We start from the raw sequence: 72,089 nt of genomic DNA on the forward strand, positions 1-72,089 counted from the left end.
CTCAGAAGGACCTAGTGACACATATGGAAGACGCACTGAAATGTAGGAATTTGCTTACAGTGTCGGCTTAAAGGTTCTGACACTGTGAAGCTGGACAATGATCTGGATCTGGAAAGTCTGAGTGATCTAATTTGGTATCTGAGACCCCAAACCCTCACTTCCTTAACTGTTCTGCAATAAAACTTTAAAAAGACAAAAGTGACTGGTGCCCAATATCTTTTCTCGGTCCCCCATTTTAGCCATGCACTCATCCCTGGTGGGAAATGCTAGCCTGCCCCTGTCTCTGGAAATGCCATCCTGCATTTGGGGTGTCAGAGGGGTGCTACGCCTGAATCAGGTCCTGGTAGTTTTAAAGGGGACTATAGCCAGAAAATTGTTGTAAATGCTAAAATAATAAGAATAGTAATGTCAATTCTCCAGTGTGTTTCCTTTTCTGGCTTGAGCAAGCTAGAAAGGAAACCACAGACTGCTGTCTGCAGGGGCCCAGAGGGACACTCATAAGTGTCAAAGAGCCACATGTGGCCCCTGGGCTGCAAGTTGGGCACCAAGGCTATAGTCCATTCTGTAGGTTGGGCTTGCCTCCCAACTGTCCCTCTTTAATGGCCCGTACACACAATCTGAAAATTGTACGAAAAATACTAATTTCGAATCGATTATACGATAATCTGATCGTTAGCACACAGCTTTTAAGGGCCGATCGCGACAGTTCATCTAATATTATCCCATGGGACAAGCATTAAAATGTTTCTCGTGCAATATCAGATCTCACGATTTTAATTTAATCAGTACAGTCGTCGTTCAAAAATACAATACAAATAAACTACAACACATCGTACTTCCAAATTTGTATTCTCTTATGAGAATTTTCTTAACTTTAGTGATGCTTGAGGTGATTGTAGCCATAGTAAACTCCTCATTTTCGATATGGGACTAGCAACCAAAAAAAAAATAAGGCTTCATGCACACTAAAACACTAGCATTATTTTTAGCTCCTATAAGCTGTTTGTAGCACTGCCCCCTTAACGGGAAGCTGTTTTTTTACACTTTTGGATTCCCCTGGATTACCTGTAGCAACTGCATGCAGAATCTTAACACTTTACTTTCTTGGCCCAGTCAATGTCTAGGGGTTGTTTAACTATTCAAAATGCTGAGGACTTCTATCTGAGAATACGGCCAGGCCACAGCTTCACCCTGCCACTATGATTCTGAAGTAATGTTCCTTAAGTACTTAAATTAGTTAAATTAGGGCACTCGCCTAGTACCCCCTTTCTATCCACCAGCTGACACCCGTCCTCTGACTACTCTACTCCGAAGTGGCCCCCTTCCTGGTCTGGCCCTTGGGCACGATCCTCTGTACTCACTATACTGCTTTCTAGGTTCTCCAGTGCCTCAACTCCTCCTAGTCAGCTCTCCTGGACCTTTGGCCACACTTCTGGCTCACCAGGCCGACTGCCTGTGACCATACTCCAACCACTGCAGAAAAGGAGGCAGCCGCCACCCTCTTTTCGGGACTCTGCTCACCAGCCAAAGACCTTGAGCACATATGCTCCTGGCTTTTTATACTACACCCCACAATGCACCAAGACAGCAGTCTGTGCCAATCCCTGGGGCTGTATCAAACCCTGTGTACTCATTGGCCTGGTTTCCTCCACTATCCAATGTGCTCCCCTATTGGATCAGTGGGGACACTCCCTCAAACCAAATGAATCACACACTGAGCAAGGACTGGCTGAACTGCTCGGTTCGTCCGATCCCCAGTCCCACTCTGTCTCCTCTTCTGACTTCCAGACATCAATCCCCTCCTCCAAGGATCCACAGCAATGTTGGAAGCTAGGAGACCCCACGTCAATGGCCCCGGCCTCTTCCTCACTGCTCACAGTCACAGTCTTTCCCACTGCAGGCCATCGACTCCCCTCTGCCATTGCTGGAACGGTGCTGGTGTCTGCCACTGCAGTCTTCCGTGCATCAGGTGGCTGCTCCTCGACCCTCACTACCTGCATGCACCTTGCCTCTCTAGTGCAGGTCTCCCTTACTTGGTACACTGTAGTACAAGCAGGTGCTTCTGGTCCCGACCCCAGCAACATCTTGAGTACTCCTCTTCCTCTGCCCACAGTGATTCCCAGTTCAGAAGCTGACAGAACTCGAGTGACCCCAGTCTCCCACAACACATTCAATCTTATGGGCTGACCGTCACTCTTCTCCACCCGCAGCAGCAGATTGCTACAGTGCCCGCACTGGCTTCACACTTGCAGCCGCATGGTAAGATTGAGACACTGACTACATACCAGGCCTAGATGTTCCACGCCAGCTCCGGCACACAACGCCAGTCGTCCTTCAGGCACAAGCTGCACCCCTGTGTCCCACAGGGTTGACATCGGCATTCCAGTCCACTCCACAAGATCTCCGCCAACACATGGGTTAGCCTCCGCGTTCCGACTCACACCGGCACCCGCCATCTTGCTCCTCCACACACATGTCTCCCTCTCAGCATCACACTACACCCGAAAGCGGAAGTAATTTGTAGACTCCCTTCCTCCTTCCGGATTGTCTGTTCGTGGGCGGCGTCTCCGCCCACAACTCCACATTAGCTGATTCTCTGCCGGTGGCTCCTCCTGCTAGGCAGATCTCTTCAGTGTGCACTTTACCCCGCAGTACACTAACCTCTTCAGTGGCGCTCCAACTCAGCTCAGACAGCATGAAGATCACTGTAAAGCAGATCATGCTCCTCAATCCACATGTCAGGCATTGCATGGCCGACATTTCTCTTGATAGCACATGTACAGACAACACTCACCATAGTGTCTTGGGAAATTGCCCCGCTGTCATAAATTGCACAGTCAACACTTTTCTTTACAGCATCTCCTCCAATATCACTCTCCCCACTATTTAGGAAAATGTTCCCGCTGTAATATACTGCACGGTCGACATTTTTTCTCTATAGTGAATGTCCAGACATGGCCCCCGGCACACTGATCCACGTGTCCTGGGCCGCCACTTTCTTCGTCCACACTTGCACCAACCACTGTAAAGCAGACACAGTCCTTTTGTACAGTATGATGCATCTCTTTTCCTCTAACTTTCCTGCACATTTCTTTAAAGAATAGAATACAGTTTTGACAAAAGTCCATCCGTTGCCGTTGGCAACCATCACTGTGAACTTGATTCTTCATCCCACTCTCCCTAATCCCTGTAGAGTAGGCATCATTCTCCTCCTTGGCACTTCAGCACATTTCTTGGGAAAGCATGACGTTATTTTGCAAGATTTCTCGGCCGTTGCAGTTAGCAACCATTGCGGTAACCCAGGACGATATCCCGGATGAAGCCACAAATGTAGCACTGCCCCTTTGAGAGATGCTGGTTTTTTACAATTTTGGATTCCCCTGGGTTACCCGTATCAACTGCATGCAGAATCTTAACACTTTACTTTCTTGGCTCATTCAATGAACAGTCTAGGGGTTGTTGTTTATGTTGTTTTATTTGATATTGGAATGGGATAAGGGATGAGTGGGATACTCCAACACTTGAACTATTCACAATGCTGAGGACTTCTACCTGAGAAAGCGGCCAGGCCGCAGCTTCATCCTGCCACTATAGATGATTCTGAAGTAATGTTCCTTAAGTACTTATCTTCAGGGCACTCGCCTAGTACCCCCTTTCTAGCCACCAGCTGACACCCATCCTCTGACTACTCTCCTCCTGGTCAGCTCTCCTGGACCTCTGGGTTCAGCTCCACACTTCTGACTCACCAGGCCGACTGCCTGTGACCACACACCAACCACTGCAGAAGAGGAGGCAGCCACCTCCCTCCTTCGGCTTTTTATACTACACCCCGCAATGCATCGAGACAGCAGTCTGTGCCAATCCCTGGGGCTGTATCAAAGTCTGTGTACTCATTGGCCAGGTTTCCTCCACTACCAAATGTGCCTCCCCTTTGGATCAGTAGGGACACTCCCTCAAGCCAAATGAATCACACACTCAGCACATTGAGCAGAGAGAATATAGAATTTACCTGCTGCTCTTCTGATAGGCAGACAGGGCCGGCCTTTGGGGTGTGCGAGCCGTGCGGCTGCACAGGGCGCCATGGGCAACAAGGGCGCCGTGCGGCCATCACAGCTCGCAGAAGATCAGGTCAGGTGATTCAGGCCGCACAGCGGGAGGTGAGTGGCGACCGTGGCCTGGACAGAGTTAACACAGGCCGCGGCCGAAGCTTACCTCCCGCTGTGCGGCTGTGCTTCGGTCACCCGTACTGATGCAATAAGGCGAGCTGTGTATCACACACAGCTCAGCCTCCGCTCCGATCCTTCCATGCTGACGATCTCTCCTCCCTCCCTGCACTGACGCCAGAGGAGAGATCGTCAGCTCCTCCTCACCCCGCCCCTTCTCCTCCTCCTCCCGCCCGCCCACACTCCCGGGGATGTGTGGGGGGGAAGTTTAAAGAAAAAAAAAAGCTGCAGAGAGCGGAAGGTAAGTGAGGACTCTCTCCTTTAAAAAATGTAAGGGGGGGCTTTTTGTGGGGAGCTCTGTGTGAGAGGGGGTCTGTGATGTAAGGGGGGCTCTGTGGGGGGCTCCATGGGGGGGGGTCTGATGTAAAGGGGCTTTGTGTGGGGGTCTGTGATGTAAGGGGTGCTCTCTGATGTGGGGGGCTCTGTGTGGGGGGGGGGCTCTGATGTAAGGGGGCTTTGTGTGGGGGTCTGTGATGTAAGGGGGGCTCTCTGATGTGGGGGGCGCTCTGATGTAAGGGGGCTTTGTGTGGGGGGTCTGTGATGTAAGGGGGGCTTTGTGTGGGGGGTATGTGATGTGGGGGGGGCTCCACGGGGGGGGGGGTCTGATGTAAGGGGGCTTTGTGTGGGGGGTCTGTGATGTAAGGGGGGCTCTCTGGTGTGGGGGGGCTCTCTGATGTAAGGGGGGCTTTGTGTGGGGGGTTTGTGATGTAAGGGGGGCTTTGTGTGGGGGGTCTCTGATGTGAGGGGGGCTTTGTGTGTGGGGTCTCTGATGTGAGGGGGTCTCTGTGTGTGGGGTCTCTGATGTGAGGGGGGCTTTGTGTGTGGGGGGGTCTCTGATGTTAGGGGGGTTCTGTGTGTGGGGTCTCTGATGTGAGGGGGGCTCTGTGTGTGGGATATCTGATGTGAGGGGGGCTTTGTGTGTGTAGGGGGGCTTTGTGTGGGGGGTCTCTGATGTGAGGGGGGCTCTGTGTGTGGGGTCTCTGATGTGAGGGGGGCTCTGTGGGGTCTCTGATGTGAGGAGGGCTTTGTGTGTGTAGGGTCTCTGATGTGAGGGGGGCTCTGTGTGGGGGGTCTCTGATGTTCGGGGTGCTTTGTGTGGGGGGTCTCTGATGTAAGGGGGGCTTTGTATGGGGGTCTCTGATGTAAGGGGGGCTTTGTATGGGGGGTCTCTGATGTAAGGGGGCTCTGTGTGTGGGGTCTCTGATGTGAGGGGGGGCTTTGTGTGGGGGGTCTCTGATGTGAGGGGGGCTTTGTGTGGGGGGTCTCTGATGTGAGGGGGGCTTTGTGTGTGTGGGGGGTCTCTGATGTGAGGGGGGCTTTGTGTGTGTAGGGGGTCTCTGATGTTAGGGGGGCTTTGTGTGGGGGGTCTCTGATGTGTGGGGTCTCTGATGTAAGGGGGCTTTGTGTGGGGGGTCTGATGTAAGGGGGGCTAAGTGTAAGATTCTGGTACCTCCGGTACCCTTAATCACCACTTTCTCTGTAATGCGTCCCACCTTTCTCTTCAGGTGGTACGCATATACCTTTAAGAATGATGATGTCACTGCTGAGCGCCGCAGAGCGGCTATGTCAACCGCCGGCGGTCTCACTCACATTGTTCGTTCAACCGCATGGTTGGTTCGATCAAGCCAAGCCTGAAGCAGCCATGCCTGATGTTACTCGCTCATGTATCTCGCTACCTGGACTTGTTTCACTCACTGATCTTGTATCTCGCTACCCGATCACTCTTGGAATACTGCTTCTACTTATGGCTATCTCACCCTGCTTTCCTGCCTTGTTATCCACATGCTTTCAAGCCTGTCTCTCGATCGGAACCTCCAGCTATTCCCTTTACCTGGAGCAGACCGGAACCTCGCTACTGATCCCTGTATCTCGCTACCGGATCATTCCTTATCTACTGGACCTCTCTAAACTACTAACATTACAAGTGATAAGTACCCCGCAGGGGAACCCTCCATAACCTTATTGCCCTATCTACCTATGCACATTAAGGACTGTTACTACCTATCCATACTATCCTATCATCTGCACTGTTACATAGATTGCTAGCTCTTGAGCCTACTACCATCTATCATCTGCACTGCTGCATAGATTGCTAGCTCTCCTGTCTACTACTATCTATCCTTGCACTGGGTTACTCTATCCTGTATTTGTCATCTGCTGTCCTCACCACCTGTTAGCATACTCGATACTAACCTATCTGCATTCCTAAATACCATCTTGAACTCTCCTATACAAACCTATCAAGTGATTACCATCCTTGTCACTGTTCACACCTGTCCCTTCAGCACATCACCTTCATACTATCATATACATCCTATCACTCCAGGAACATCTCATTGAGTGTGTATATATCTGTATGTTGAAGCTGACAGGCCCACGGTGATGAGTCCTGGAGAGTTGGATCTGGTATTCAACACATCTCTACATGACTACTGAGTGGAGATTTTGCAGCTGCAAATCCAGCCTATACTAAAAACGCAGGAGCGTTACACTAAGTTATTAGTGATCATAAAAAATAAAAGTCAAATAAAGTGCAAAAAAGGTGCAAGAAAATGACAGCTGATCACAGGATGTAAACACAAGCCGGTTATCGGCTTTTCTCTTCTCATGCTCACAGTGTGGGCAGAGAGTCAGAAGGAGAGAGCTGGTAACTGGCTTGTGTTAGAGACATGTGTTCTGATAATCAGGGCACTGGTTGTCAGTGTCCTGATTATCAGTGCACTCCAAACAGTGCCCATCAGTGCTGCCAATGTGTGCCCACCAGTGCTGCCAATCAGTGCTCACCAGTGCCACTTATCATTGCCCATTAGTGCTGACAATCAGTGTCCATCAATGCCTCCTCATCAGTGTCACCTATCAGTGCTGCCTATCAGTGCCGCACGCATACCAGTGCCCTTCAGTGCTGCCTATCAGTGCCGTCTATCACTGCAGCCTCATCAGTGCCACCTCATCAGTGCCCACCAGTGCCTATCAGTGCCCATCAGTGCCACCTCTCAGTGCCCTTCAGTGCTGCCTATCAGTGCCCATCAGTGCTGCCTATTAGTGCAGCCTCATCAGTGCCCACCAGTGCCACCTATCAGTACCCATCAGTGTCACCTCATCAGTGCCCATCAGTGCTGCCTCATCAGTATCCATCAGTGCCACTTATCAGTGCCCATCAGTGCCGCCTCATCAGTGCCTATAAGTGCAGCCTCATCAGCGCACATTAGTGAAGAAAAAAAAAATCTGTTTGCAAATTTTTTTTTTTTTTAATTTTCGGACTTTTTTCATTTGTTTAGCAAAAAATAAAAAACCCAGTGGTGATTGAATACCACCCAAAGAAAGCTCTATATGTGTGAAAAAAATGACAAACATTTCAAAAGGATACAGCATTGCATGACTGCGCAATTGTGATTCAAAGTGTGACAGCGCTGAAAGCTGAAAATTGGCCTGGGCAGGAAGGGGGTAAAAGCAGGGCCGGTGCTTCCACTAGGCAAACTAGGCAGCCGCCTAGGGTGCATTGCCACCTAGGGGCGCAGCCAAGAGTCGACACTCTTACTTCATCATGAATGATTATTGTGAGCTGAGAGGAGAGGTGGCGGTAGGGGAGGAAGAAGGGACAGAGAAAGATTCCAGGTGTCTTAGGCAGTGGCGGAACTATAAGGCCCTGGCTTTCCACCACTGTTGGAGGGGCCCCAAGAGGCAGGAATGGAGCCCACCAGCGTGCTGCCTGCATGATGATCCACTTCAGCTTGAGCTGAACGGCTTTAACCCCAGGGAGGAAGCGACTCTCTGCACTGAGCTGGTAGGCAGCCGTTCATTTACCTGGGTTGGTATTAAGCAGGGAGCGGAGGAGAGCTGAACCTGATCCGGAGCTTGGCACTGGAGGGCGGAACCTTTACTGAGGCAGAAGCGACGAGGCACCAGAATGGGCTGAGGAGGTTGGTGATGAAGGACATGTGGAGCTCTCTGACTGCTGCTTTTCCCTCCACCAGGAGCCGGTTGGAGCTGTGGTGAGCACTGTGGTCCAGGAGAGGAGCATCCTGGGAGAAGGAATCAGCAGGATCACTGTGAAGGAGGGCAGAGTGGGGGCCACTCTCTTCATACCACCCAGTTAGTGTCCCCAGAACAGGGGATTGGTGTCCCTGGGTGTTACATGGAGCATCCCTGGTATGAAAGGGAATCTGGGTCACCAGGTGTGCCATGGGGAATCAGAGTCACCAGGTGTGACATGGAGGATAGGGGTCACCGGGTGTAACAGGACTTTGGGGTCACCAGGTGTGCCATGAGGAATTGGGGTCCCTGGGTGTGCCATGGGGGATTGGGGTCCCCAAGTGTGACACGGAGGAACATCAGGGTCCCCAGGTGGGACATGGAGGAACATCAGGGTCCCCAACTGTGACATGGAAAAACATCAGGGTCTGACATAGAGGAACATTGGGGTCACTGAGTATGACAGCATGACATGGAGGAACACGGGGGTCCCTGGGTGTGACATGGAGGAACATCAGGGTCAGTGGGTATGACAGCATGACATTGAGGAATATTGGGGTCCAATGGTGTGACATGGAAAAACATCAAAGTCCCTGGGTGTGACACGGAGGGACATTAGGGTCCCCGGGTGTGACATGGAGGAATATGGGGGTCACTGGGTATGAAAGCATAACATGGAGGAACCATCAGATCGGGGTCACTGGGTATGACATAGAGGAGTTTTTAACCCCTTCCCTTTTTTTTTGGGGGGGGGGCGCAAGTAGCTGGTCTTGCCTAGGGCATAAAATAGTCTAGCACCGGCCCTGGGTAAAAGTGCCCAGTAGGCAAGTGGTTAACTAACATACATGTTTTACTGCGCTAAAATAAAATAAATTAATTAAAAAAAATTTTTATTTGCTGTCTTTAAAAAAAAAAAGTGAGTAAAGCAAAAAATAAAACCCTTCAATTTCTGCACATTAATCATTATGATCCTTATTACCGGAGGCCTTTGATTGCCTTTATGCTTCGTGCTATAATGAGTCCCTGTTTCCTGTCTCATGAAATTGGGAAGTATGGATTGGGTCTCATTTACAACAGGCTGGGGAAAAAAAACACTTAAATAAATAAATTTCAATCTTTTGTTTTTTTTACACAAAGAAAGGTACACAGTAGCTTTCAAAGCAGCAAGAGAGTGAGCGAAGCAATCGTTGGCCTGGTGCAGGGAGGCAGGGAGGGGCTGTGGTTGATCACACTATGCAGACAGACAGTCCAGCACCATGTGATCAGAGAGTGAGGCTATATATACTGAGACTGGGAGCAGAGCTGTGCTAATCTCTGCAGTAGCATTCATTCTCTTTCATCATGGTTGAAAAATTCCTGGGGACCTGGAGGCTGGTGGAAAGCAAGAATTTTGATGAATATATGAAAGCGCTTGGTGAGTATAACCCAGATGTGAAATATTTCTGACTGCACAAATGCTGCATGCTAGAAAGATGTATTTTTAAACAGAATGACAGATCATTTTATGGAAAAGGTGATCAGCAGAAAAACATCTGCTCTATTACAGGAAAAAATAAAAAAAATGGTGAAAACTTCAAGCCATGAGTAATGATCTCATATCAAATCATTGGGATGTGCTATATTTCTGTTTTTTGGGTAAGTGATGTGCATGGATTACTGAAAAAGGGGAGGATGACATTATACAAGGAATGAATGGGGAGAGCAGTGGCAATGCAGGGTGGATGGAGGTTTGCTGGTGCTGTGAATTTGCAGACCTAGAGGCCATGTGTGCAGACTAGGCTGAAATTGGATACAAGCGACAGGATGAGATGTTAAAACTGGGACCGCCAATAACTGTGGACTAGGAAGGCTGGCGAGTGACTACGCATTCTGAAGAAAAAAGGAATTAAAAGATGTACTGATGTAAAAGATTACCAAGTAGCATAATCGTTTCCTTTAATCAGATGATTATCATCCATCACCTTGCATTATGACAGGCTGCAAAGCATGTAATGCAGGGATGGATATTCATGCATCTGCTCAGGCTAAAATATTATTTTTAAAAAGTTAATGGATATTGGCTATATAATTTTATTCTACATTTATTAAAAATTATAGCAATCAGATTGGCTAAATTCATTTAAAATGATCAGAGATCCTATAATTTCATAATACATTTTGCTAAATGTATTTAAAATATATTATGTTATAATTTTATTGAAAGTGGGGACCCATATGGTTCCGGACTAATAATCCTAATTTAAATACAAAAAAAATTAAATTAAATTTTTTAATACACTCGTCCATATCTTTGGTTGGCTGACACACTAAGCTCCCTAGTAATGCACTCAGTGTTGTGTTCTACCTATTTGGAATGTATAAGCACACTCCAGATATCCAACTATGCACAGGACAAGTAGCATTCTCTTAACCTTCTCCTGTACAAACCTGGATGAATTTGTTAAGTGAACAGAAATCCAATGTAAATTGCGATGACGCGTCGGTCAGCAACTACAAAATCGATCCATACAGTGTAACAAGTGAACCCTGATGGGCAGTCTAGATTTCCATGCTTCAGCAAGCTTCTATTATGGATTGCTGTGACTTCATGCTTTATTTGACCTTCAATTGAAAACCTACACAGCAGTCTGTGTTGTATACACATTACAGGGCACACCTTCAACGGTTTAAATTCTGCTTGGTATTTTTGTTAACCTCTTATGACTTAGTAATGGATATTTGTCCCTTCCCCGCAACCAGCAACTGCTGCATTTTTTTTTAAATGTGTGCACCTTCCAAACCCCAGAAAACCCTCCGACCCTTAGAAATTTTCAGGCATATTTAAAGACACAAGCAACATGTCATTCCTAGCATCAATATGGATTCACAATGAACAATGTGCTTCCTATGAAGAAGTCACCAGTAGTTCATAGTGTTGGATGATGTTACCAAATACACCAAGAATGGCCTGCACCCCCACACACATTCTCCCCTCTGACCAATACATCTGCTTTATCAATTTTAGCAGAAAAAACGTCTTCTGTTGCAAAAAAAATGACCTGTGTGTGCATCTTAATAAATACTCCTACACAATGTGCCAGAGATGATTGCTTGCTTTTCTAATATGGTAGCAGTTTTAAGTGAAAAACATTGTGGTTTTTCAGTAAGCATTCTTTTTGTTTGATTCTTTGCCTAAAAGTAAATTCTGAAGTTATGTTCATTTCTGCATGCATGCTGGGTCATATTTTCCATGCTTGCATTTCACATGTACCCATGCACAAGGGAACATCTGGTCCTACAATGCAACTGTTATTTTCAAAAGCATCTGCTATGAGAAAATGAATTATAGACGTCTTGCAGATTATAAATTCCACAGTGCATGTAATTGGAGCTAAAAAGGTCCTGTTCAGTGATGTTCCCATTTTCAACAAATCACTTTTGTTAAAAAAAAAACATGATAAAGAGACACTGTCAACTTGCCAATGCATGACAAATGGCATGTCTCTGAAAAGGGCCCCAGGCCTCGCCCTCTAAATTATCTGCACTCTTGTTCCTTGTTCAAGTCAATACCTGGCATAGCATCCAATTGCTAGGCCTGAGCACTGGCACATGACTGGGATGGAGTGACAGTACTGCTTACCAGGGTTGCCAAAGCCAGTGTTTATTGCTGGCTGTGAAAATCGGAGTGGTTAGGGAGTGCTCGTAAGGTGAGTAAAGTAGGTCATGAAGCCTTTGCAGAAAAAATATTCATATGTATGTAGTTCATGCAATAATTTGGTCCAACTTTCATGCAACTTGAGGGCCATAGACTTCAATGTTAACCTTCAGAAGTTGCATGAAAGTCATACCTGAATGTTAGACAATGCAACTTGTGTGCAACAGTTGTCCATTATCACTGGTCAAAGCCCAAGTCGTATCCCAGTTTCACTCGATAGTCGTCCAAGTGTGAATGGAGCCCTAGTCATCCCATTCTGCTCTGCCTCTCCAGTGCTTACTGGAGTGCTGGTCTGGGGATGGGATGGGAGTTGCTGGGCCAGCTGCTAGTCAGGCACCTGGGTGGATTCCAACATTGTTGTGCTACATCCAGATACTGGAGTGGCTCTGACATCAACCGACAGCGGTCAGCTAATTGTGGGTCGCAGGAGTGCAAAAAGTGTACTTTTGTGATCCTCAAGAGGCTTATGGCCAAATAAGTATTGACCATACTACTTTTAAGGTCACCAATAGATCCAGTGTCTGAATCCCCTCAGGTGCCAGCATTAGGCAGTGGGTCCTGAAACCAAATTTTTGTCTGGCTCAACGTTCCTAGTCATGTAATAGATTGGAAGAGGGATTAGATGGGTGGTGCTGGCAGTTACTAGGACAGATGTTTAAGTCTTGAGAGAAACGTTAATTGTGGGAGGGTCTTCTAATCTGTTCATTCAGTTGTTTCCCCAAACAGTCACCCAGTGCTGTTGTGGGCCTTTCATAGACTTGAGATCCCTGACCAATAAACATGTCTGAGTGCATTATTAAGATTTTACTTTTCCTTGTTTCTTCCAAGCTCATCCTCAACCCACATACTCACCTGTGCTTTTTCAATTGCTGAAAAATACCCAGAATTTCCTTGTATGGGGGGGCATGTGACCTCCCATGATGCAGTGCTTGGGACTGAGTGACCAGCTTCTAGGCCTACACCTTGGAGAGGGCGAGTCCATCCTTCTGGAAGTTCTACTGGTTTAGAACTGCTGAGTTACTAAGCAGAAGGTAAACATGGGGAAGAAAAGTATAGGTTGGTTGGAAGGCCCTAAACTGATCAACTGATCAGATTTTTAAAAACTTTTACCTGGGATTATCTCCAGTAACTGATGGGAGCAAGCTCGCCTAAAACGGCTATAAATGTCACTTATGTTGCGTTATTGGGCATCTTAAAATCCTTTGGCTGAGCTGATGTCAGGGAGGACATCACAATGGGGTTGAATTTCTAAAGGCAAATAGGCTGTAGTTACACTTGTTTTCCCTAGTAAATGCAATGTGGTAAAGCTTCACTTTGTAAGGCTACCCAATCAAATTAAAGGAAAACCAAGAAAATGCATGTATTCTTGCACATGACTGATGTAAATCCTCAGCTTAAACATTTAGTAAGCTCTGGGGAAAGCGGGTACAACTGCGTTCGCAGAGTTTATTTGCATTTAATAAATCTCTTCATTCTGTCTTGGCACTACAAAGATAGGCAGATGACCCGCTGTCCATCAAAGGTTATGGTGAGACCTCGGCTAGTCTTTTTTAGCAGGCTAGGCTCTATAAAAATAATTGACTTAAGCCTGGCCTTTAAAAATTGCTGACCTAAAGACAAATTTTAAACCTATTCCTAATAGAATCTGCTCTCAGCTTTATAAGATTAAAAATGTAGAAGTGATCCTCCCTCAATTGCTTCTAGCTGTATATGCTTGAACAATGCATGTCTGTTGTACAGGCTATTTGAGTGTGTTGCAGGGGGATGGGGACCAAATTAATGGAATCCTTGTCTAGGGCCCACTTGCATGTTAAACTTTAGTTGGCTGAGTGATTGAAAACAAAGGATGGCCAGTGTATTTTATAGAACTATATACGCCTACAAAAATCCAGATTTGGTTTGGTTTTTCCATCTGTGCAAAAGGACAAATTATTGTAAAATAGTAGATTATTCAATGAAAATTATGAGAAATATGCTGGGTTTTTGAAAATATTTGATTTGCAGTATCTCATATTAAGTGATTTCCTAATCTTTTTGTAGTTAGTTGATCTTTTTATATATTTAAAGATTTTTAGATTTAAAGTCCTTACTAATATATTAAAATTAACTTTAAATAAAATCTTGGTGGTCCTGCCAGAAAGATCCTTGTTCAAACACTTCCGTTATAGGGTGACACCCATGGTGGAGATTACTACATACATGCATTGCACAGAAATAGTTCAGTTGTCACCATCAGAAAACTTGCCCTAAAATACTTTGCAGCCATTGCTTGCGTGTATGTAGACCAGAAGGGACTGTAGGAGATGCTGATATGAAGCAAAGGATTAAAACTGAACTTTATTCTTTTAGACTTTGTCTACTGCAATATGTGCATTGCTTTTAAATCTTCAAAATCAGCCAAACCAGAGCTTTAATTTAATGCCATTCCCCTGAAGAATTTTATAGATGCCAGCTGTCCCAGATGTTCTGGGACAGTCTCGCATTTTGGTCATCTGTCCTGATGATTGTCTCAGGAATTTATCATAACCCTTATTGAGATTTTTGTCTGAATCCGGAAGATAGCTGACATTGCTGGCCCAAAGAGCTGTAGGCAGATTCCCTATCCCAAAGCTGATGCATTACAAAGCAGGTATGATCTTATTATTGACCTAATATGGGTTTTATGGTCCTATGAGGTCAATGTTGTTGAATTTGTAGGACCATGTGGCCGTATAGTGAATGATGTAAACTTCCATGCCCCTTTGTGTATGTGCAGCTGCATGGTGGGGGATTCTCCTGCCCACAGCTCACTGGCCCAGCAATGGCAGGCAACATCAGGGTTATTAAAAAAGGATAGCGCACACATGCAAAAGAAATGAATATCAAATATGGAGACAATCCATAAATAAAAATGGGGATTTAGTCCCACCATATGGCCATATCGTGCTCGATGTGGCCATATGGTGGGACTAAATCCCCATTTTTATTTATGGATTGTCTCCATATTTGATAGTCATTTCTTTTGCATGTGTGCGCTATTCTTTTTTTAATATACATGTCGCTTGGTTCATAGCTGCACCGGCTTTAGATATACATGTTCAGGGTTTGCTCCCCCAATTTTTTGCTTGTTTGTTAACATCAGGGTTAGGCGGCTTGGACTGAACCCAAGCTCACTGAGTTACTGCACATGCTCAGTAACAGTAAAGGGCATTACCAAGGATGGGTAGTTGCCTCATATTTGGGGGCAAGGCCACCTGGAAGATGTAAATGAAAAAAGTATGGGCAGGTTGATGGTGCCCTAGGGACTGGGACCAATAGGTTGACAAGTATGGAATTTAGGGGAACGGAAACTATACATATTGGACATTCATTCTGAATGTTGGTAGCTGATATAATAATTTTTTTTTCGTCCTATGGAGAGAAGGGGTTAAGTGCAGCCTTGGGTTTGCCTGTGTTCAGCTCCATGGGACAATTGTGATATTGTTAATGTGTTCAGATCAGTAGCTATCTATGGGTATGGGGGAAGGGCGAGTGTTCTGCAGAGCAAGCTGTCTAGGCTTCATATAGTAAATGTGTTAAAGGCAGCATAGCAAATGAGTCGCTTGATTCTTTGCCACAGCACAGCTGCCTTAACCTAAAACTCCTTGGCACTTTTTATAGTTGTATAAACAAGAATAATATTTCCATTACAGCTTCCATGTAGTACATGTCAACTTTTGGCTACCAGTATTTTCAGTGCATGTGCCTTCCTGACAAAATCTGTAATTGCATTGCTGGTTTTCTAATATGTGCCACAATATTATGGAAGTAAATTGCATGCAATACTTTTGTACCTTCATTTGACCTATCTATGCCAAGAACGTAGGGTTCTTGCCAAAGTAATCACATGTCCTATCTAAATGACCACAACGTTATTTTAACTGAGCTTCTGACCTTCTTGTCAAGGTTTTGAGGCCTGAAGGTTGAGCATTCCACAGGTGTGGTTAATCCTTTTTTTGAAAGGAAACAAATATTTACACATCTAATAAGTAAAGGCAGTAGTATGTTTTTTTATTTTAGCAGATTACTTCTAACAAAATACTACAGCAGTACCCATAGTAGTGGATAAATAAAAAAAACTATGCAATGAGGAAAAATATCTCCAGCAATGAGTTATTATGGCCACATTAGGGCAACTGTCACAAGCATCACTGCTCCTTTGTGTACATCCGATGTGGAGGAGGGAATCTCATGCAGCTCATTGGTTCAAGGATCCGGTCCAAACTCTATTTAGAGAAACACAGGCTCATCCCTTAGAATCGTGAATCTTTTACAAAATTTCTTGCCTGCAGATCCTGCTAGTAATGGCACTTCCTCATGCCGTCTGACAATGCGAAGACCTCATGCAAATTGAGTGGATGAAAAAAATGCACCAACGTAAAATGGCAGCATTTTACTCTGCCCTGGGAGCCATAGGCGGGGTGTACACCCAGGCCATAGAAGTGTATAACTGTAATTGTGTAAATGACTAAGCTTTTTCACATTGGTATTTTACTTGCATATGGCATATTACCTAAATGCAGAACTTTGTGTTTCGGGGATATGTCATGCATCAAAGTTTTAAGAATGGCCACCTACATGTAGCACTACTCCCATGGGAGCTGCTGGTTACGGATTCCCCTGGGTTACCCATAGCAACGACTTGACAATATAGCATATTCAAAGTGCTTGGCTCAATCAGAAAACAGTCCAGAGGTTTTTGTTTTATTTGAGAACTGGGATGGGAGAAGGGATGAGTGGGATACTCCAACTGAATAACTAAGCACAATTGCTGGGACTTCTGGTTAACAATGGATGTGGCAAGGCCTCTGCTTCACCTTGCCATTATAGTGAAGAATAATTAAATGAACTGTACTGTGGATCACTCTTCAGGGTCCTACCTGGCACCCCCTTTGTCCCTATTCTTCAGGGTTTTACACAGCACCCCTTTACTCTGACACTGTGTGAACTGACCCCTTGATCCTCTGACTTCACTGGAGTGGTCCCCCTTCCTGGGCAGACCCTTTGTCAAGTCCCCTGGTACTCACGGACACTGTTTTTCCCGGAAGACTCAGCCAGCGGCTTTACTGGATCCTCTGCAACTCAGTTCCACACCTGGTTCTCTAGGCTGACTGCCTATGACCACTTCCCTCATACAGCAGGAGAGGCAGCCATCAGCCTCCTCCTTGGACTCTGCTTCCCGTCAAAAATGCCCTGTCACATGTCCCCTTGGCTTTTATGAGCAATCCCAGGGTGCACTGCAAGAGTGCCCTCCCACTGGGACTCCCACAAGAGCCAATGTGTCACTGGCCAGGTTTCCTCTACTGTCCAACATGCTCCCCTATTGGATGCAGTGGGGACATTCCCTCAGACCCAGTGAATCACACCTGGTTACAGGCAACCGAATAGCTCAGGCTCCCCTGCTACGCAGATGGAGCATAAAATGTTTTGAACCTAGCATCTTAGGAGGGTGCTACATACAGCTATTTGGTTCACTTGTGGGCTGTTTGCTCCAACTTTTGCTCCTTGGGTTATATTTGAGGTTGATGAAGGAATCCTCCCCACTTTGCCATCGTGTTCTGTCAGCGGGACTGCTTTGCTGCCAGAATACACTGATCAGTGCTGCAGCCGATTGGCAGCATGTGCTGCTCAAATATATATTTTATTTGTTTGAGAGGCATTAATCACAAACTCGGCTCCTCCCGAACCGAAACGTGCCACTGCCTAGCAATAAGTAGCAACATGTTCTTCTGCTAGTGTTCCTTCAGTTGGTCATTGGATTGTCTATCAGGTCTGCACATTCCTCTTACCAACTAACATGTCTTTGCATACCTCAGATAATGTAGTTTTCAGTGTTCAATTTGCTCTGATGCAGTTTTGTGCTTGCAGAATGGGGAATGGCCATGAAGAATATTAGCAATACACTCTACTAGAGTTACTAACCCAGGCCTATACTCTAAAATCAAAGGAATGTTTGTACATGTATTATCTTAGGCATGCTGTTATAGGTTGCCTAAACTATCCGATCCGTTTGTATGCAATCCATGGGGCCCTTGCACTATATAGTTGGTAGAGCCAAAGGTGACTGTACAAATGTATTGTAACATGGATGGGAGTAGATGCGCTTGCGTGTATTTAAATTCTAGTCTGAACGTAGATGGGGAGCCCATCAGGAAGCCATCACTGTATTGGGTCAATCCTTTGTGGCTGGGGCATGCCCTGCAGTCTCTTGTGTACATGTGGCTGCAGGGTTAGGAATGCCCAGGCCACAGATAATTGGCCTAGTAGTGTTAGCTTGTTGGCAGGCTCACTCACCTGGTTTCCGACTAGTATATGAACACGGCCAAGCTTAAACCCATTGGTGAGCTATACACAGGTTGTTGTGGCAGAGGACAGGTGGAGTGGGGTGCTTGCTATATTTTTGTCTAGAAGGTGCACCTACATATGGAGCTTACAAGCAGTAGATGTAAATACTATTTGCAGCAGAATGTCATTCCGTTCATGGAAGGTTTGTTTAATAAATGCATTTTTCCTCAGGTGTGGGTTTTGCCACCCGCCAGATTGCAAGCGTCACCAAACCCACAACTATAATCAGTTTAGAAGGGGATGTCGTTGTGGTACAGACACAGAGCACCTTCAAGAACACTGAAGTCAAGTTTAAACTCAATGAGGAGTTTGATGAAACTACAGCAGATGACAGAAAAACAAAGGTAATTTTTTTAACTTCTCTGATGCCCAAGTGATTAGAATGTTTGCCTTGTACTGCATTGGTGATGGGGGAAAATTTCCCATCAAATACCCAATCTGCACTGAGTTTGTATGTCCCATATCTGTGTATGCAGTTAACAATTTAACCTCTTGCCAACCACAACGCATATATGCGGCAGAAAGAAAGGTAGGTACATATGCTTCATAGTGGCATGATGTTGTATGCTAAGAAAAGACTCAAATACTCCTGCACTTGCTATCTTTAAAGGCGATTGAAGACATGCTCCCATAGACCTGGTAGAGACCCCACAGCATATCAGCATGTGCTGGATTCCTATGTGCAGGTTCAGCCTATTCCCTTGCAGAGTGCTGAGTTGTATGCATATGCACGAGGTCTTGTAAACTGCCTCCTGGGATGTCTGACTGTCGCATCCCAGAAGGTAGTTTGCAAGGCCTTGCACATGTAAGAATACATGTTTGGGGGCATGCTACATCATTCAAGAATGTCATGTAAATTCTTACTCTGTACAACCCAATCAGTTTAAAATAGAAATGCAAAACCTTTATACTTTGAATTCGTAACTTTTTTTTTTTTTTTTTTTTTAAAAAGTGATCACATACCCTCTGTTCTCAGCTGCATAAGGAGCTGGGGAAGGAGAAATTGCAGCTCACTGGTCTTCCTGGTAAATGGCTGTGTGGGGGGGGGGGGGGAGCTTTGCCAGCACAAACCTGATCATTGGATTAACTCACAGCACAGGCAGAAAACTGACTGCGCTGTGCTCTCATGCCTAGTTTGGCCAATTTCTAATAGGACAGCAGAAGAACTCGCAGGAACACAAGGGATATCACACAAAAACAATACAAAAATAGGATACTTTAGGATACATGGTACAGCAGGCACATATGGAATTTGGTTTACATATTCTTTAACGAATTAGAAAGTTTTTATTGTAAGACAAAACATTCTGAAGAGCAAATCTTGCTAGGATGGGTGAAGGTCTGCTTTATTGTTAATAAGCTAGAACGGTTAACTTTTTACTGCTTATGGCTGCCTCCATGTTTATCTTTTGCGAAAACACAACTCCAGCCAAAAATATGGATAGCCAAATAAAACTTGGTGATTGCAAAGGCAGGTTTGTCCTAATGCATTAAGAAAAACGGTGTGCAGCAGCCCCCTAATACTTACCTTAGCCCCATCTAGATCAGCAATGTTGCAAAAGTTTTGGTAGCCCGGAACTCCCCTCATTGGCTGAGACAGCAGCGTGGCACCATTGGCTTTGCTGCGGTCAGCCAGCCAAGAAGGAGAGAAAGGGGCCCGGGCCACGGCACCATGTCTGGACACAGGGAGCAGTGATTCGGCTTGTTTGCCTCATAGCAAGCTACTTTCTATGAGAGCACTTAACAGGAGGGAGGGGCCAGGAGTGCCAAAGAGGGACCTGAAGAGGAGGATCTGGGCTGCTTTGTGCAAAACCAACTGCAGAGGAGAAAAAAGTATAACATGTCTGTTTAACTAAAAAAACAAAATTTTACAATCCCTTGATTGTAAACTATCAATTATAAAACAACCTGTTCAGTTTAAAATGGGGGGGGGGGGGGGGGGCAAATCATTTGCGTAGATATAAAAAAAAAAGAAAATTTGAAATGCCCTTTTCCTTTTTATTTTGCATTCCCTCTGTTCTCGGCTACAAAAGAGCTGGGGGAGGAGAAGCAGTACGCTGAGCTTCCCAGTGAATGGCTGTGCAGCGGAGGTGTCATGACAGTCTTATTGAAGGAGCAGACTGAGTCCCCAAGACTAACTGAGCACAGTATGCTATCCTGCTTGGTGTGGTCAGTGTTTGCTTTCCATTAAAAAAAAAAACCCTTATGTTGTAATACAACCCCAGTAAATGTAATAGTTACTGCCCTTCACTTGTTAAGCCAGGGGCCATTTTAATAATCAGTGCAGTTATTCATTCATACAGTGCTTTACAGAGAACACACAGCCATTCTGTTCCTGCTCCTGAAAGGGCTTGCAGTCTACACCCAGCAAGAGCCAAACATCCATAAATTGTGGCCAACCAACAGGTCACTCTTATTTTTCTCAAGCCTACTGGCAACATGGGTAACATCTAGGTACCTTGATTTCATAGAAACACGCCATTTCCCAACAACCAAGTATCCAATACAGGTAGCTAAGGAGCTTTCTGGATAGTGGAAGGGCAGTGCAAAGTTCTGATGGCAGAAGTAGATGAAGCTCATCACTGTGCTGCTTTCAGTCACAGCATGGGGCAGATCTAGGATGACCTGGGCTCAGAGTAAGTAGGTTGAATGATTGATGCTGAACAGGAGACCTCCAAAAAAGTGTGTGGGGGGGGGTGAATATGCATATTCCATCAAAAGCTGTGTGTGTTTTCCAAGACTTGATTATCTTGATATACAAGTACATGGTACAGCAGGCACATAAAGTTTCTGGTGTTCAGTCAAAATAACCAACTACGCAAAAATCGTGTTCTGTCAAAATCAACTACGCAAAAATCTCCAATCACGTCCGGTGACTCTCCAGCATCAGTAATTGGATATTGATGAATTGGCTGTTTTGACAGAACACCGGCAGTGTAAACACTACAGTACACAAGTTGGCAGTTCTGACAGAACACCTGCTAAGGAGGAAAAGTTGCTGCGGCCATGTTGGTTACAAGTGTGCAGACTAACTACTGAGTGGAGATTTTGTAGTGTTTACGCTGCCAGTGTTCTTTCAAAACAGCCAGCTCCTCAATCTCCAATTACTGATGCTGGAGAGTCGCCGGATGTGACGTGGTTGGAGATTTTTGTGTAGTTGGTTTTTTTGACAGAACACCAGATACTTATGTGCCTGCTGTACCATGTACTTGTATATCAAGAATATGAAGTCTTGAGGTAAACACTTAAAAATCAACAAAAGCAGCTTTTGATAGAATATGCATATTTAACCCCCCCCCCCACACACACTGTTTTTTAAGCAGTGTCCTGTTCGGTATCATTCAACCCACTTACTCTGAGCCCAGGTCATCCTAGATCTTCCCCATGCTGTGACTGAAAGCCGCACAGTGATGAGTTTTATCCTATTGTCACTCCACTTTCTGCCATTAGAGCTTTGCACTGCCCCTTCACTATCCAGAGCTCCTTAGCTACCTGTATTGGATATTTGGTTGTTGGGAAATGGCGTGTTGCTATGACATTGAGGTACCTAGATGTTACCACTGATGCCATTAGGCTTTTTAGAAAAGTGACCTGCTGTTTGGCCCCAGTTTGTGTGTTTGGCTCTTGCTGGGTGTAGACTGTAAGCCCTTTCAGAAGCAGGGACAGAATGGCTGTGTTCTCTGTAAAGCGCTGTATGAATGAATAACTGAACTGATTATTAAAATGGCCCATAGCTTAAAAAGTGAATGTCAGCCTTGTGAATATGGGCAGTAACTATTACATTTTACTGGGGTTATATATTACAACGTGTAAGGGGTATTTTTTTTTATTTTTTTTTTGCTTTTCTCGATAAGGGAAGAACATTGGATCTCCATTGCATACAGGATGAAGGTGTGTTGGAGGTGGGAGATTATCTTTTGGCTGGCTGCCAAATCTGTCTGTAGCTGGCTTCATGCTATGATCCCCAAAAAGACTACTCGGTGTGTAACATGCTCAAAACCATTTTCTGGTCCTGTAATTGGAGCAGCTTTAGGTTGCCATATTACAGTTCAAAATGTATGCAGGGGAAGCCTGATCTGCCAAAGATATGGTCATCTGTGATGGCAAACCAAGGACAATCTCAATCTGGAATAGTTGTACCTAGTCCAACATCAGTTTGTAATGTCCCTTATGGATAGTTCTATAGTGGGGCTAGAGTTCTGTAGATGTTCAGTGTTGTGATCTGTTCAGAAAATATAGGAAGGCTCCATTCACGCTATGGTGTTCCGAATTGCTGGGATTCTGCCTGTGATTCCAAATCGCCAGACACGCTTGTGTTCCCTGTTACTTCCTATGGCACCCCAATCGTGGCACAATTTTGACCTGATTGTCGCCCGACAAATCGCAGTAAAATCGCACAAAGTTCTTGTTCGGTGACAGGCGTCCTGCAATTCTGTTTGCTTGATTTTACTGCGATTCATCAGGTGACAATCGTGCAGCGATTAGGGTGCCTTTAGAAGTAACGGGCGTCCTGTGATTCTGCCTGCGATCCAGAATGCCATAGTGTGAACAGAGCCTAAATGTATTCCCTTTTGTAAAGAGGAGCTACATTTTTACATAATATACATTAAAAACAATAGTTCCCCTTTAAGAAAATGCGGTTAAAAATATTGTAAATGACCACCTTGTTAAAACAACCCATTCAGTTTAAAATTTGAAATGAAAGGGAAAACATTTGTTGTGTATATTTATTTAGCCAGCGACCTGAACGAAAAGTAAAGGAAGCGTCCTCCATCCACACATTTGAAGTGGATTGAGGAATTCCCCCCATGCTGGGACATTGTATTCTGACAGATCCAGCACTGTCAATATATACACCGATTAGTGGCTGCAGCTGATCATGGGATCAGGTTGTCGCGCAGGGACTGCCACACACTGATCGGCATTCAGCCAGCCCCTGCGGACTGGACAAATTCCAATCACTGTTATGGACAGCTTAAACCTTAAAGGATATATTTGTGTACCATTGGCATCCGGGACAGATCAGAGTGATTCTTTCTCGGCGCTCCCCAATCAGAATCGCTCTGATCTGTCCAAGAAGCCCTGCAGAAAAAGTGGATAAAAGCATGGTTTTCAAATTCTCCAGGTTGCTACACCAGCTGTGTGGGTAGACAGCTCATCACCCACAGAGATGAGTAATGTAAAACCAAAAAATGTTTTTGGCTGAAGTTGTACAGCAAGGCACGCATGCAGCACTGGAGGCTCCAACTGCATAATTCCAGATGCAGTGCCTGTTTCGAGACGGGAATGCCACCATGCATAATGCTGCTGGGGTTTGCCCTAAACTGGAGCTACAATGGTTTTTAGGAGACTGGCAGTCTCCAGTGCTGGATGGAGGACTTGTGCTGCAGCATAATGGCAGTCCTGACAGGTTCACTTTAAAGAAGGCTTCATTGAGTACTTGTAACTAACCACTGGTTTCCTCACTGTAAAATATTTCCGTTACTAAGTTTACTGAAACCTGACGCTCAAACATGACTTGTACTCTGCATTGTTATGCTTTGAATGATGACAGCGTTCAGGTTGTCAATCAACATTAGAGTTGCTATAGACTGTCATTGTAACAAGTGAAACGGAAGAATAAAAATGACGCTAAACCCTAAGGCTCCATTCACATATTGGCATCCTGAATTGTGGCAAATGGCAGCATGCCCGTGCAATTCCCTTCACTTCCAATGGCATCCCAAACAGGACGCGACTTTGCCACAGTTGTCTTCCTCCAAATTGCAGTAACCTTGAGCAAACAGAATCGTGGGACGCCCCCCCTCCCTAAATTCTTGTACCCTTTTTGGGCTACAGACATCCCGCAATTCTGTTTTCTGTTTTTTTTTTTTTTTTTTTCTGAACAATCCTGGCACAATTGTGCTCCATACGCTGAAAGTGACTGGAATTGCACAGGCGTCTTGCAATTTGTTGTAATTCGGGAGCATGTGCAGAATTGCGGCAATTCAGCCTGCGATCCGGGATGCCAATATGTGAACTGAGTCTAACCTAAAAATGTAATGCAGCTTACTAATTGGATGTGTTCACATTTTTGGTTTTTTTCTGGTGATCTGCAGCATTGACAGTCTTGGGGGGGGGGGGGGGGGGGGTGTTTGGATGTACTAGCAAATTTTAAATAAACTAACAAATTGAAGCCAAATTCTAGCTGATATGTCATAGGCAGTTACAGCAACCTGTCAATTGTGAGCAGCCCTGTCGGTGAATGATTTGTCTCCTCCCTGTAACTGATGCATTCTGCTGGAGAGCTAGTTCTTTAAAAAAAAAAACAACCTGCTGGATCATCAGATGAAAAATGGAACAAAAATCCTAAAAATGTTCTTTAGCAAGAAATGTACATTCCACATGTTATGCCACCAAAATGAATGTGTGCTGTAAATTGCCTCCAACATTGTTTTCTGTTTTTCCTTGCTGGAGGCTGCCATTTTGTTGTAGCCCAGAGACCCTTAGCAGCAATAAATCTTTAGGCTGTCAGATCAGCCCCTATTGGCTCAGATTTTTCATCAGTGCCAAAAATTAGAGCAATTGAGCATATGCAGGACAGGGTGAGACAGTGTATTACTGGATTTTAAACCATAGAGGCACTTTTTTATTGTACTAAAGGAGCCCTGGGGTGTGGGGAGCTGGAACAGGGTCCTGCTGAAGAATGCCTCACCAGAGGTGTAATGGTCTGGGGAGGCAGGCTGCAGCACAGACACTCGAGACAGCAGGGGAATAATTTTGCACCCAGAGCGAGATGACTGGCTCCTTTTCCCCCCACGCTATGCCACTAGCTGCCCCATTTCTTCTGAATGGCAACCCATGTACCTGTACAGCGCATGGTAATGGGAGTGCATTATGTATAGTGAAAAAAGGGCTGGCCTGTGATTAATCTGAACTGCTGCGCCTGAAGTTCCCTAAATACTGGCAGAAAGTTATGCAATAAATAGTGTTGTAAATGAAGTGCAATTAAGTGCAAGATCAAACCTAACACCTAACATTGACTGTTACCATATATAAGTAAATAAAGGTTAATAAAGTCCATATGAAGTGATAAGCTTACAAACTGGAGTACTCGATCCCAGTTGACGCCTAATCAGGGGAAACGTGTCAGATGAAGAAAGCTGTGACAATGGCACGCACAAACCACATTGCACCATGCTACATCTCAGTTTGTGTTTTTTTTTAACTTAATTAATACGATTTTACAAGAGAATGCACCATTAGTCCTTCCTTCTCTAATATATACATCTATTTGGGACCCTGGAGACTTTGCTAGGCTTTTAGTCCATGGATCCATCCCGCACTAGTTTACATGCGCATTGACCTTTTTGGAGTCTGGTAAGCAGCCAAGTCAACTTTTCAGCACATTGGTGATGCATGCAGCACTTTGCAATCAATCAAGTTGTCACCATTTGAGCTGATCACTTCATATGGACTTTATTAACCTTTATTTACATATGCACTTTATTGCACCTTAAGCCATATATGGTAACACATTGTCAATGTTTGATCTTGCACTTCATTTACAACACATTTATAACAGCCCACTTTATATTATATAATGGAGTGCATTGTACTGTGATGCGGCAGGTACGGTTTTTACGTCTATTATTTTGCATCAGGCAGCCCATAAAACCAATAGTCTTGCACATGTAATAAAGCCACTGCTACGGATCTAAATGGAGCACCAAGTCTTGGGTTAGCCCCTTAATTAAGTTATTCATATTGGTTATGAAACGTGTGTGTGTGTGTGTGTGTGTGTGTGTATGTATGTGTGTGTATATGTATATATATATATATATATATATGTGTGTGTATATGTATATATGTATGTATATACATAATATATATATATTTTTTTTTTATAAGCTGTGTCAAGTCCAATGTTGGCATTGTCTTAGCTGTGTATCCCGTGTTCTAGTGCTTTAAAGACAAACAGTACACTTTGCCAAGAGGTATATCTGTCATGTGACATCAGCAGTCCTGGAAAGAAGACTGATTTTACTGAGGTTCTGGAATGGAAAGTATTTTGCATGTGGCTGTTACGAGATGGTTGGAAAAAATGTACTTGTTGGCTTGGGCAGCAGTGTATCTGGAAGCCGAATAAATTTGGAAGGAAAGCTAAATATGGGGAAAGAATGCCAAATATGTATACTTAAGCTTTATTTTATGTAAAAGAAATGTTAATTGGGCACCTCTAAAATATTAGACAATGCTTGTCCTAGCATTCACATCGTGGGGACATTAATATGGTGCAATATACCTGGCTTTGATCTTTTCCCATTTATATTTTTGACAGAATTGTAAATCGCTTGGAAGGCACCATAGTTTCACATTTGTGCGCATTTCAACTATGTACTTTGGTGGGTTTTCCTCAGGCATCACTATAAAGGGCACTTGAGGACATGAGGCTGCTATGGCTAGAAGGGGCACCTAGTGGTAAAAAGTTTAATGCAGTATGTGTCCAGAGAATGTAATAAGGAGGACATAAGGAAAAGAGGGGAGGAAAGGGGAAGTGGATAAAAGGGAAAGAAAGGGGAATTTGGGACTTTAAATGAAACTCGTGCCATTGAGTCTCCATCCCTATGTAAATGAAAAAAATGAGAACCCATAGTGTTCAAGAAAAATGTGGGACTTTACATGAGGTGTAACCAGTATAAACATAATAACAATATCACATATACATCTGCTGGTAAGCATATAGAAGCATAGGATTGGTCATTATGTGTTTTTTAAACTGTACATGGCAGATAATATTGAGTACAATGAATACAAGACAAGTAAGAGGGGACATGCATAAGGTACACGTAAATAATTAACATACTAAAACCATAACAAATGTTTAAAAATGACAGGATAAACCAAAAATTATGGCGTAACAATAAATGTTGATATTAGGATGCATGTTGAGTATGGTGGAAAATTGGAATGGCCTTCATGGCTCAACGCGTTTCGTGAATTCATTTTCACTTCCTCAGGAGCAGGCACATTTCTAATTTCTAAAAAATATATAATATAGGAATGTAAGATGGAGCCAGTCATGCATCCAAAGAAAATTATTTGGAAACGACTAAAGTTTAAATGGCTTACAGTGGAGTGGTGGTTGTCAATGAGACGGAGGATCTCCCAGAGAAACGTCCCCATTGGGAACTGAGGGAGCACTGTCTCCGCACAAAGCCACACCGCAGGTCCAGTAGAGTGATGTGAATGGCCAAAGGTGGGTCTTGGGCTGGATAATGGGTAGCAATCTGATAAAAGGGTACCAAAGGAATATATTGGAAATAAAACCATAAATATACAATTGGAGTCGTTAAGCCCAAGACCGAGGTGAGCGAGAAAATGTATGTGTGGAAGTTGGGACCATAAGTCACCAAGAGGTCCAAAAAAGGTGAAAGATAAACGGTGAAAAAGGATAGGATAACCATATATCAGCGCATAAGTTATAATACCAAAAAGTGATGCTAGAACAGTGTCCAGAGAAGAAACCAAAATGCAAGAAGTCTGTGTTCTGGGAATTTATCCTTGGGCACATACTGCCCTAAACTTTTCTACCACTGGGTGCATCTTCCAGATGCAGTAGCAGGAGAGGCTAATAGCAGCGGCTGAATCGGACACCTGGGCCCTGTGCCCGCAGCTAAATTCCAGAGCACTGTGCAGTGGAGCTAAATGCCCAGTGTGCATGAGGCCTTCAATGTAATTTGTTCCCTTGCTGCGTTAAGCTCTGGCACTTTGAAGTTGATTTTCTCTGCAGTGGTCTATCCATGCACACATTGGTCTCCTGAGTACAAGTTTGCAGGGTAATAAATTGTGATCATGGGCTACTATAGGGCTCTCTTCTCTTTGCAGGGCAGTGATCTGGGGCCAAAAGTAGGCCAAAAAACTATAAGCAGATTGCAAACTACACCACTCCTCCAACTGGGCGTGATGACGTCACCACTATGCTCCTCCCTACACGCTTCGTCCTGCAGGACGTCTTCCAAGGAGCATCTATTGCTATGCCCCTTGAAGATGTCCAGTAGGATGAAATGCATAGAATGGGGCATTGTGGTGACATCGTGCCTGCTCTCTGTGATGTGGAATTGTGCTGTACACTTCTATTCAGAATGAGGGAGAAAGTCAGCCATCATCCAGGATTTAAACATTTTGTACAGAGCACTGAGACCTCCTGGTAAGAAGCTTGGTGTGTTGGTTGGAGCACTGAACTTGGTGGCACAGAAGGGAATTTGATAATTTTGTGTTCTTAAAGAGCGCAACACATTTGTGTGTGTATATGTAGAATTAAAGCAGTGGGTTTTTCCACTTGAAACTAGGATCTAATGCAAGCAGAATGCACATGAAGGCAAGCTGCATTTACTAATTGGCACAAGCCTCAATGTAGCTGTATTTCAGCTGTGAATTTAAAGTATGAGCTGTTATGTAAATTCTAGCCAAGTTCAGACTTCTCTTTTCGCTACTGCATTCAAAGCAATAAAACCCTGTCAAGAACTGCTCCAGTTAGTCTGCCTCCCCCCCAATATGAATTTTGCTCTGCAGGAACTGCAGATGGCCAATATATTGGGAGACTTAGGTAGCATAAACAAATGATTTTATTACAAAACTGGGTTAAATTGAGATTTTTTTTTAAAGTTACGCTCACTTTAGGGGTTCTTTCACACTGGGTAGTAAACAGGTGGCTGAGCTACAGTTGTACTGCCTATCCAAATGCTAACATTAGTCTGCCAAAGTTGCCCATTGCATTCAATGAGAACAGATTGCAAGCCAAAAGTTTGGCTTGTGGTTGTGATCAGAAGTGCCCCCCCACCACCCCTAACCCCCAGAAAACTTTCCTTGTATGGGAAAAAATAAAAAGCAGATGTTTTATGATGGCCTCAAACACCTGCCAACTTCTGCTATACCATAATCCCTGCCAACAATGGGGCAGAAGACTTGGTCCCAGTTCACACTGCCGAGGCCTTAAATAGGACATCCCTGCGTGACCTTATCGTGGCCTGCGTAAGACTTCTTTAACCGAAATCAATGCAAGTTGTGTTGAAGTCACAGGAAGCTTTTTCTAAGTCGGCGCGAATGGAGTTTCACCATTGAGAACGGTTCCATTGCCGTTATTGGGGCGTGACTTGTCATGCGACTTTGAATTCTCAAGTCGCGTGGCAAGTCCTGGAAGTATGAACCGGGGCTAAATGTGATCTTCAGATGTGAAATAATTTAGAGCCCATTTACATCGGTGTGGGGCATTAACACATGGTGGTTGCATTGGGGCAACTCATTCGTTTGAACATGAATGGCAGCTTATTCCCTGTCATGTACTGACACGCACAATATCTTATAAAACATTGGTGTCGTTGACCAGTTCCTTGGCTTGCCACAGCCCTCAACTGAGCTTCCATAGGAGGTAAAGGGAAATCTGTCTGCAGATGCCTCCATAGCCAAATAAACCATCACATCCATAATCTCAAGTTGAATGCAAAATGATTGAATGCAGTTTAATACAAATCAAAAGCGGTGCTAAATCCTAATGGTGCAATCATGAATAATCCTATGGTAAATGTGGCATGAAAACCACTAAACATTCAGTGAGTAAATTATGAGCAAAATGGCATTGGAAAAAGTCAATCATATGAAATGGGTGCAAAACGTGCGTCATGATTGTCTGATCCTGAAGACATCACGCTTGCTTAGCTTTCACGCATGGCATTCCTTAAGAGCTGACAGTCTGCTGATTTTTTTACTCGTTTGTTCTGGTTTACAACTCATCGAAGGTACTATATTTTAAATGGACTTAAATGCTAGCAGGCTTCACTATGCATGTTCATTTTTTATTTTTTTTGATTCCCGGTCCATTTGGAGCTGCTGCTGAGCAGCCATCGCCCATCTCCGATGCCAGATTATTTTGTGCTTTTATGATCATTAGCATACGCTTCTTACCGGATAGCATGGACCATAAATTATAATCATAAAAGCACAAAATAACCTGGCATTTGAGATAGGTGGTGGCTGCTCGGCAGCAGCTCCAAATGGATTGGAGATATAAAAATGAACAGGCATAGTGAAGCCTGCTTTAGGTCTTTTAATTTAAATATAGAAGTACCTTTGATGCGTTATAAACTAGCACAAACAAGTAAAAAAACAGAAGACTGTCAGCTCTTGAGAAAGGAATGCCGTGCGTCATGGCTAAGCAAGTGTGAGGTCTTCAGTAACAGCCATTCACGACGCATTTTTGTGTTTGTTTAAACGCTGAATTTTGCACCTATTTCATTATCACTTTCATGTGATTGTTTGGTTTTTTTTTTTATTTTTTTTTTCCTCCATCTATTGCTCATTTACTCACTGCATGTTTAGTTTTTATGCCACATTTACCATATGATTATTCATGATTGCACCATTAGGATTTAGCGTTGCTTCTTATTTGTATTGATCATTTACAGCTGCTATCATAGTTGGGTTAAGTGGCTGCTTACCTTTTTTTTTTTTTTTTTTTTTCCCTGTTTTTATATGAATGCAGTTTATCAGTTCTTGCAGATTGGCCCACTGTATCGGGTAGTACTATGTATAACTACAGTATCCAGAACTCCTAAGTATGCTGCAATATCAGTTACGTCTGTAGTTGCAGAATGTTGGAGCTGTACAGGTGATAAATTGTAAATTTCACAGAACAGTTAGTGTTTAACATCAGGGAAATACTAAAGCCATCTAATCAAGCAAAGTAGTCATTAAAATTCCATAGGATGCATTAAGATCTGCCTCCCATAATGGCTTACACAGCAGAAGTCACACTGGGAGAGAAGGGGAGCCAGTCCGTACTGAAAGTGAACAGTCTTGGCATGCTTACTGGTTGGGAGAGCACAGTGATGGTTTCATCAGTGTTCTGATTTATCAGTACCAACTGAAGTGCAAAACAGTTGCTGGCCTGGCTGTAGAGCACTACAGATTCTTTGGCAGGTAAAACAGTTGTGTGTTTGGATATTGGCCTCAATAGTAGATTGCGGTAATCTAAAAACCTACATCAATCATGAAAAAAAGTTGTTTGACTAACCCTCTTTAACACACCCATTTGAATTTCTCAGAAAATGTTTGACGCCCTTTAGAATTCCACCAGGGAGCAGGACTGAAAATGTCCATGTCTACACTGAGAAAGGCGTGTCCTGACTGTACACCCCTTCCTCAGTGTGCTCACTCCCACCCTTCCTGGCCTATGTGCCTGTCACAAGCTCATGGCTGAAGAGTTGAAACGGAGCCTGATGGGGAGCCGGGACTCGTTCCCCTATTAGGTTCACTTTACTGGTTTGACCGCACATGGCAGTGGGCAGATCTCTAGCTACGGTTTAGTCCAATAACTAATTTCAAAGCTGCTATTGGAGAATTCAGACTAGTTCCCCATCAGGTCTGCCTTGCTTGTGATAGCAGATGGCAGCGAGCAGATTCCATAGCCATTAGCAGTCCATCAGGCTTTGCTCACTGTCAAGTCAGTGTGATTTGCCTCTTTGGTCGCTAGGATGCCAGCGGCTTTCGTCCTAGCAACCATCAAACTAAGTGTAAATCGCATTCAAACAGACCAGTCATGCAATTTGTTGGTGCGGTTTTTAAAATTGTAAAAATTCTATTGTATACCTCTAACACTAAACAATGAATTTCCCCAGAACCACTGTCCTCTAAATTCATTTTTCATTTTTTATTTTTCCTTTTAGTCTTTGGTAACTGTAGAAGATGGTAAATTGAAACATGTTCAGAAATGGGATGGGAAAGAGACCACACTGGTACGAGAAGTAAATGATGACAAACTTCTCCTGGTAAGTATATTCTATGTGTACTGTATACGTTTACAGAAGTCCATTGTTTCGTTTCTCCTGCATACATGCATTGCACAACACTTAGTGGACCATACATTCTACAGGTTTGACCTCTACGCCTGACTTTAAGTTAAGATTGCTTTGACTTTCCATTCACTTCAAACAATTAGTCGGCTATGTTTGCTGAGCTATCTTGTTCAAACCACTTACAAGGTTAACCTTTATACAGACATAGCGCAGTACTGCGTACTTTTGTTATGGGGTGCGTTCAGCGCCCTCTATTGAGATGCGTGAAATGTAGATTTGGATGTTAATGCAAAATAAAATTTAAAGAATTGCTTTGCTCTGCTAAAGATTAATGTATAACTGTCTCAAACCTTTTTTTTTTTTTTTTATTGCGGTCTATGCCCCTGTTAGGGATATTCACTTTGTCCTGTCCTGTTTACTTTTAAGATCAATGGGTAAGATTCAAATTTAGGCTCCATGTACACGGGACGTTAGAAAAAACATCCTGCAAAGCTATTTCTGACGCCGGGAAAAAGCAGCTGTTAAACGTGCTTTCAGTAGCTTTTTCCATTTGCGTTATTGCACGTTTGGCCACGTTGCTTTTAGCAGCGTTTTTCTGCCTTCATCCAAAATCAATGGTTCCCTATGGGAGTCTATTGATTTGAATGGAAGTCGCACCGCAAGTCGGATCCGGGGTGTGGTCCAGGGGGGGTGGGGACGCTCGCTCGTCCCCTACCCTTTCCTGGCCTGCCGGGCTGCATGCTCGGATAAGGGTTTGGTATGGATTTTGGGGGGAACCCCACGCCGTTTTTTCGGTGTGGGGCTACCCTCAAATTCCATACTGGACCCGAAGGGCCTGGTTTGGAACCTGGAGGGGGGGAACCCACGCAGTTTTTTTGGCGTGGAGTTCCCCCTCAAGTTTCTCACAGTGCAGGTCGCGCCGCAAGTCGGATCCGACTTGCGGTGCGACTTCCATTCAAATCAATAGGCTCCCATAGGGAACCATTGATTTTGAATGGAAGGAAAAAAACTTATAACGTGGCTGAACGTAGGTTCATCACGTTCAGTCACGTTTGGTCACGTTTAGCTGCGTTTGAAACGCCGGGAAACACACGTTCGAACGCAAATAATTGCGTTCTAAAAAAAGTCCCTGAACGCAACTGCCTGCAAATGACTGTAAATGACCCTGTTTACATGGACAGATAAGATAACATGGAGCTGCGTTCAGGGGCTTCTGAAAAAAACGCCCAACTGCTCCTAAACGGCCATTTCCAGCGTCCCGTGTACATGGAACCTTAGAGTTGTCCCCAGAGCAGAGGGGAATCCTCCAATGGTGACAACCACTTTGGAGGGATTTTCACTTTGTTTTTCACTATGGGACAGGAAGTGAAGGGGAATCTCTCCAATGGGACACAGATGACGGGGGATGTAACCCTCCCTTACTCTTTGCAAAATTAAAGTTTGCCTTTTACTTTTATGCTTCTGTGTTATCAATCAGTGGTGCTGTATAAAGGAATTGAGGACCAAATCACACTTTTGCATTTGCTGTACTGCCTGATCAGTGGCCATGTATTCACATATACTATAAGTGAAATGCCTCGGCAGGCTCTGTGTCAATATTGAGTTGGCCCACCCTTTGCAGCTGTAACAGCTTCAACTATTCTGGGAAGGCTGTCTACAAGGTTTAGGAATGTCTATGGGAATGTGGGACCATTCTTCCAGAAGCATATTTGTGAGGTCAGGTACTGATGTGGATGAGTAGGCCTGGCTGACAGTCTCCACTCTTATTCGTCCCAAAGGTGTTTTATCAGGTTAAGGTCAGGACTCTGTGGAGACCAGTCAAGTTCCTCCACCCCCCAAACTCATCCATGTTTTTATGGACCTTGCTTTGTGCATTAGTCCAAATCCTTTTGTGGAGGGGCATTATGGTGTGGGGTGGTTTTCAGGTGTTGGAGTTGGCCCCTTAGTTCCAGTGAAGGGAACTCTTAAGGCGTCAGCATACCAAGGCATTTTGGACGATTTCATGCTCCCAACTTAGGCGAGGGCCCCTTCCTGTTCCAACATGACTGTGCACACATCAAGGTCCATAAAGACATGGAGCACATTTGGGGTTGAAAAACTTGACTGTCCTCCACAGTCCTGACCTCCAACCTGTTGGAACACCTTTGGGATAAATTATAGTGCAGACTGCAAGCCAGGCCTTGTCCAATATCAGTGCCTGACCTCACAAATGCGCTTCTCGCAGAATGGTTAAACGTTCCCATACACACACCTAAATCTTGTGGACAGCCTTCCCAGAAGAGTTGAAGCTGTTGTAGCTACAAAGGGTGGGCCAACTCAATATTGAACCCTACGGACTAAGTCTGGGATGCCATAAAAGTTCATGTATGTGTAAAGCCAGGTGTCCCAATACTTTTGAAAATGGTGTGTGTGTGTGTCTCATTCTGCAAACCAAGCACTGAACATTCTTTTTTTTTTTTTTTAAATAGACTCTAACCCTGGGAGATGTCGTCAGCACTCGTCACTATGAAAAAGAAAAAGCCTGAGAACAAGCTACATCGTCCTAAATTCAACGTCTACAATATTTCCTTCTAACCATGTAGTTCTTTCACTACTTGTTTCTTCTATTGCCAATTGGGCCACAACTGCAGTATTATGAATCCTTGGCAAAGTCTGATGAAGCACTAACTAAATACTTGCTCTAATTTTATTTGTGCCTCGGTGCCAAAGACGTCTGTTTTGCCGTTTTTGTATTGTAGTGGACTACTTTTTTGGGGGGGGAACACCCCCTACATATACACCATTGAACCCATCACAAATGGAAGAATTGATGCTTCTTATACAGGGATGATCCTGTAGCATTACAGTATGGTTTCTTTAATATGTCATTCTGACTTTTGAATTTTAGGTGCTTTTATTACCTGGCATTAATACATGGTGGAAGCAGGAAATTTGTGCACCCTGTTTAGCAATTTCTAAAATTCCTTTCCATTGCTCAGCTTCAGAAGTGTAGTATCCCATTTTACAGCTGCACTCTTTAGGTGTGGTTCATTATATGTACATTTTACATTTGGCATGCACATTAAGTCAGCAAGTAAGACTTTCTAATGCACCATGCCACCAATGTCAAAAGGGTGGGGGGTTGAAGCTGCTTTGATAAAAGGCCCACGTTTCATTATAGAGTTTTTACATTAAGACAAAAGGCCCATGTTTCAATTGGCTGTTTCCTACATTTTGCATATATAGGATTTATACAATAAGTCAAACCTCAATTGGCTAGATCATAATCTATATCCATTTTGTAATTACCCATACACTAATCTTACTGGTTGGGTTACTGCATTCTGCAGAGCACGGTGGCTTTCAGTGCCTTGTCAATAAGCCCCTTAACGCCAAATATTCCCAGAACTAAACAACATTCAGTTCAGCGACATTATTTGGGAGTTTGTGGTTGGTACACTAGTCCATGAAAATTAGAACAATTTAATACTAGAGAATTTCTGAGTATTACTTGGACTTGTCTAAACAGTATTTGGTGATAAATGAAAAGCAGATAACTTTGTATTTTAAGAATCTACAAGTAAGAAGAAAATGTAGTAGGATGTGTACTGTACTATACACACCAACATAAGTGTTAAAATATTCTATGTGCATATATTTGTTGGGTGCTAATGTTCACCCTTCTAATTGCTCCAAAATAAATATGAAAGTGATTGATTGTAAAGGCTCGTGTGTATGTGGTGTTCAAAAAAGACATCCTTGCCTGCCCTGTGCAGTTGGTTTTGGATCCTCCTCTTCTCAGTTCCCTCTTTGCTCCTAGCCCCTCCCTCCTGTTGGGTGCCTCCACAGCAAGCAGCTTGCTATGGGGGCAACTGAGCTAGGCTGCAGCTCCGTGTGTCCATTTAGACATGAAGCTGCAATTTGGCCCCTCCCTTCTCTCCTGATTGGCTAACTGGCTTCAAAAGGCCCAGGAGCCAATGGTGCTGCCTCAGCCAATCAGGAGGGAGTCCTGGATGGCTGAGGTACTTGTGGACAGATGGGGCTCAGGTAAGTATTAGGGGGTGCTGGGAAAGCTGTGTCACATAGAAGACGTTTTATCTTAAAGCATAGAATGCATTAAGATAAACCTTCTGACTTTACAACTCCTTTAAATGTATACAATTCTTTGTCACCTCTGTATGCACACATTAAAGTCCAGCTATTAAGGTTTTCCTAAAATACTTTAAAAACTAAGTGCCTTCATATTTTCTACTGGGCAATTAAACCATTCCTATACGTTTTTCAGAGGTAACTAGCACTAAAATGTTCCTATGGTTTCCTTGGTGGCCATATTGTAAAGAGGCCTGTAGACCCTTCTGCCAAGAAGTTATTTGTCAAAACTATTGTACTATTCCTACAATGAATGTGTTTTGAAGACAGTAAACAGAAGTTGGACAATGAATTCCTAAGCAATGTTTGATTTACAGTAAGTATGTTGTGCTTGTGTTTCTCAAATCAAGGGGTTTATGTATAGTTATAATACTTTGAGCTCATGTAGACTTTTTTTTTTGCCTTACATTAAATGCTGTTAAACCAATTCCCATTTACTTAATGGTAAAGTGGGAAGACATTTGCAATGCTATGTTTGGTTTTCTTGGCATTTCTTCAATGCAGTGTCTGTGTTTTGCTGTTGAAACATGTTTTTAAAGCAGTGCTGCATTTGAATGCAAAAGGTAGCATTGGACAAGAGCACTTACCTACAGTTCATGTTCTTCCATAGTCAGTGCACTGGTCGTCTTTTGGCTTTAGGCCACTTTCACACAGGTATCTTGTTTTTTCCTGCTGATAGGTGATGAGTTATCGGTTGTTAGGGGCTGGCACCTACCGGCCTCCAAACAGATGCAAAAATGGACCATGGGTCCGCTTCCGTGTTGTGTTTTTAAAAGGAAGAAAAATGGCGGATGTTGACAAAGGCAGATCTCAACGGATGCTCATCTGCTTGCCCATAGGAATACATTGGTCTTTGGGGTTTTTTTTATTTTATATTTGTTTTTTATCCATTTATTCAGTTGGCACTGTACAACAGAAGGGCGGCTGTTATCACAGCATGCACAGAACTATTTGCTTACTTTTAGTGTACCAGCAAGATGAATCCTTAAAACATGTCAACTTGAGTGTCACTGTCTACCGGAAATGAATAATATATACGTGTGCCTATAGAACAAGGTGTTCTCACTGCCGGTAGCAACGAGGAGCTGTAAATGTAGCCCTGTAACAATGCCTCTAAACCAAACCTGCGACATTCATATTTTTAAGCCTGACATCTATTTTTTTTATTTTTTCTCCAGTCTGGACATATCAACAAGTACAATGATTGTCTTCCTACACATGCCAGAGACTTTTTTTTTTTTTATAAGGCCTTGCAGAATTTGCAGGGAGACGAGGGCCATTGGAGCTAACCATAGAACCTGAATCCGGGGGGGGGTCCCCATATTTTTATTTAAAATCTTGGATTTCAAGATATGCCTTTCCTTGAGTAAGGTAGTATTGGGTGTGCCATCTGTCAATGTGGGAAGGAGGCTGTCCATTTCAATAGTATGCATTTATGTGCAAAATACAACAGATGAGTAACAGCTATGCAAATATGAGGTGTAAATAGTTTTTCCATCAAGAAAATCCAACAGGCATGTCATGGGGCATTGTTGAAAGGAGACCTGAAAAGATTGAATATGAATATTTTGTTCCAAGATCTTACAAGCGTGAGGCACCTCCAGAACATATGCAGATGGCCAGCTGGAGTAGTCCCATACCTGGGACAGTCTGGGGTCCTCTCTACAGTGCAATTTTAACAGCCTCAGGTGGGTTCTATGAACCTGGTAACAAAGTTGTGATAAACACTGAGTGAGGGAGATGGAGACCAAGGGGCCTTATTCTAAAATGGACTGCCATATTTCGCTATCTACTGTTGGGATATCAGATGACCAGTCCCTTCTGCCATGAACATGCACTGTACTGTGATAATGCACCAATGACCCATAAAGTGACAATACATTACTTTTAATCAGTAACATTAGATAATTTGATCACTTAAAGGGGTGTCAATCTGTTTGAGGGATGTGGGACTAGCTTAAGGCCCATACACACGTGCAGATTGTCGGCCGAAAAGATTCGGCCGACGACCGATCGGCCGATTTTCGGCTTGTTAGTATGATGCTGCCGACAGCGCACTTTTGGCCGAACAGAATCTGTCGTGCAAGCATTAAAATTTTTGTATGCTGACACCAGAACGGCCGATTGTTCGCCTGTCAGTACAGAATTCGGCCGACAGAAAGCAGATTTGCAAGACTGGGCATGCTCAGAAAAGAAAAGACAGGGAAAGTTAACCATCACATGACATCACTTCTGCAGTCGGCGGACAAAATTCGTGTGCAGTCTTTTGCACTTTTCAGCGGACAAGACGGCCGATCGGTCGACGATCGGTACGTGTGTACGGGGCTTAAGGTAAAAAGTGTGTGGCAAAGCTGCAGGGATGAGGGAAACCAAATATATCCTTTAAAGGATTAAGCCCTGGTTCACATTAGTGTGATCACAGAGATCGCATGTAATTCGGAGTGCACTGCTCCTAAATTACATGCGATCTCATGTGAGGTGCAAATTTCAGCCATACAGTTTATGGCTGAATTTGCACCGCATCTGCACTGAACACACGACTTTTTTTTTTTTTTAAATCCGCAGCAGAATCGGATCGCATAGTGGTTCACACTAGTGTGATCCGATTCTGTGCGAACTTGCAGATTGCACTGTGATATGTGATCACGAACTGGGGGTGTCTTAACTTTTAATTGACACCCCCTGTGTATTGCATATGGCAGTGTGAACTGCCAGGGGTGGGGATGCGATGTGGGATCATGCTGCATATTGGCAGCGTTCCCGCATCGCACAAATGTGAACTGGGACTTAAGGCGATAATTAAGAGTATAATTGGTAGAGGAAAAGTACCTTGGTTATAGCTGTTGGTAAATCCCTGCAACTTCCCAAGGGTGTTTTTGTTTTCAATCATCTGACAATGGAATTCCTGTGTGAAAGGGGCCTTAATAAGAAAACTACTAAAGCCTCGTACACACGCAACGATTATCGGCCGACTTTTGTCCAGTGTTGTGTTGGTTGAAATGTGCTCTAGACTGCACACGAATTTTCTCGGCCAACAACAACCAACTTCAGAAGTGATGTCATGTGCTGGTTTACTTTCCGTGTGTTTGTCTTCTCTGAGCATGCCCAGTCTTGCTCATCTGATTTTTGTCTGCCGAAATCTGTACTGACTGATGGAAAATTGGCCGTTCTAAAAATTTTATAGCATGCACACCAGATAGATTTTGTTCGGCCGAAAAGTCGCAGTCGGTTGCTGGAATCATCATACTAACAAGCTGACAATCGGCTGATCGGACGTTGGCCGAAAATTCACGGCCAACAATCGTTGCGTGTGTACGAGACTTTACAACCAACCACTTGGCGAATGGTCTATTTCAGAAGGTAATATGTTTTTGCACAGCTCATAAAATTTAAAGACCCACATCTGAGAATGGGGAAAAAAAAAATCTATACTGATATAGACTGGGTAATGTGTTTTGAATGAAAGGATTCCACATTGATGGAAAATGGGATTTTTGACTTTTTTCCTCAGTTTATGATGGACACAGCTCTTAATTGTCTTGGCTGTAGGGACTGCCCCCTACAGGAGTAGGATACTAGGCAGAAAAAATAGCTTGAGCATGTCTGGGGTTTACTTCCACTTCTTGCTATAGGTATTCAGTTTTGTAGCAAGCAGTGTCAGAAGAAAAAAAAAACAAAAAAAAAAATCCCATTTTCTTTGTTCATTGATGGGGAACACAGCTCTTCATCTTCATAAGTGTAGTGATGTCCCAAAGCAGTATCAAACATGACCGGTGGGAAGAGCAGGAAACGCTTCCCCAAGGTTAAAAATAGCCAACCAGGTAATTTGGAGCTCAACTATTAATACCAGGAGCGCACCGGGGGAAAAAAAAAAAAAAAAACACCCTCACAGAGGACAAGTCCTCTAATAGTAGCCTGCAAAATGAAGCATCTGCAAATTCCAACACATCCCACTATAAAACTTTATGTGTGTACAGATGGCCAGGTGGCTGCCTTGCAAACCTGCACCACTGATGATGGAAGGCCTAGGAGTAACTAAGTGCCTGAGTAGAGTGTGCTCTGACAGGGAAAGGAGGAACCTGACCCTTAATAGAATAAGCCTGAACCACAGTCTGCTCCATCTGGAAATGGTTGCATCAGAAGCAGCCAGCCCCTTGTGAGGGCCATCCGTATGGATAAATAGTGAGTCTGACTTCTGAAATGGCTCAGTAGTTGCCAGGTACACCCTAATTGCCCGAACCACAGCCAGGGAATGCAAGGCACCTTCTTTAGGATGCTTGGGACATGGAGGGAAACAATGTCTTCATTCAGATGAAAATTGGAGACGGCCTTTGGAAGGAACGATGAACATGGCCGAAGAACCACCTTATACCTCTGAACCACTAGGTAAGGTGAATGACAGGACAGTGCTGCCAGTTCTACGCACAAGGTGTCTGAAGTATTAGCCACCAAAAAGACCACCTTCTGGGACAACATAAGCAGGGAAATCTCCTGAATCTTTTCAAAGGGAGGTTTCTGGAGAACTGATAACACCAAATTGAGGTTCCACAGTGGCAATGAAGACTGCATCGAGGGAACCAAGTATGCGCCCTTGCAAGACATTTAACTTGCTGGCCTGCCCCCCTTCTAGTGGAGCTATGTTGCGGTGACCTAGCGCGGCGCTGTGGTCTGCACACACTCGCTGGCTGGACTAGGGGGACCCTAAGGATCTAGCATAATCAGTTCATCGCTCAGTCCGGCACTTGATCGTAGATTCTCACAGGAACAAAATAATAAAAGCAGGAAACCAATTCCATTTAAAAGAAAAATTGCCAGGATCAGAGATCACAGCAAGGAACTAGGTCCCTAATCCCGAATAGGCAGAAAAAAAAAACAAAATATACATATTGCAGGAAGTGGGAGTATACCCCCAGGGACTGCCCCATAGGCATGTTCAAGCTTTTTTCTCTGCCTAGTGTCCTACTATTGTAGGGGGCAGTATAACCCTACGGTCATGAAGATGAAGAGCTGTGTCCGTCAATGAATGAAAGAGAAATTAAAATTATCAACCTACAGATGGTGAAAATCAAAGTGAAAAAATTATGCAGCAGGCTAGTCCATTTTGCTGAAATGTCATTGCAGCAACTCAAAATAGTACTCTGTAGTTTTGTATGGCACCCATGTGCTTGTATGCATGCCTGTCAACGTAGGGTCATGCTCCTAATAGTTGTGAACATCTGCAATTTTTTTGCCGAGCTGGATAGAGGACTGCACCACTCAGAGTGCAGGGGACAGGTGCTTTGCACCAACGGTTTATTGTTTACCCATGATACTGTACATGGTAGGGATCGTCCGATATTCACTTTTCCTGATATATCGGTATCGACCCCGGAACTTGCCGATATTGTGGTGGCGTTATTGTGTATGTTGCGCCACACGCCTCCGCGCACTGGGCCTAACCCCCGAGACTAGTCGGGAGTGTAACACAGTCACCCACCCACCCACAGCAGCCCGTTGCCAGCCAGCCACCCGCAGACCCTGTACCAGCCATAGGTTTGGCACTGTATCAGTCAACCAGCCACAGGTCAGGCACTGTACCAGCCAGCCACAGGCACTGTACCAGCCACCCACAGCCCCTGTGCCAGCCAGCCACCCACAGGCCCTGTGCCAGCCAGCCACCCACCAAAAGGTGCCAGCCAGCCACCTAGCACAGGGTGCCAGCCAGCCACCCACCCACCACAGGGTGCCAGCAAGCCAGCCACCCAACACCGGGTGCCAGACAGCCAGCTAGCCACCCAACACCGGGTGCCAGACAGCCAGCCACCCACCACAGGGTCCCAGCAAGCCAGACAGCGACCACAGGGTGCCAGCCAGCCATTTTTTTTAAACTCCATATTAAATTTTAATAGTGTCTTTCAAATTTCAATGGAGAAGGATGCAGAAAGAAAAAGTAAAAGTGTGATCTGGGACTATTTCTCGTCTCCATCTCCAGTGTGCAACACGTGCACAAACAATGTAAGCATGGGATCAGCAATTGCAAAAATCAAAAATACATCAAGTCTTTGGGCCCATCTAAGAGTTCATCATGTTACATTATATCATGCAGCACAGGAAAAACACAATGAATCATAAGGTGAAATACCAGAATCCCAGGCAACAATAACAGATAGGTTTCAGAAAAAAAACAGGTGGCTAAATTGGTATGGAAGATCCCAACTGCTGGACAGAGCAATCACAGAAATGATGGTCATTGATAACCAGCCATTTACAATGGTGTCTAACTCTGGATTTAAGAGGTTGGTGTCCATAGTTGAGCCAAGGTACACACTGAAGAGTGACAAGTATTATTGAACCAAAATGCTGGGAATGATTCACCAAAAGGTCATTGAGAAAGTAAAGGCTAAGCTGAAACCAGAGAATGCTGGCAACTCACTCTCATTCACGACTGACTGCTGGTCAGGACAAACAAAGTCACTAATGAGTCTTACATGCTACTTCATTGACAGTGGATAGACAAGAAGGCATTTGGTGTTGAATACAAAAGTGATGCAAGGATCCCACACTGGGGAGTACATTATAGAAAGGTTTCTAGGCATGCTTGAAGACTGGGGAATCATCAAAGACCGAGTAATGCTTGTGCTTTGAGACAGCTGAGCAAACACGGTGAAAGGAATGAGGCTTGCTGACGTGTCTGACCTCAGTTGCATGGCACACACCCTCCAACTTGTGGTAAATGATGGTCTGTCAAACCAGAGAGCTTTGCTTGATATAATTGGCATGCTGAAAAGGTGCACAGGCCATTTCCACCATTCAATCCTTGCTAAGCAGCGACTGAGGTGCATTCAGGAAGACCTTGGCCTACCCAAAAACAACTTGATTAACGCTGTTCCAACACGATGGAACTCAACACTTCACATGCTGCAGAAAATGCTGGAGCAGAAGGGAGCTCTTCCTATCTATTAAGGTGAATATGGAGGATATTCTTGTCCTACTGCTGATCAGTGGGACATTGTAGCCAATGTCATTGAGACCCTCCTCCCCATAAAGGAATTGACACTAGAGGTGTCATTACGACTCATCTGTGTCATCTGTCATGCCATGTGTGAGAGTGCTGAAGATGCTTCTTCAAGAGAAGGAAGGACCCAACACCCATGGCGCTAAAACATGTAGGCAGGCCATGAGGGACAGCCTCGCCAAACGTTAACATAAAAATAAAAATGTTGTGCTTGCATATCTTTTGGATCCTCGATACAAGAATCATGCTTTCTCTTCTGATGATGTATTGGCCAAGGCAAAACAGTGGCAGACAGAAGATATTCGACAGGAGGTTCCTGATGAAAAGACAAGTCAAGAAGAGCAGGTTTCTAATCTGGAAGAGCAGGATGCTGCAATAAGAGAAAAATGTCCAAAAAGACAATGGACAAAAGAGAAACTTCATCGTGGTCGAATAAATGCTATGTTCAGTGTTTTTTTGTGGCCTCATGCAAAGGATTCTTCTGAATCTGCAATAATGACCCTGGATGATGAACTTCATCTCTATTTGAAGGAACCTGTAATTGACAGAAGAAGTGGTGATCCTCTTCAGTGGTGGAAAGAAAATGAGGCACGCTACAAAAGACTTGCTACTCATGCTAGAAGATACCTTTCTGCTCCTCCTTCCTCGGTACCAAGTGAGCGTGAAATGTTATGCTTTCTGCACTATAATATTGTTCTACTTAACTGGGAGTATTGAAAGTGAGTAGTACTAGTGTCCAGTCCACTGTCTTTTTGCACTGCAGCTCCTAGTTTTAATCATTGCAGACAGTGAGTGCACTACTGCAGCAGTTTATGTAAATTTTGTTTTGGGAAGCCTTTAGTTATTATTTTCCCAGCACTTTATTTTTCACAGTTGTCTACTCTTCTAGGACTCGTTCGTTCACATGATGTGAAACTGATGTACCTGCAAGTAAAAGCTGTGCGGTTTTGCTAGCAGTTTTCATGCAGGTAAGGTGTGAAGAACGAGCCTTAAATGTTAAAAAGGTAATAAACAAACATTAACATGTTCAGTACCAGATTTGTGTCAAAAATTGTCTTTATTTTTCAAAACTTTAAATGTACAAAATATCGGCCCATATCGGCCGATACCGATACTTTGTGACCAAAATATCGGTATCGGCCCTGAAAAAAACATATCGGTCTATCCCTAGTACACAGTATAAATATATATTAAGAGAAGGGACCCAGACCCACTTCTGCATTAAGCTAAATAAGCTGTCTTTCTCCCAGTAGCCAATTTTTCAGGACCCAGCGTAAGGGCGGGTGCAGCCTAAACAAGCTTTTACCATGCTTCCATACTGCTTGGAAGCTTGTTTAAAGATAATGCCAGGACTCCCATTAATGTTTACATTGAGCATTCCAAGACTATAGTGGAGTAGAAATCTGAAAAAAAAATCACTTTTTAAAAATTCACTACCTGGCTAATAATATCTCAAACACAAAACAATTGTTCAGACTTTTTTGGCATCATGCTTTTGCTGGGTCAAAGGCCTATAAAGTAGAAAAATCTGAATCAGGATGACAATCCTTATCTGCAGCTTTAGAAACACTGTTTTAGGATAAGCATATCATTTAAAGGAGTTGACAATATTAGCCCCTTTCACACTTGTGCAACTTGTCATGCAACTTCAGACCTCAGAGTTGCATGACATATCGTTCTCCATGTTTTCCAATGATAACCCTTCATATATGCGCAACCTAAAGTTGCAGCAACTTCAAAGTAGTTCATGCACTACTTTGGTCCGACTTTCATGCAACTTCAGGGCCATAGACTGCAATGTTAACCCTCAGAAGTTGCATGAAAGTCATACCTGAATGTTATACAATGCAACTTGTGTGCAACAGTTGTCCAATTAAACTGGTCAAAGCCAAAGTGGTATCCAAGTTGCATCCATCCAAAGTTGCATCAAAGTTGCACTCCAAAGTGGGCGCAACTTTGGAGTCGAACAAGTGTAAAAGGGGCCTTAAAGGCAATTCCTGCTCCCATCATCATGGCCTGGTCATCTGTGCTGTTAAATTTCCTGGCTACCACTAGAGAAGACAAGAGACCATCTGTGTTTGAGGTATATGAGCAGCCTGTCTCCTGGGAGCAGAACAGGAAAGACACACAGCTAGGAGCCTGCATTACTGAAAACAGAATGTATATTCAGTAACCTTCAAAGCCTTTTCTAGGAGGCTGCTGGAACAAGTACAAATCTATCATCTTTAGTAAAAGTGCATTCGTAGTTCAAACTTTTAAAATCTATTCGTTGTCTGAAATAATGGGAATACAGGGATAGGTTACGTAAAATGGATTAGTCCATCCAAAAATATCAGAAGTATACAATTTCTTTTTTTCTCTAACGTTCTGGAAAACAGTTGTTAATCCAAGAACGAGTTAGGAAACAGCTGTACTGTATTTCCCACACCCTTATAATTCCCCAGGTTAGACACCCCCAGAGAGCTGAAAGACATTCTCATGCACTCAGACTCAGTATATTTTCATATATATAGTGCAGCTGTTGAATATCTTTCTTTACAATGCAGATTTTTTTTTTCCAACATAATCAAATTATTTTTTTTTCACTGGCCATTATTTTCATTTAATTATTAGGTTATATGGGTAACCTGACAGTACACTATAAAACGTTTTATACAGTACGTTTACCTTATCAAAATGTGGTGAAAAGTAAGCAAACATTATGCCACCAGCTGTATATCCAAATGTTGCTTTTTGAGTTTTGGAAAATGAAAAGAAAAACCAACCCCTAGCTCCTTAGCATTTTTTTTCCTCTTTGTAAAGTGCAGGGCCCATACAACACCCAGTGTACAGTGCTAGTTCACTCTCAGTATCTATCTATAAAATAGCATCGGGTGCAGGTTCCACTAAAGAATGTTCCTGTCAAGAAGGGCAATGTGTGATGAACTTTGCTGTGTGTCATTTGATGAACGTGTCAGCAAATTGCTAATCTAAATTGCTGTTTTTCCAACCCCTTTTCCAGCTGTGTTATGACTGGTACAAGCAGCAGCACTGCCATAATACAGAAAGTGTACAAACAGTCACACCTGGCCACAGCTTACGCATGACCCGGAAAGTGAAAACTGTTTACGTTTTAACCCACTAATGATACATGCAATAAAGTCAATTTATTACATGAACCAAAAAAACTCCACAATACCTTAAGAACCAGCTGAACAAATGACAGGGGAGAGCCCTGTGTTGGTAAACAACACAGAGCTCCAACAAATGTCAGCAATGTACCGTTTTTTTTACTCCCTGAAAAGCAGGAAGAAAAAAAGGCAATTTACTTAGTAAAAACAGCACACAGTTAACCCCTTGGATTTCCACTAAGGCCTCATGTAACAATGGACGGTATAAAATGGCAGTAGCTGTAGAAAGTTTTGCAGCAAAACTATACTCTAACAAAAGCTTATGGCTCATAAACGCTGAATAGCTGCAGTTTTAGCTTTTTTCAGAGTTTACTGGCTGCAGAAAAAAACATCTGACGCCAAAAAATGCAGCTGTAAAAATGTCCAGTGTGCATGAGGCCTAAATTTTAACCACTGGCGGTGTCATTAGTACAGTGACAGTGTATATTATTAGCACTAATCACTGTATGATGTCAGTATTAGCGTCAGATTGCCCTCTGCACTATCACAGTCTCACTAGAAGTTGCTGATCAACATTTTTCAAGGACGTCCTAGGACGCCTGACAAATTTTCAATCAGAACTTATGATTGTGGGCGGAGACTTTAACGTAGCACTCAACCCTCTCCTTGATACCTCGACGGGTTCATCCGCTCTTTCATACAAAGCTTTAAAAGCAATAAAAGTGGAACTACATAAACTGACTCTCCACGACACCTGGCGCACCATGAACCCGAACACTAAAGATTTCACATTCTTCTCCACACCACATAACACTTACACAAGGCTAGATTACTTCTTCATTTCACAAAACTTTGTCCAGTCTCTCATTAAAACTGAAATTGACCCTATGATTATCTCAGACCATCATCCCATCACCCTTTCCCTGAACCTCCCTGCCAAACGCTCATACTCCAATATCTGGCGCCTTGATAACTCGCTACTCTCTAACCAAGATTACATAAGAGCTATCAAAACCAACCTAACACAGTACTTCAAAGAAAACTCAATTAATGAACTCCCTCCCGCCACCGTTTGGGCGGCCCATAAATGCGTCATTAGAGGAGAACTAATATCTCTAGCCTCTAAACGGAAAAAAATCCGACAAGCACACATCTTAAAGCTCACCGAAAAAATTTGTTCCCTTGAAGGTACCCACAAACAGTCCCTAGCCGCCCAAGCTCTTAATGACCTAACACAAGCCCGAACTGAATTACTAGAAATACTAGGTAAAGTAGTTAAACGCAAATTCACTTTACAACAAAAACTTTATTATGAGTTTGGTAATAAATCCGGCAAATTACTTGCCAAAGCCATCCAAGCCAAAAAAGCATCGAGAACTATCCACTCAATCGTGGATTCCGCCGGGAACAGATTCTCATCTAACGAGGACATCGCAAATCAATTCGTTAAATATTATTCGACACTTTATAACCTGCATTCTGATAACCAGAAAACAAATACCTCTAGAACAGACAAAATCAAAGCCTTCCTAAACAAATATTCCCCAGGCCCCCTATCAACTGAAGCAATAGAGAAACTAAACCAACCCCTTTCAAGGGAGGAGGCAATCACAGCACTTAACCAACTTAAACCCGGTAAAAGTCCCGGCCCAGACGGTCTGACCGCAACCTATTACAAACTCTTCTCAGATATTCTGATCCCTCACTTTCTCCAAACCTTTAATTCCAACACATTAGCCACCGAAAAAAGCCCTGAACTACTAGAGGCGCACATCACAGTTATTCCCAAACATGGAAAAGACGCCTCACTAGTTACAAACTACAGACCCATCTCCCTCTTAAATTTGGATATCAAATGGTACGCCAAGATCCTTGCAAATCGCCTTCTCCCCCTCCTTCCTGATCTCATTTCATTGGATCAGATAGGATTCGTACCAGGGAGGGAGGCTAGGGACAATACCCTAAAAGCTCTGAATATCCATCACTGGCTCAATAATTCCAGCACACAGGGTTTCTTCCTATCCTTGGATGCGGAGAAGGCGTTCGACAGAGTGGCATGGGACTATATGTCCGAAGCCTTGAAAGCAATTGGCATCGGTGACCAGATGCTCCAATTTATCTTGACCCTTTATACCAAACCTAGTGCCCGTGTCAGGGTCAATAACCAACTGTCGAACGCCTTCTCCGTGTCAAACGGTACCCGACAAGGATGTCCACTTTCCCCTCTTATCTTTATTATCACACTTGAACCCTTTCTACGCAGACTACGCACACACCCCGACATCAAGGGAGTTACTATTGACAATAAACAATACAAGGTTGCAGCATACGCAGATGATATCCTTCTCTTTCTTACCGAACCCCTTACCTCAATCCCCAACTTGTTGCACGAACTTACGTCCTTTCAAAATATCTCAAACCTAAAGATTAACTACACTAAATCTAATGCACTGAATATCTCCCTTCCCGCAAACACTCTCAACCTTTGTCAATCAAACTTCCCGTTTGTATGGGATCCCCACTCAATTACCTATCTTGGTATCCAGATCCCCTCATCACTAACTGACCTCTATACACTAAACCACGCTCGATTAATTCGCTTAATTAAACAAGACTTATCTGAGTGGAAAAACTGCCCCTTTTCATGGTTTGGGAAAATCGCCATCATTAGGATGAACATCCTTCCGCGAATACTTTACCTTCTACAAACTATACCCATCAAACTCCCCCCCTCCTTTTTTATAACTTACAAACGGATTTGTTCCGAATTCATCTGGTCCTCCAAACGCCCGAGGCTGAATTGGCAAAGACTCACCTCCCCCAAAATGCAAGGTGGCGCAGGCCTTCCTGACATGCTCAAATATTATTGGTCTTGTCATCTCACAAGAGTTGTAGATTGGCATGACCATGCCTCTTCCAAGGACTGGGTCACCTTAGAGAATTCGATGTCAAAAATCCCCACAATGCAACTTCCCTGGATTGATCCAATTCTGACTCATAAACCACACACAAAACACCCACTGATCGCTGCCACCCTTCAAATATTCAGACTCACCTGTAAAAAGTTCAACCTAGCCTCAGCCCCCGGCCCTTTAACGCCTCTTTCAAATAATCCAAGCTTCCCCTGCGGGCTCAAATTACACAACAACCCTACCAACACCTCAGATAGTCCAGAAAGGGTTGAACAATTATTCCACAACGGCTCCTTCTCCTCCTTTGAGAATCTGACAGCTAGGTTTCCCAAACATGGCATACCCCTTTTCAACTACCTTCAAATTAGACAATTTCTACTATCCCCCAAAAGGTCTTCGGACTGGACGAAGCCCCTCTCTCAGTTTGAAACCTTGTGTGCTCAAAACAAACCCCAACGACATCTGATTTCAACCATATACAATCTCCTGTCCTCGCAATTTGACTTCAACCTAGACAAAACCTGCAAACGATGGGAAGAAGACCTATCCATACACCTCTCACACACTGACTGGACACATATCTTCTCTCATATACATAAAGGTTCCCTAAATGTTTCAGCACAAGAGAACGGTATGAAAATATTTACGAAATGGTATATGACACCAGATAGACTACACAAGATCAATGCTAACAATTCAATTCTCTGCTGGAGATGTAGTAGTGATAAAGGCACACTCCTACACATCTGGTGGGATTGTTACCTTATTCAATCCTTTTGGAGAAATGTCCACGACCTTATCGCTAAAATTACTACTTATACTCCGGAATATTCTCCCGCACAATACCTTTTACACCATACCTCCCTCCCACAATCAGCCTACAAAAAATCACTTATACTACACCTCATCAACGCTGCCAAGATGTGCATCCCATGTCATTGGTTATCAATAACCCCGCCCTCTATAAAAGAATGGTTCTCCCGTATTACTAAAGTTGCCGAAATGGAAGAATTAATCCACCAAGCCAGAGAATCCCCTGATAAATTCTACAAGATATGGGCCCCTTGGCTCGAATTCACTAAATCTGATGTATATGTGAACTACACTTCAGCATCAAACTAAACCCAAAGTTTCTTTTTCTTTCTTTTTCATAATGCTAGCTTGGTATCTCTCTATCATTATCTTGATAAGTTGTTGATTACTAATTAACAATGTCTAGTCTATCCCTGATCTGCTTTCTACAATACCTCCCCTTTTTGCCCTTCCTACATCCCCCTCTTCCCTTCCCACCCCCCCCCCCCTCCACCACACCTGATACGTTTACATACTATCATATATGGTGCATATGAGCCTTCTAACCCTCAAACATTCCACCCTCCCAAATAGCTTCCTTTCGCTAATACTAAAAGAGGGTCCCCCTATTATTTTTTTCTTTTTTTTTTTTTTTCTTTTCTATCTTTTTCCCTCTCCATTTATTACCCGCTCTTTCTTATTTAGAAAATACACGGCCCATCTCCGTGGAGCCCTTCCGTGAACCGGACACAGCATGATCCCCTTTTGGGTTGTCTGGATTAAGGGACGGATTCCCATGTGATTTACACATTCTGTTTGATTCACCATATGTTTACTGTGTCCCCCCCATAACAGTTACCTATTCATTCACTTTTATCTGTGATGATATTGTATTTTCTTCTCTCCCCTCAAATCTTAAGAGTTCTTAAGTCTCCCTTTTGTTATTGACCTTGTTACATGTCTAATATTAATTTGCATTGTATTATACGGTCCTTGTAAATCCACTGTTATTTACATGTTCATGTTCACCAAGAAATTTAATAAACTGTTTTTGAAAGAAGTTGCTGATCACCCCCATTACTTGTATATAAAAAAAAAACATTGTGTGTGTGTGTGTGTATATATATATATATATATATATATATATATATATATATATATATATATATATATATATATATAGTATATACAGGTGCATCTCATAAAATTAGAAAATTATCAAAAAGTTAATTTATTTCAGGTAATTCAATTACAAAAGGAAAGCATATTTTATATAGATTCATTACACGCAGAGTGATACATTTCAAGCATTTATTTCTTTTAAAGGAGATTATTGGGGGCAGCCTGGACCAAAACAAGGGCCACGGGCTGTAACCCAAATAGGAATTGGATTTTCTGGGGCTGTAATATGTTCTGGAGAAAAACGTACTCATGGACAAAATAATATTCATAAAATTAACAAATTTATTGAAATACAAATAAATGCATTAAAATTGGTAGCAAAAAGATATACATTGGGTATTTGACAAGAAAGAATCAATAACATGGACCTGTTATCCATGTTATTCATTCTTTCTTGTCAAATACCCAATGTATATCTTTTTGCTACCAATTTTAATGCATTTATTTGTATTTCAATAAATTTGTTAATTTTATGAATATTATTGTCCATGTGTACGCTTTTCTCTAGAACATATTACAGCCCCAGAAAATCCCATTCCTATTTGGGTTACAGCCTGTGGCCCTTGTTTTGGTCCGGGCTGCACCCAATAATCTCTTTTCAATTTTAGTCTATAAGGGATGTGGCTGATATATGCTCAATATAGTGAGCCAACATACTTTCATCTTCTGTCCATTTATTTCTTTTAATTTTGATGGTTATGGCTTACAGCTAGTGACAACCCAAAATTCAGTTTCTCAGAAAATAAGAATATTACATAAGACCAATAAAAACAAAAGTTTTTTTTAATACAGAAGTATTGGCTTACTGAAAAGTATGTGCATGTACAGTATAGTATGCACTCAACACTTGGTCTGGGCTCCTTTTGCATGAATTACTGCATCAATGCGGCATGGCAAGGAGGCAATCAGCTTGTGGTACTGCTGAGTTGTTATGGAAGCCCAGGTTGCTTTAGTAGCGGCTGTAAAATAGTCCAGCGTGCATGAGGCAAAGTTTAACCCCTTCCCAGTCAGTGTCATTAGTACAGTGACCGTGTATATTATTAGCGCTGATCACTGTATGATGTCAGTATTCGCATCAGATTGCCTGCTGCACTATCACAGTCTCACTAGAAGTCGCTGATCACCCCCATTACTAGTATAAAAAAATATATATATATATATAATATATACATGTGCATCTCATAAAATTAGAAAATCATCAAAAAGTTAATGTATTTCAGTAATTCAATTCAAAAAGGGAAACATATTTTATATAGATTCATTACACACAGAGGGATACATTTCAAGCATTTTTTTCTTTTCATTATGATGGTTATGGCTTACAGCTAGTGAAAACCCAAAATTTAGTTTCTCAGAAAATTAGAATATTACATAAGACCAAAAAAAAACAACAAAAAAATATACAGTTTTTTTAATACAGAAATGTTGGCTTACTGAAAAGTATGTGCATGTACAGTATAGTATGTACTCAATACTTCGTCTGGGCTCCTTTTGCATGAATTGCTGCATCAATGCGGAGGCGTTGCTTTGAGGCGATCCGCCTGTGGCACTGCTGAGGTGTTATGGAAGCCCAGGTTTCTTTAATAGCGGCCTTCAGCTCATCTGCATTGTTGGGTCTGGTGTCTCTCATCTTCCTCTTGACAATACCCCACAGATTCTCTAGGGGTTTAAGTCAGGCAAGTTTTTTGGCCAAAAAAGCACAGTGATACCAAGATCATTAAACCAGGTATTGGTACTTTTGGCAGTTTGGGCAGGTACAGGTTATGAGATTCACCTTTATTTGTGGATGCTATAACTCACACAAACCAATTTATTTATTCTTATTGGGATTTATTTTTTACCAAAGACATGTAGCAGAATACATGTTGGCCTAAATTTATAAAGAAATTTGGTTTTTGAATTGGATAGGTTTTATAACAAAGTAAAAAAAATATTGTTCCTTTTCAAAAAAACCTTTGGTCTTTTTTCATTTATAGCGCAAAAAAACAAAAACAGTGGTGATCAAATACAACAAAAAGAAAACTCTATTTGTGTTAAAAAATGTATATAAATGTAGTTTGGGCACAGCATTGCATGACAGCACAGTTGCCAGTTAAAACAGTGCAGTGCTAAATAGTAACAAATGGCCTGGTCATGAAGCAGGTAAAATCTTCCAGAGCTTAAGCAGTTAATTCTGCCTTGAAGTTAGACTTCAGGCAAACTGCTAAATCCACAGATTTCCCCAATTTGGAAGGTGACAGGCTATACCACAACATCTTTTTTAAGATGTAGGATCCTCAGTGTGCCATTATATCATTTTTTTTTCTTCTTTGCACTCCCTTTGTGTACCTGCTGGCCCCCTTTCTTTATGCTTTGATGAAGGTCCTCCATCTCTGGGCATCCTGGTGGGTATTATCTTATCTTCCACAGCTCCCAGGACAGATGTTACATGGTGGTCTTCTCGTTGGATATTCAGTGGATGATGACTAATCACCATCCCTTTGCTTTGTGATTGGGTGGTTGGGTATTTATGTTATCCCTCCTAAGTAAGTGAACGGATTTTCACAAAACACATGGAGAATGTTTACCACCAATATCCATGATATAGCCCAGTCAACTTAGCCCATGACTATTTGATGTGTTACTGTAAATATTCTTCTATGGATACTTGGGAATTTACATCTTTGTTTTTAATTCAATTTTTTATTTATTTTAATAATTAAAACAATTTAAATTATATCATTTATGGTTTTAGCGTTTTTTTCTTAGTTAAAATCTCTTGGGCATCAGTTGTTTGGCTGTTTCTTGTATTTAGGGGCTGTAGAAACGCCAACTTTGTGCATGGGACCACACACGGTTTGCATAAACTAAATCCACAGATGAAAAAAATAAATATATATATATATATATATATATATATAAATTATACAGTGCATCCGAAAAGTATTCACAGCGCTTCACTTTTTCCACATTTTGTTATGTTACAGCCTTATTCCAAAGTGGATTTAATTAATTTTTTTCCTCAAAATTCTACAAACAATACCCCATAATGACAACGTGAAAGAAGTTTGTTTGAAATCTTTGCAAATGTTTTAAAAATAAAAAATCCCATGTACAGAAATATTCACAGCCTATGACACTTAGTCCCCGTTCACACTAAGGCGACCTGGTCGCCTTAGTGTGACCAGGTCGCCTGGTCCATAGGGAAGCTGCGGACCCGTTCTAATAGGAGCGACACAAGTCGCTCCGACTTAGAAAAAGGGTCCGGAGGCGACCGCCATAGACTTCAATGTTATGAAGTCCGTGGCGGCCGCTCCGAGGTCGCCCCCCCAAGTCGGATCGCGGCAATGTGAACGGGGCCTTAAAATTTAGCTCAGGTGCTCCGTTTCCACTGATCATCCTTGAGATGTTTCTACAACTTGGAGTCCACCTGTGGTAAATGCAGTTGATTTGACATGATTTGGTAAGGCACACACCTGTCTTTATAAGGTCCCACGGTTAAGGCCCCTTTCACACATACGGTCCGTTCAGATCCGCCTATCAGTTTTTCAGGTGGATCTGAACGGATGCCCCATGCATCTCTATGGGGCAGCGGATGTCAGTGGAGATATGTCCGCTGACATCCGATCCGATCCTGTCCGTCAAATCTGGACGGATGGAAACCCTATTTTCCATCAGTCTGGTGGATCAGATCGGATGAGAACGGACAGGCGGTTTGTTCTCATCTGATTCCCCCATAGAGGACAGCGGGGATCTGACACCTCCGTCTCTGCACACAGAGCGGAGACAGAGCTGTCATCCGCCTGCTCAGCGGAGATCGGTGATTCAATCCCCCGCTGAGCAGAACGGCTCAGTCGACGGACTGGAGCCGTGTGAAAGGGGCCTTACAGTGCATGTCAGAGCACAAACCAAGCTATGAAGTCCAAGGAATTGTCTGTAGACCTCCGAGACAGGATTGTATAGAGGCATTTATCTGGGTAAGGATACAGAAAACATTTCTGCAGCATTAAAGGTCCCAATGAGCACAGTGGCCTCCATCAACCATAAATGGAAGAAGTTTGGAACCACCAGGACTCTTCCTAGAGCGGGCCGCCTGGCTAAACTGAGCGATTGGGAGAGAAATTTTACCATGTTGTACACTGCTGTCATGCTGGAATAAATCGCATCAAAAGGAAGCATTCGTGTGCTGGCTTTTCTTGTTACTTGGAAGCAATTGCATGCAACTGGACGCTGCAGCCTGAGCACTGACACTCAGTTCCACAATAATTTCACTATGCGGAAGAACTAGGGTGAGTTTGCATCTATTCTTTTTTGGATTGGGGGAGAACGGCCTTAGTCAGGGAGGTGACCAAGAACCCGATGGTCACTCTGACAGAGCTCCAGCATTTATCTGTGGAGAGGAGAACCTTCCAGAAGAACAACCATCTCTGCAGCACTCAACCAATTAGGCCTGTATGATAGAGTTACCAGACGGAAGCCAATTCTCAGTAAAAAGCATGTGGCAGCCCGTCTGGAGTTTGCCAAAAGGCACCTGAAGGACTCTCAGACCATGAGAAACAAAATTCTCTGGTCTGATAAAACAAAGATTGAACTCTTTGACCTGAACGGCAAGCGTAATTTCTGGAGGAAACCAGGCACCGCTCATCACCTGGCCAATACCACCCCTACAGTGAAGCATGATGGTGGCAGCATCATGCTGTGGTAATGTCTTTCAGTGGCAGGAACTGGGAGACTATTCAGGATCAAGGGAAAGATTATTGCAGCAATGTACAGACATCCTTGATGAAAACCTGCTCCAGAGTGCTCTGGACCACAGATCTGGGTGAACATTCATCTTCCAACAGGACAATGACCCTAAGCACGCAGCCAAGATAACAAAGGAGCGGCTATGGGACAAATCTGTGAATGTCCTCGAGTGGCCCAGTTAGAGCCCAGGCTTGAATCCAATTGGACATCTCTAGAGAGATCTGAAAATGGCTGTGCAACGATGCTCCCCATCCAACTTGATGGATCTTGAGAGCTTCATCCGAAGAAGTCTGATGATTGGCGAACGAAACGCGTCATCCAGTGACGTCTGTAAAGCCCTGTACACACGTAGCGATTGTCGGCCGTAAATATTCGGCCACCGACCGATCGGCCCATTGTCGGCTTGTTAGTATGATGCTTCCAACAACCGACTGCGACTTTTCGGCCAAACAGAATCTGGTGTGCAGGCATTAAAATTTTTGTTGGCCAACACCAGAACGGACGATTGTTCGCCAGTCAGTACAGATTTCGGCAGACAAACAGCAGATGAGCAAGACTGGGCATGCTCAGAGAAGAAAAAACACACGGAAAGTTAACCATCACATGACATCACTTCTGCAGTCGGCTGTTGTTGGCCGACAAAATTCGTGTGCAGTCTTTAGCACTTTTCAACCGACAGGACAGAACCGGACAAAAGACAGCAGATCGTTCGGCCGACATTCGGTACGTGTGTACGGGGCTTTACTCACCGCACTTTATATTGGATAAAGGAGAAGCTTGCTCATAGGATCACCCCCTTCAGCCTTATCTCCCCTTGCTAACACAGATTCTTCTTTTGGACACTGAAACTGGCTCCCAAGTTCTTAATCACCAGACTGGTTATGGTCATCTCTGGAATTTCATATTGGGGGCACAAGTGATAAAAAGCAGTGAGTATTACACTCCCCTCATTTGGGTGATATAGCATTATCCTGCTTAGACCCCCCTTACCTGCGCTCAACCGTTTATCCAAGGTAGATGTGTGTTTGAAATTTCATTAATTGATACACTTATTATTGTGGTTTCCAACTCACATTTCAAGTTGACTCCAAGTCATGCAATTTATGCCAACTTTCACATTGCTATTGTGCTTTACAGCATAGTGGGAGTTCTGATATTTGCACTGAATCGTCTATCCAAGGTGGATGTGTGTTTGAATTTCCATTTATTATACTCCTTGTTTGGAATCCCCGTCATCAGTGGAAGATACTGTTTTTCCATTCACCTATAGTTAGTCTTAGGATTTCCTTTTGGATGGACTTTGTATTTACACCAGCAAATGTTTAATCAGGTGTGTCCTCTTACTATGCTGATTAATTGGATCAGCTCATGCTGCATTATCAGAAATATAGCACTTTGAAGAGTGAGCCACACCTGCAACATCAGAATCGAACTTTTTGAAAGGTGATAAACTTATTACAGTTGTTCTCAACTCACGTTTCTATTGCAATTGTGGTTTTTACAGCATAGTGGGAGTTCTGATATTTGTTTATTTCACAGCTGTGAGTGACATATCCCCTGCATTTATTCACCTGCACTGTCATCGGGATGCTCTTTTAATTATGTTTATGTCATCTCTTGTGATTGTGTTTGCAGATACGTGTGACTATGTGTTATTAATCTTCAATTTTTGAATACATTTTTTCTTTTTTTACCTTCCACACCGCGTGGGTATCGCCTTATCCTGTGAATGGTTACTCCCATTCCATTTGGTTTCTGATGGAGCTTGAGAGGTCCTGCAAAGAAGAATGGAAGGAACTGCCCAAAAATATGTGTGCCAAGCTTATAGCATCATATTTAAAAATACTTGAAGCTGCATTTGGTGCCAAAGGTATTGAGCAAAGGCTATGAATACTTATGTACATGTCATTTTTTATTTTACATGTTTTATTTTTAATACATTTGCAAAGATTTCAAACAAACTTCTTTAACATTATGGGATATTATTTGTAGAATTTTTAGGAAAATAATAAATGTAATCCATTTTGAAATAAGTCTGTAACCTAACAAAATGTGGAAAAAGTGAAGCGCTGTGAATACTTTCCGGATGCACTGTAAACACACACACACACAATAAAAAGGGGGTGTTGAACATGTCACCATTTTTCTTGATAAATACTTTAACGGTGCTATTGACATTCAATTTTCACCACGTGTCGGAAACAACCCATGACATCCATACATTCAAAGAAACAAAAAAAAATAAGTTCAAAAATTATGTTATGTGTAATAAAATGCAAAGACAGGGAAAGAGTATTGAACACTAAGGAAAAGGAGGTGCAAAAAGGAAAGGAAACCCAAGACACCAGCTGAAATTTATCAGTAATTCGAAAGCAATCCTGCCCCTTGTCAGTGCAAATTAGTAGCCTATAAAAAGGTGTCTCATTACCAAGGTGTCACAAAAGAAACATCTCATGATGGGCAAAAGCAAAGAGCTCTCTCAAGAGGTTCGCAACCATATTGTTGCAAAACATATACCGTACTAATGGCATTGGTTACAGAAGGATTTCTAAACTTTTAAATGTTCCAGTAAGCACTGTTGGGGCCATAATCCGGAAGTGGAAAGAACATAATTTCACCATAAACCAGCCATGACCAGGTGCTCCTCGCAAGGTTTCGGACAGAGGAGTGGAAAGAATTATCAGAAGAGTTGTCCAGGAGCCAAGGACCACTTGTGGAGAGCTTCAGAAAGATGTGGAATTAGCAGGTACAATTGTTTTAAAGAAAACAATAAGTAATGCACTCAACTGCCATGGCTTGTATGCACTCGCACCATGACAGACAACATTGCTGAAGAAAACATTGTTGACATTTGTTGAAAGCTTGCTGCACAACAAGCCTGTGAAATACTGGGAGAATATAGTCTGGTCAGAGGAGACCAAAATTGTACTCTTTGGATGCAATAATACACACCATCTTTGGAGGTCAAATGGCACTGCACATCCCCCCAAAAAACACCATACCAACAGTGAAGTATGAAGATGGAAACCTCATTGGGTTATTTTTCAGCATACGGTACTGGCAAACATCATATCATTTAAGGAAGAGTGAATGGAAAAATGTACCAAGACATCCTTGATAAAAATCTGCTGCCATCTAGCAGAGTGATGAAGATGAAACAAGGGTGGACATTTCAGCAAGACAATGATCCCAAGCACAATGCCAAGGAAACTCTCAATTGGTTTCAAAGAAAGAAAATAAAGCTGCTAGGGTGGCCCAGCTAATCACCTGACTTGAATCCAATAGTAAATCTATGGAAAGAACTAAAGATCAGAGATTTGAAGACTCTATGAAAGAATGGGCCAAAAATCACACCTGGGCAATGCATGTGACTAGTGTCTCCATACAGGAGACATCTTGAAGCTGAAACAATAAAAGTAGTATCTTGCGAGCAACTAGAATGCTAAATATTTAAAGAGCTAGAGCTGCTACCACTTAACACATCCCCATATTTATGTGTGCGTACATAAAATAATTAGTAAAAATGTGTTGCGCTGTGTGTACGTACAGAAGTCAAAAGGTTAAACTAATAAATGAAGTGCAATTCATTTAAAAAAGTGCTCCAATATCAAAAACTGTGATCTATATCCAACTTCTAAAGTGCATCAATTCCCTATAGGTAAGGATTAGGTCCATAAAATCCACACAAAAGCATTAAATGTACATATAATCATAAATAGTTCATCAAAGTGTAGTTCATCCGTGGTAGTAAATCAATAAGTGCAGTGCTTGCCTGCTTCTATGCATCCATATTCTTCTCTAAATGATTATTTGGGTGCTCCATATAAGTGCTTTTAAAATACACTCATGCTCCCCCATCAGATGTGTGCTCATCTGAGGATATGTGACCTTACAATTAAGTTCCTTTTGTCCTTCTAGGACTAGAACAATAGCTATCCACTTCTCTTTTCCACTGCTGCCGTTATATCTCCTTGGCTTGTACAGTGTACCCAAACCATGCATATAAGGAAAGGAACACCAATAGTGCTTATATCGTAGTCGGGTGCTCCAATGCACCTTCTTTAACAGCATTTGAAATCTCTATAGTCATGACACTGCATCTGCCTGTGGTCTGTGTGTTTATTTCAAATTTGAGCGCCGTGCCGTCCAGTTGCCCCTCCCCTATTTATTGGTTAAACCTTTTGATTTAAGTACACAGTACGGCACGCTTTTACTATTTATTTTAGGCGTCCTAAAGCGGTCATTACCAACAAAGAATTTTGTACAAAGTATTAAACATATTTCAGTGAGCATGTTCAATAATTTTTCCCTAGGTCATTCCATTTTATTACACATAACTTATGAGTTGTTACTAACGTGGCTCAAATTTCATGTCAATAGCACCTTTATTATAGACACACACATTAATGTGTGTGTATATACAGTATCTCACAAAAATGAGTACACCCCTCACATTTTTGTAAATATTTTATTATATCTTTTCATGTGACAACACTGAAGAAATGACACTTTGCTACAATGTAAAGTAGTGAGTGTACAGCTTGTATAACAGTGTAAATTTGCTGTCCCCTCAAAATAACTCAACCCCCGCCATTAATTTCTAAACCGCTGGCAACAAAAGCGAGTACACCCCTAAGTGACAATGTCCAAATTGTGCACAATGTGTCAATAATTTGGGGGCATGGAGTTCACCAGAGCTTCACAGGTTGCCACTGGAGTCCTGTTCCACTCTGGTGGATGGTAGAGACCTTGTGCGCCACCACCTTCCGTTTGAGGATGCCCCACAGATGCTCAATAGTGTTTAAGGTCTTGAGACATGCTTGCAAGTCCATCACCTTTACCCTCAGCTTCTTTAGCAAGGCAGTGGTCGTCCTGGAGGTGTGTTTGGGGTCATATTGTTGGAATACTGCCCTGCGGCCCAGTCTCCAAAAGGGGGGAATAATGCACTGCTTCAGTATGTCACAGTACATGTTGACATTCATGGTTCCCTCAATGAACTGTAGCTCCCCAGTGTCGGCAGCACTCATGCAGCCCCAAACCATGACATTCCCACCACCATGCTTGATTGTAGGCAAGACACACTTGTCTTTGTACTCCTCACCTGGTTACTGCCACACACGCTTGACACCATCTGAACCAAAAGTGTATCTTGATCTCATTAGACCACAGGACAATCAGCAAACTGTTTGTGGGCTTTCTTGTGCATTATCTTTAGAAGAGGCTTCCTTCTGGGACGACAGCAATGCAGACAAATTTTTTGCAGTGTGTGGCGTATGGTCTGAGCATTGACAGGCTGACCCCCCCGTCCTTCAACTTCTGCAGCAATGCTGGCAGCACTCATACATCTATTTCCTAAAGACAACCTCTGGATATGACACTGAACACGTGCACTCAACTCCTTTGGTCGACCATGACGAGGCCTGTTCTGAGAGGAACCTTTCCTGCTAAACCGCTTTATGGTCTCGGCAACCGTGATGCAGCTCAGTTTCAGGGTCTTGGCGATCTTTTTTTTACAGCCTAGGCCATCTTTTTTTGGAGCAACAATTCTTTTTTTTCAGATCTTCTGGGAGTTTTTTGCCATAAGATGCCATGTTGAATTTCCAATGACCAATATGAGAGAGTGATAACATCAAATGTAACACACCTGAACCCTTGTAACTAACAAATCACGTGACACCGTGGAGGGAAAATGGCTAATTGGGCCCAATTTGGACATTTTAACTTAGGGGTGTACTCACTTTTGTTGCCAGCGGTTTAGACATTAAGGGCTGTGTGTTGAGTTATTTTGAGGGGACAGCAAATTTACACTGTTATATCAGCTGTACATTCACTACTTTACATTGTGGCAAAGTGTAATTTCTTCAGTGTTGTCACATGAAAAGATATAATAAAATATTTACAAAAATGTGAGGGGTGTACTCACTTTTGGGAGATACTGTGTATAATTATATATATATATATATATATATATATATATATATATATATATATATATATATATATATATATATATATATATATATATATATACACACACACTATATTATATATACATACATACATACATACACTACACACAGCTGAGGGGACATATTCTCTTCTTTAGAATTACTTTCACTTACAGGTCTCCTTCCTACTCCCACCCGAGACTGGTCATCAAATAGGAGAAGCAGCAGGCAAATGAGCATCTTGGTCACTCTGCTCTCTGATGCTATCCTCATAACCATTAGGCTCATGGTGTTGCTTCTCCTTCCTTCTTTCTGAGCTTTTCTGCCTCAGAACTGCAAGATGCCAATAACAAAGCAAATTAAAGTGATTGTAAATAAATATAACAAACACGTTATAATTCCCTCCTCTGTGAAGTGGTTTTGTAAAGAGCAGCCCATATCCTCCTCTTCTGGGGTCTATCTTCGGCTCCCCTGGCCTCTCCCTCTTTTTGAGTGCCTCACAGCAAGCAGCGTGCTATGGGGGCACCCAAGCTGAGTCACAGCTCTGTGTTTACATTCGGCCCCGCCCCCTCTCTCTTTATTGGCTAACTGAATTTGATTGGCTCCCGCTGTTGTCAATGGTGCCACTGCTGTGTCTTAGCCAATGAGGAGGGGAGTTCCCGGACAGCTGAGAGTTGTGGACATCGCTGTAAACACAGCTGACCGTTCTTCTCTCTGGAATGATCACAGAGTGCTTGTGATCCTTCTATATAGGATCACAGGTCTCTATGGTCATTCCATAAGTCCCCGCCCCATATAGTTAGAATCACTCCCCTAGGCTCACATTTAACCCCTTGATTACCCGCAGTGTTAAACCCTTCCCTGCCAGTGTCATTTTTACAGTAATTACTGTAGTAATGTCACTGGTCCCCCCAAAAGTGTCAGTTAGGGGTCTGATCTGTCTGCCACAATCCCGCAAAAAAAAATAAACAAAAATGACAAATGTTTCCCGTAGTTAGTAGACGCGATAAACTTTTGCGTAAACCAATCAAAATACGCTTATTGCGATTTTTTTTTTACCAAAAATATGTAGCAGAAAACAAATTGGTCTAAAATGTTTAAAAAAAATTTAGTTTTTTAAATTTTTTTTTTGGGAAATGTTATATAAACAGAAAGTGAAAAACAATGTGGTTTTTTTTCAGAATTGTCACTTTTTTTCTGTTTATAGCGCAAAAAAAAAAAAAAAAAAATTGGCACAGGTGATCAAATACCACCAAAAGAAAGCTGTTTGTGGGAAAAAAGGACATCAATTTTATTTGAGTACAGCGTTGCATGATCGCGCAATTGTCCGTTAAAGTAACGCAGTGCCGAATCCCCAAAAATGGCCTGGTCATTAAGGGGGAAAATCTTCCAGGCCAGAAGTGGTTAAAACAAAGACATGCAAGGGTTTGTTAATATTTACAGAGCTGCACAAATGTGTGTCTTTTAGATCTACCTGGTGTCCAGCCTTCATGGAAAAGTGTGTAAATCAATGTTTGCTGACCATAATAAACAAAATCACATAAACAGCTGGTAATAAAAAAAACGGAAGTTCATTTTATTTAGAATGTGACCTGATAGGACCATGATGATGGAATTTCACATCTACATCCAGATTGTGTGAGAAATATAATCTTGTAGCTTTACATAAAATATGTAGCCACACAACGGGAGAAAATCAATGTAAATAAACAGTGACCTCTTATTCAATGTCTTTGTTTGTGTTTTTTATGCTTCTTCTTTTTCTTTGAGCTTTTTTTGCTCTTCTCTGCGTGTCGTTTTTTCTTCTTGGCAGGCTCAGCGTCGCTATCAGAGCTGGAAGTAGATGAGTTATCAGATTCTGAGGAGGTTTCCCTGTCTCTGCTGCGTTTCTTTCTCTTCTTTTCCTGCTGTGAAACAAAACAGAGTGGATAGTTCATATGTCAAACACATCACAGAACGTCAGATGTTTCTGTGAACCAAAATAAAACCAATACAAAAATCTTCAAAGTGCACACCAGGACAATTACACACATTCAAATCCTCAATCCCAGGCAGCTGCTGGAAATGTGAAAATGAGGCAGAATACAAATTTAGTACAGTAAACTGATGACCCCCCATACAGGAAACACATACCTAAACATTTTAAAACGCAACACCATATCCTTCAGTTTTTTTTTCTTCTCTACACCCATTGAATATTGGCATTTTCCATAGACCATAAGGTCAAAAAACTGCCGTCTCCACCCTAGCAGATGGCCCCTTCAAGCTATAGCGAGGATTTGGGTTGATTTACTAAAACTGGAGAGTGCAAAATCTGATTCAGCTGTGCATGGTAGCCAACCAGTATCTACATTCAGCTTGCTCAGTTAAGTTTAATCCAAACAAAAAAAAAAAAATGGAAGCTGACTGGTTTCAATGCACCAGATTACTGTCCAGTTTTAGTAAATTAACCCCCGTGTTTTACTTGGACTCTCAATTTACCTGGAAATAATCCTAGCCAGAGTTTATTTTGCAAGGTTGGCCATCTAAGGCCAGGGATGTCTTACATCACTTATAGTCACAGTCCAGAGACTGCTACCGAAGACTTTAGGTGTAAAAGGCATTGTCGTCAGGACACTTTCCCCCAGAAAGGCACTTTAACCGCTTCCATACAGAGCAGTTTGACACCCTTCCTGCCCAGACCAATTTTCAGCTTTCAGCACTCTCACACTTTGAATGACAATTGCTCAGTCATGCTACACTATAACCAAACAAAATTTTTATCATTTTTTTCACACAAATAGAGCTTTCTTTTGGTGGTATTTGATCACAACTGGGGTTTTTTTTTTTCGTGATATATGCAAAAAAAAGAGCAAAAATTTTGAAAAAAAAACACTTTTTTTTAGTTTAAATTATGAAATTTTGCAAAAAATAAAATTTTCTTCATACATTTGGGCCAAAATGTATACTGCTACATGTCTCTGGTAAAATTAACCCAAATTAGTGTATATTATTTAGTCTGTGTGAAAGTTATTGAGTCTAGAAGCTATGGTACCAATTACTGAAAATTGATCACACCAGATGTACTGACTGCCTATCTCCTTTCTTGAGGCCCTGAAATGTCAGGACAGTACAAATACCGACCAAATGACCCCTTTTTGTAAAGTAGACAGTCCAAGGTATTTAGTAAGAGGCATGGTGAGTTTTTTGAAGTTGTAATTTTTTCCCACAATTCTTGGGAAAATGAAGAAAAAATTTTTTTTTTCTTTTTTTTCCCACAAAGTTGTCAATTTATAAGCTATTTCTAACACATAGCATGTACACAGCAAAAATTACACCCAAAAATACATTCTGCTACTCCTTCCGAGTATGGCGATACCACATGTGTGAGACTTTTACACAGCCCGGCCACAAAAAGAGACTCCACGTCCAAGAAGCACATTCAGGCGTTCTAGGAGCATAAATACACATAAAACTTTCTTACTACCTATCACACTTTTCAAGGCCCTAGAGCACCAATACAATGGAAAAGTCCACAAAATGACCCCATTTTGGAAAGCAAACACTCCAACGTATATTCTATGAGGCATTATGGGTCGTTTGAACATATCATTTTTTTCCACAGGTTTTTGGAAAATGTGGGAAAAAAATGAAAACTTTTTTTTTTTTTTACACAAAGTTGTCAATTTATAGGATATTCCTAACACATAGCATGTACACAGCAAAAATGACACCCCAAAATACATTCTGCCACTCCTCCTGAGTATGGCAATACCGCATATGTGAGACTTTTTCACAGCCTAGCCATATAGAGGGGCCTAACATCCAAGGAGCATCATCATGCATCCTAGCCACTTGCCTAGGCCTATTTTTGACATTTGGTGTTTACAAGCTAAAATCAGTTGTTTTGCTAGAAAACTGCTTAGAACCCCCAAACATTATATATTTTTTTTTAGCAGAGACCCTAGAGAATAAAATGGAGATTATTGCAATATTTTTTATCACACCGTATTTGCGTAGCGGTCTTCCAAACGCAATTTTTTTGGAAAAAATTCACTTTTTTTAATTAAAAAATAAGAAACCAGTAAAGTTAGCCCAATTTTTTTCCATAATGTGAAAGATAATGTTACGCCGAGTAAATAGATATCCAACATGTCATGTTTCAAAATTGCGCACGCTCACGGAATGGTGACAAACTTTGGTACTTAAAAATCCCCATAGGCGACAATTTAAAAATTTCTACAGGTTGCCATCTTTGAGTTACAGAGGAGGTCTAGGGCTCAAATTATTCCCCTTGCTCTAACGATCGCGGCGATACCTCACATGTGTGGTTTGAACACCGTTTACATATGTGGGCGGGGTTTCTGTATGCATTCGCTTCTGCGCGCGAGCTAACGGGGACAGGGCGCTTTAATTTTTTTTTTTTTTTTTACTATTTATTTTATTTATTATTTTTTATTTTTACACCGTTTAAAAAAAAAAAAAAAATTGATCATTTTTATTTCTATTAAAAGAAATGTAAATATTCCTCGTAATAGAAATAGGCACGACAGGACCTCTTTTTTGTGAGATCTGGGGTCAAAAAGTCCTCAGATCTCACAAGTACACTAAAAGATAGAAAAAAATAAAAATAAAAAATAATTATAATATAAAATGAAAAAAAAAAAAAAAAAAGGACCTTTAAACCGGTTGCTAGGCAACAACATTTTCCGTAGCTCCGGTCCTCCAAGACCATAGAGTCAAGTGAGGGCAAGCTTGCCCTCACTCGACATCCTGTCTGTGAGGATTCGGGACCGGATCGTTTTCCCCGCTGCCGGCGGGTCCGGTAAGCGGGGAAAAGGACCGGAACGCGTCGGGAAGGGGGGGGGCGCCTCTTCCGCCATCCCGGAAGGGTGATCCCACGGCGAATCCGCCGCTGGGACCACCCTTATCGGAAAGCCAACTGTCCACCGTTTAAAAAAATACCAGGGTTATGGCAGCTATCTGCTGCCATAACACCGGTATTTAGGTTTAAACGGACGACGTATATAAACCTTTTTGGACTTGGACATGGTGGCTGTATGAAGGGTGACAGGTACTCGGGTACTTTGTTGGGCAGGTGACAGGTACTCTGGTACTGATGAGCAGGTGGCAGGTACTCGGGTACTCCGATAGGCAGGTGACAGGTACTCGGGTACTCTGATGGGCAGGTGACAGGCAGGTGATGGGTACTGATGAGTAGTACTCACTGACTGATAGGTGATACTGTACTGAGGGGTACTGATGATCAGTACTGATACGTGATAGGTACTGATGAGTACTGATGAGTAGTGATGGGTACTGATGAGCAGGCGGCAAGTACTTGGGTACTTCAGGCGTCAGGTACTCTGATGAGCAGGTGGAAGGTACTCGGGTACTCTGATGGGTAGGTGACAGGTACTCAGGTACTCTGATGACGGGTACTCCGTTGACAGGTACTCAAAGTACCCGAGTACCTGTCATCAGAGTACCCGAGTACCTGTCATCAGAGTACCCGAGTACCCGTCATCAGAGTACAGGAGTACCCGTCATCAGAGTACCCGAGTACCTGTCATCAGAGTACCCGACATCAGAGTACCCGAGTACCTGTCATCAGAGTACCTGAGTACCTGTCATCAGAGTACCCGAGTACCCGTCATCAGAGTACCCGAGTACCCGTCATCAGAGTATCCGAGTACCTGTCATCAGAGTATCCGAGTACCTGTCATCAGAGTACCCGAGTACCTGTCATCAGAGTACCCGAGTACCTGTCATCAGAGTACCTGTCATCAGAGTACCCGAGTACCTGTCATCAGAGTACCCGAGTACCTGTCATCAGAGTACCCGAGTACCTGTCATCAGAGTACCCGAGTACCTGTCATCAGAGTACCCGAGTACCTGTCATCAGAGTATCCGTCATCAGAGTACCCGAATACCTGTCACCAGCCCATCAGAGTACCCGAGTACCTGTCATCTGAGTACCTGATGACAGGTACTCGGGTACTTTGATGGGCTAGTGACAGGTGCTCTTTATTGGGGGGGGGGGGGCAATCAGTGTGTTTAGGGTGCACTGTAGTTGGTAACTAGCTGTTACCACAATCTCCTCCTCACACAGGATCAGTGTGTGAGGAGGAGAACACGGTGACAGCTAGTTACCGTGTTCTCTGTTGACATTTGTGACCGGCTGTGATTGGACACAGCCGGTCACGTGGTAAAGAGCCAATTTCATTGGCTCTTTACCTAGATTGGGGATCGACTCTGTCCGAGGGACGAGCCTCGTCCCCGATCGCTGCTCTGCGCGCCCCCGGGGGCGCGCATTGAAGAGAGAACGAGCGGCTCGTGCAGGAGCCGCTCATGTGATCGGCTGTGATTGACACAGCCGATCACGTGGTAAACAGCCAATTTCTATTGGCTGTTTACCTTGATCAGTGATGGGCTATGTCCGAGGGACGAGCTTCATCCCTGATCGCGCCGATGCGCGCCGCCGGGGGCGCGCAGTAGCAGCTAGAACGGGCCGACGTCATATGACGGCGGCCCGGATCTAGACAACCACTTTGCCGACGTCATTTTACATGACTCGGTATGGAAGTGGTTAAGCATTTTCCAGCATCTGCTTCTTACTCTGGAGGAAACTCACAGGTCAATTACAGAAGGAGCTGTGCAATACTAGAATACTAGGTTTATGTGATATGTTCAAGTACAAGATGCATTTTTGCAATGTTAATAAAACTGTGTGATTTTACCATAAACTACATAAAAAAAAAGGACACGTTTCTCTCTCAGGACTCTGCTCCTGTAACAGAGCCTGGGAGATGCTTCTTATGCTGTGGAAAGTCGTCAGTGAGGTAATGGCTCACAGCAATCTGAAACTAATGTCAGCAGAACAGAGAACGCCAACTGCGATATCACAAGGGAGAGATCTATAGCCAAATAGGACTGACGCTGGTTATGTATAATATAGTTACATGGTGAGGCTGAAGAAAAAATAAATAAAAAAAGACACCAGTCTATCCGGTTTAACCTATGATGAGAGTGTGTGTGTGTGTGTGTGTGTGTGTGTGTGTGTGTGTGTGTATATATATATATATATATATATATATATATGGGTCAATAGTACCTTAAATACCCCTTCTCTTCTAATTTTAGCGAATGGCCAGGAGTTCTTTTGTATTCCCTTTCACTGAATAGTTTGTTACCTATGCTAGGGTCATCCACAGTACAGTATTTGTACATTGATATCATATCCCCTCTCAAGCGTCTCTTCTCCAGAGAGAATAAGTTCAATGCATGTAGTCTTTCCTCATAGCGGAGAGCCTCCAGTCCCTTTATTAGCTTTGTTGCCCTTCTCTGGACTCTCTCCAGTTCCAACGCATCCTTCCTGAGGACCGGTGCTCAAAACTCGACGGCATACTCCAGAAGTGGCCGGACCAGAGTCTTGTAGAGTGGGAGAATTATCGTTTTATCTCTGGAGTGAATCCCCATTTTAATACATGCCAATACTCTGTTGGCTTTGCTTGCAGAAGCTTGGCATTGCATGCAATTTCTGAGCTCGTCATCTACTAGGACCCCCAGATCCTTTTTCATCTTTGATTTCCCCAAAGGCTCTCCCCCCTAGTAACTTGCGTTCGTTATTCTGGCACCCAAATGCATTACCTTACATTTTTCAACATTAAACCTCATCTGCCATGTAGATGGTCATTCATTACTTTGTTTAGGCCATCCTGTAAGATTACCACATCCTGCGTAGAAGTTATTGCCTTGCTTAATTTAGCATCGTCCACAAATACGGAGATTGAGCTGTTTATCCCACCCTCTAGGTCGTTTATGAATAAATTAAATAGGATTGGTCAGAGGACCAATCCTTGTGGGACCTCACTTTCCACACCAGACCCTTCCAAGTACTCCCCATCTATCACCACCCTTTGGAATGGCCCCTGCAGCCAGCTTTTATTCCAGGTACTCACTCTATGGTCCATACCTACGTAGCTTAGTTTGTACAGTAAATGTTTGTGGGGAACTGTATCAAATGCCTTTGAAAAATCCAGATACAGGAAGGCCTGTGGATGTGGTGTATCTAGATGGCAGCTCACTTCTTCATAGAAGGGTAATAGATTTGTCTGATTTTTCATTAATCCATACTGATTACTACAGATAATACCGGTTTCATTACTAAAGTCTTGTATATAGTCCCTTATCATCCCCTCCAATATCTTACAGACTATTGATGTTAGGCTAATCGGCCTGTAGTGCCCCGGGATAGATCTCGGCCTTTTTTTTTTTTTTTTTTTTTAATATTGGTACCACACTGGCTTTTTGCCAATCAGCTGGTCTCATTTTTAGTCAGACTATCCATAAAAATTAGGAACAATGGTCTGGCTATCACCTGGCTGAGTTCCTTAAGGACCCTCGGGTAAAAGCCATCAGGTCCGGTGACTTATTTATGTTAAGTTTTTCAAGTCTAGTTCTGAGTCTGTCTGTTAACCATGAGGGTGCTTCCTGTGACATGTTATTAACTTTACCGTTACAAGCTGGGTGATTGTAGTCCCCCCAATTCCTTTGTAAAGACTGAGGAGAAGAATTTATTTAGTGCCTTTGCTCTGTCCTTTGTAGCCAGAGTCCCTTCGTCATCCTTTATGGGGCCAATGTGTTCTGGCCTCACTTTCTTACTATTTATATACTTAAAGAATTTCTTGGGGTTTTTTTTACTCTTTTCTAGGGATGCACCGAAATTTCGGCCACCGAAATTATCGGCCGAAAATGAGCCTCTCTCATTTCGGCCGATAATGGGTTAACGGTGCCGAAATTAATATGGTCGCCGCGAGGAAGGAGGAGGGCGCAGCGCAGCGCAGGGCAGGTTTTAAAAGTCCCGCCTCTGGCCGGCCGCCCGCCTCTCAATGACGTCCCTGTTACTATGATCTCTGCATTAGTGAATGGACATACCAGGCAGGAGGGCGGGGCGAGCGGCCGCTAATACATAGTACTATGTGATCCTTCCTGTCAGCTCAGCGGGACTATGACTATGTGTGAATGAGATCTGATCTGACCTGACACCGGGCGGGGGGGCGGCTTGGAGCGGCCGCTATTAGCTGTAACTATGTGAGCCTTTCACTTCCTTGTCAGCGGAGATACATGCCTGACAAGGAAGTGAAAGGCTCACATAGTTACAGCTAATAGCGGCCGCTCTAACCCGCCCCCCCGCCCGGTGTCAGGTCAGATCAGATCTCATTCACACATGATAGGAAGGATCACATAGTACTATGTATTAGCGGCCGCCCGGACTGTCAGGGAATTGAAGAGAAGTGAACGGCTCATAGTGACAGCTATTAGAGGCCGCTCGCCCGCCCGGTGTGTCAGTTCATTCATGGACAGATCCTAGTAGTAGTGACATCACCGGGAGGAGGGCGGCCGGCCAGAGGCGGGACTTTTGAATAATGGACACAGTGACCGGAGGAGCTGAGTGAGTTGGAGAGGGACGCTGAGGCTGAGAGAGGAGGGGGAGGGAGGAGGGGGGGTGATAGCTAAGGCAGCTTACCATTGGTATTTGTATTAATTATGCAGCATGAGGGGGTTATTGTATTGTCACTGATGCATTAGTGACCGACCAGTGGCAGTTAATTAACCCCTCTGTGCTGCATTAGTGCAACCAGTATCAGTGCAACCAGTGTTAATTAACACTGATACTGGTTGCACTAATGCAGCACAAAAGGGTTAATTACCTGCCACTGGTTGGTCACTAATGCATCAGTGACAATACATTAACCCCCTCATGCTGCATAATACAAATACCATTGGTAATTAAATTAACCTCTTGCCAACCCGTCACAGTACATATACTGTGACAGGGTGGCAGCGACAGGTGTACGTTGCTGCCTGTTTTTTGATGTATGCCCCTGTTCTATCTATTTTAATTTTTTTTGGGGGAAAGTCATTTTCGGTTTTCGGCCAATGGCATCCTGCATTTTCGGTTTCGGCCCAAAATTTTAATTTCGGTGCATCCCTACTCTTTTCCGCTATGTGCCTTTCGTGTTCAGTTTTAGCCACCCTAATTTCGCTCTTACGTTTCTTATTGCATTCTCTGTAATTTTGGAATGCTGCCATGACCCTTCAGCCTTGTATTTTTTGAAGGCCTTTTCTTTAGTTTTTATATGCATATTTTACGCTGGAGTTTAGCCACCCAGGGTTTATTTTAGCTCTTTTAAACGTATTCCCCGTTGGAATGCACTGGCCAATACCTTTAT

The 72,089-nt window shown here is 43.0% G+C and overlaps 2 protein-coding genes across 2 annotated transcripts in view; one reads left to right on the forward strand and one right to left on the reverse strand.

The window, feature by feature from the left end:
* Positions 1–9,451: 9,451 nt before the first annotated feature.
* Positions 9,452–34,829, forward strand: LOC309548581 (fatty acid-binding protein, heart-like). The gene is made up of 4 exons (XM_082248555.1): positions 9,452–9,609; positions 18,424–18,596; positions 31,956–32,057; positions 34,553–34,829. The coding sequence occupies exons 1-4, from the start codon at positions 9,537–9,539 to the stop codon at positions 34,607–34,609; spliced, it is 405 nt and encodes a 134-aa protein (XP_082104681.1). The 5' UTR covers positions 9,452–9,536; the 3' UTR covers positions 34,610–34,829.
* Positions 34,830–63,487: 28,658 nt separating this feature from the next.
* The window catches only part of ZCCHC17 (zinc finger CCHC-type containing 17), a 44,074-nt gene continuing 35,472 nt past the window's right edge, over positions 63,488–72,089 (reverse strand). The window contains exon 7 of the mRNA XM_082244375.1: positions 63,488–63,782. Coding sequence (XP_082100501.1) covers positions 63,600–63,782 — 183 coding nt within the window. The 3' untranslated portion in view covers positions 63,488–63,599. The remainder of the gene's footprint in view (positions 63,783–72,089) is intronic.

Source organism: Pelophylax lessonae (assembly GCF_965119305.1).
Source record: "Pelophylax lessonae genome assembly, chromosome: 2".
In the NCBI taxonomy this organism is placed as follows: Eukaryota; Metazoa; Chordata; class Amphibia; order Anura; family Ranidae; genus Pelophylax; species Pelophylax lessonae.

Bases quoted from the DNA above. Each gene is read 5' to 3' on its own strand.
- LOC309548581 (XM_082248555.1), top strand. From the start codon at position 9,537: ATGGTTGAAAAATTCCTGGGGACCTGGAGGCTGGTGGAAAGCAAGAAT. The intron at 18,597-31,955 runs GTAATTTTTTTA...TTTTCCTTTTAG, and splicing joins CAGATGACAGAAAAACAAAG to TCTTTGGTAACTGTAGAAGA. The intron at 32,058-34,552 runs GTAAGTATATTC...TTTTTTAAATAG, and splicing joins ATGATGACAAACTTCTCCTG to ACTCTAACCCTGGGAGATGT.